The sequence below is a fragment of the Phyllobates terribilis genome, unplaced genomic scaffold, assembly GCF_046119375.1.
Source record: "Phyllobates terribilis strain yellow unplaced genomic scaffold, ASM4611937v1 Scaffold_1__5_contigs__length_1240528914, whole genome shotgun sequence".
NCBI lineage: Eukaryota > Metazoa > Chordata > Amphibia > Anura > Dendrobatidae > Phyllobates > Phyllobates terribilis.
In genome coordinates this window covers 307,922,831-307,994,919 of record NW_027362761.1, presented here as the reverse complement: position 1 = coordinate 307,994,919, position 72,089 = coordinate 307,922,831, and the positions used below count along the sequence as shown (strand labels likewise).

The window sequence follows — 72,089 nt, the reverse complement described above, 5'->3', positions numbered from 1 at the left end:
GAAGCATGGAGGAGGAGGTGTGATGGTGTGGGGGTGCTTTGCTGGTGACACTGTTGGGGATTTATTCAAAATTGAAGGCATACTGAACCAGCATGGCTACCACAGCATCTTGCAGCGGCATGCTATTCCATCCAGTTTGCGTTTAGTTGGACCATCATTTATATTTCAACAGGACAATGACCCCAAACTCACCTCCAGGCTGTGTAAGGGCTATTTGACCAAGAAGGCGAGTGATGGGGTGCTACGCCAGATGACCTGGCCTCCACAGTCACCAGACCTGAACCCAATCAAGATGGTTTGGGGTGAGCTGGACCGCAGAGTGAAGGCAAAAGGGCCAACAAGTGCTAAGCATCTCTGGGAACTCCTTCAAGATTGTTGGAAGACCATTTCCGGTGACTACCTCTTGAAGCTCATCAAGAGAATGCCAAGAGTGTGCAAAGCAGTCATCAAAGCAAAAGGTGGCTACTTTGAAGAGCCTAGAATATAAGACATATTTTCAGTTGTTTCACACTTTTTTGTTAAGTATATAATTCCACATGTGTTAATTCATAGTTTTGATGCCTTCAGTGTGAATATACAATTTTCATAGTCATGAAAATACAGAAAAATCTTTAAATGAGGTGTGTCCAAACTTTTGGTCTGTACTGTGTATGTATATATATATATATATATATATATATATATATATATATATATAATTTATTTAAGATGGGGGGGGGCAGTCCAAGATCTTGCACCGGGGCCCATCAGACTCTAGTTATGCTATTGACTGCATATTATGATTATCCTTTAATCTAGGGCTCCAGGACAATATTTGGTTGTCAGGAGTCCGGGTAAATTTGAGGCATTACTGTAATTTGCTCATGACCTCATTTTTATCCTATGAAGGAATGAGCAACAGTATGAAGAATTCAACGAGGTCTATGTTTTTTCTTAATGAAAGCAATCTTATCCTTCATATGAAAACAATCCATGAGTGAGAGCGGTAATACCATTATATCATCATTATGAAGTCCTCCCCTTATTGGTACAGATACTACTCCCATATGAAAGTGGTAGAAAGATGTAATAAGATAAATACCGGAATACTGGCTTCGCGTTCTTAACTTTCTGTATCCATCTAGTAAAGAAAAAGCCAAGGAAAACAGTGAATAATATTACATATACTCATTTACCAAAATGGTAGGAAGATAAATGATACTAATGAGCCTTAATATAACCAGTGCAGACATCTCTGTGTATTATTACAGGGAGAATATGGGAGAATCAATAATCCCAGTTATATCAAATACATACATCTCATCCGGATAGTCCTCCTCCTCCTCTTCTACCTTCATCCTACTAAAGAGTAAGGAAGACAATGAGAATTGATTGTATCTGCTCCATAGCTGATAACGGAAGATCATCAATGATCAGTAGATGGTTTTTTATAATCACATATAGACAGTAGTTATAAAATAGAGACCCCAATTTATAACATACTTATCAATATTACAGTAGCCAAAACTGGGACACTTAAGCCAGTAATGTCTCCATAAACCGGCATGGCAAGCCCTCCAAACATAATCGCAAACACTGGACTTTGGGTGGAATTTGGCCATTTTACATCACTTTCTGGTGCATATTATTACTATTCTGTTGGGCATTGCCTTTTTCTGCCCTTCGACTAGGGCATATCCACTTTTTGAAAAGTGTGAAAAAAAAAAAAGTCAAAAGGCTCTAAATTGTATTTGGAACTTCGTGTTACATAAAAATGTACAACTTATGAGGCATAGTGTAATATGAATTCCCCCTATGAATTAATTTCTAAAATTTTGGATACTATTAATCTGCCATGTCTGAACTTGGTGTTAGGGAAGAGTTACACGGCTGTATAACTGGAACAAAGATCACAACGCAATGCTCAGACTGGCCGGCGGCTCTCCCGATCCGAGCGTGACAGCATGTATTTCTATGCAGCCGTCACGCTCGGGTTGGGAGAGCTGATGGCCAGTCCATGATTTGCGTTGCGAACCTCACCCGAGTTATACGGCCGTCTGACTCTTCCCTAAGACTAATGCTCGATGGTAACGCAGAGTCACCTGCCATTCTCCTTACTCACATGGAGCTTCAATGTTTCTCTATGGGAAGAGAAGTTGCAGGAGATTATGGCTGACATGGAAGGGGACTCTCTGCCATCATGTGACCCCAGTCTATCAGAGAAATTGTAAATTTAGGATAAGTAAGCATTTACCTTTTTCTACTCACAAATAACTCGCTCTCACACAATAAAATCCTAAAATGATTGGGGAGAAAAGAAGCATTATAGTAGACATCAAATTTCATTCCTGTATTGATATTCGTGAAGAATTGAAGGGGGAACAGTCAGTTACCGACATCTCAGCTCATTAACTAAATAAAGGTTCACTTTTAAATAAGGGAATAAAAATCTATAAGGGGGGGAAGAGACATCCAGACATTACAGGGTTAATAACAGAACAGAATAAAGGACATAAAAAGAGATTAATAAAACGTTTACATATACTTCACTGCCAACAGAAATCCCCTAGTGAGTGTCCCCTCCACAGTTACTGTGATGTCACTGTGTGATGTCACTCCATTCCGTGAATTACTAATCACTAATTGCTAATCAATATTATGTAACTGTGATTAAAATGTTAATAAAATGTATGGCAGTAATTTCTATATTCCTAATTATACTTAAAGAAGTTGTCCACTACTTTTTCATTGATGCCCTATCAATATCTGATCGGCCGAAGTCCCGCACCCGGCACCCCGCCGATCAGCTGTGATCGGTGTCGGTAGTGGCGGTGGCAGCCGGTCGGAAGTGCTTACCTGTGAAGTTTGGCCGTCTAGCTGCAGTGGCCGTCGCAGTGTACTACACATCCACCTCCCATTGAATTGAATAGGAGACAGATGTGCAGTATCTCGTGGTGGCCACTACAGCTAGACGGCCAAACTCCGCAGGTAAGGACTTGCGGCCGCCGGCCGTCGCCGACACCGGTCGCTGCTGATTGGCGGTGTTGGCGGGTGCGGGACCCCGGCTGATCAGACATTGATGCCCCATCCTATGGATAGGTTATCAATAAAGAGTAGTGAACAACTTCTTTAATCCATACATAACAATGTATTGTACCCATGTATGGATGGTGGATACAAAGACAGAAGGACGGTTGGATAGATGACGTATTTTGCTCATCAGCTAAACAAAAGTTCAGATATTAGAAGAGAATGAGAGAAATGAGGAGCAAGAGTCCCAGACACAAGGGATATGATAGGACATAAATCAGGAGATAATATAAAGCTACTTACACTCCACTAACTGTAACCCTCAGAGGAGTTCCGTTCGGCAGTTGCTTATATATCAGCGTCACAACATTCCGTGACCTCATAATCAGCAGTCACCTACAACCAAAGCCATATACATGGAATGGTCTTCTAACCCTTATGGACTCAACTGGTTTTGGCCTTAAAGACAGACTATTTTATTTTACTTCTGTATTTATCATTACATTGCATTATTTTTTCTTTAATTTAGTCTTATTTTGCCATGTTCTTTTGTGATATTTTTTTATTATTTGCCATTGAGAAAGAAGTGAAGTTATACTCTAAAACGCACTTAGTGGATACTATATCAAGCCGTTGAACTACAATTTAGAACATCTTTGAGCCTATGAGTTGTCTATTATTTGATTCTATTGCTTTCAAAAATATTCTGTGTAACTTGCCATTAACTTCTTTAGAGTGGATGGTTCCTCTTCTGCAGCATTCTGCCAGCACTATATGTTCAGGACCTTCCCATACTTCCTGAAAGCCTCTCTTTGATATTTAAATAAAATGTTTGTTAATTCATTATTAGCAATATTATTAAAACACACAATATTTTATTTCTTAAGTTTTTATTATTTTTTGTATGCAAATTGCCTCTTCATAGAAAAAGAGGTCTTGTACTCTATAGCACCACCTATTGGAAGCAGCAATCCTACAAGTCACAATCAACCCTTTAACGAGTCGTGCAATATGACTTAGGATAAAAGCCAAATCAGAATCTCAATTTGCAGACAAGGTGTTTTGGGCTGTTGGCCCTCGTCAGTGCAAAGTATGAGAACTGATTTGGCTAGGTGAGAGGCTCTGTCTGTACAAGTCCTCTTTTTCTCTGAAGAGGCAATTTGCATATTAAATTTCCCAGAGGAGCATTGCATGGCGAATAAGCCTCCTTACCTTGACATGCCAGAGCTGGTGTGTCACTCTCCATAAGGAGAAACATTACCCCTTAGACCTCAGTCCAGAGCCTCTCACCTAGCCAAATCAGTTCTCATACTTTACACTGACGAGGGCCAACAGCCCGAAACACCGTGTCTGCAAATTGAGATTGACGTGCCAGAGCTGGTGTGTCACTCTCCCTATTATTTTTTGCAATCTGATACACAGATTTACATAGTAGATTACACTCTAAAACAAATGGAACACTTTTCATATTCATCATACACAGTAAGTAAGATCTCACTTTCAGACGCGATTACAGTTGAGGCTCTGACTGCAGGGTCAGAGCGATGTGCAGTCAGAGCGATGTGCAGTCAGAGCGTGATGAGGTCATGTGATCACGTTGGTAACATCACTCGCTGGCGCGCAGAACAGGGAAGCACATTGGTGGTAAGTGCTCCTGTGGCTGAAGACACTGAAGATTCTGCTTGGGGAGGATTTATTCTGTGTAGGGGGGGTTATTCTGTGTGGGGGGATTTATTCTGTGTGTGGGGAATTTATTCTCTGTGTGGGGTATTTATTCTGTGTGTGTGTGTGTGTGGGGGGGGGGGGGTTATCCTGTGTGTGGGTGGATTTATTCTGTGTGTGTGTGGGGGATTTATTCTGTGTGTGTGGGGGGATTTATTCTGTGTTTGGGGGGATTTATTCTGTGTAAAGGGGGGATTTATTCTGTGTGGGGGGATTTATTCTGTGTATTTTCGGAGGAGGGGGGAGCATGCAACTCCATTCATTTGTATTTACATCTTTAAGAAACAAATAAAAATAAACCATGGACTCAGGGAGCTGATTGACCCCAAAAGTACTAGCGCTGGCACTTTCGGAGTCAGAAAAGCGTCAATCAGCTCCCTGCTCCGAGGTGCTGTGGCGTCCAAACGCTGTTGAGGATCTGCAGCGCAAGGAAGTCATCTCACAACACTGCAAACGTCACAGCAGGGCGCCGCAGAGAGGACAAACATCAGAGAGAGGAGGAGAACAGACACCGAAGCCCTGAGGAGCACAGGAGCCAGGGGGAGGACAGGAGCCAGGAGTAAGACAGAAAAGGGAGCAGGTAAGCGCTTATAGAGCAGAAGATTCAGGGTGGGTATTACTATAGACTGGAGTTTAGTGGGGCTATTACTGTAGACTGGGTGTTATAGCGGCTATTACTGTAGACTGGTATTTAGAGGGGGCTATTATAGACTGGGGTTAGGGTAGGCTATTACTATACACTAGAGTTTATTGGGCCTATTTCTGTATACTGGGGGTTATGGGGGTATTGCTGTAGACTGGGGGTTATAGGGGCTATTACTGTAGACTGGTATTTAGAGGGGACTATTATTATAGACTGGGGTTAGGGTAGGCTATTACTATATACTAGGGTTTATTGGGGGCTATTACTGTAGACTGGGGGTTAGGGGGGACTGTTATTGTAGACTGGTGGTTAGGGGGGCTATTACTGTAGACTGGGGTTTAGTGGGCCAGTTACTGTAGACTGGGGTTTAGGGGGTAATTACTGTTGACTGGGGTGTGCAGGGGCTATAACTGTAAACTAGGTTTTAAGGGGGCTATTACTGTAGATTTAGATTAGAGGTTAAGGTGGCTTACAGAGTGAGGGGATAGTGCACAATGGATGGGGGACCGTGTAAGTACTCAGCATGGTGGGAGGACAGTGTAAGGACTCAATATGGTGGGGGGACAGTGTGGGGGGCTCAGTATGGATAGGAGCAACGTAGGGGACTCAGTATGAAAAGTGGGGCAGTGTGAAGGGTCTCAGTAGGGAGAGGAAGTAGCATGGGGGTCATTGTGGAGAGAAGGCATCGTGAAGGATCTCATTATGGAGAAGTCGCAGCATGGGGAGCTCTTTACAGAAAAAGGGCAGCATGGGAAGCTGAGTATTGATAAAAAGCAGTATAGCAGGTTCAGTATAGAGAGGGGCACTGTGTGGGCACAGTATGGAGATGAGCAGATTGGAGGGCTCAGTGTGGAGTGGGTACAGCATGAGTGAGACATTGAAGAGGGGGCAGCATGATGTGTGTGAACAGTATGGGGATCATTGTTCATAATTGAGGAAGGTGTGGTGGGTGGGTATAATTTAGAATGGAGGAGAATGTGGTGTTTTAGTTTATAATGGGGCAGTGTATATAAGGTGGGATGGTGTCATGGGAATATTTTATAGGAGAAGATAGAGTGGAGATCATAATATATTTTTTTGGCAGGGAGCACAGTGAGGAGGAATTTTTTTTTTCAGGGGCACAGCTTAGGGCTTATTTAAGGCACAGCATAGGTGGCCATTTTTCTTCAGGAACATTATAATGACAATGTTATTTTTAAGGGCACCATGTCGCGATGTGCAGCAGAAGACCAGAGAAGATAGAAGTCTACAGAGACGATCTATGGATGTGAACTCATTGTGGAGTGTGGTACATGAGAAGACAGCAATCGGTGATGTAATACACTTCAATACATTTTTCCTACCAAGCCATGAGACATAGGGGATTGTGTGGATATCAGCTTGGTAATATTTGAAAGCAGAGGAGGAAAATTGAGTTTGTATAGGTCTCCTAAATTTGGGGAAAGGTTAATTCCTAAAAATAAGATAAAGGACGAGGACCAATTGAAGGGGGAATTAGCCGCCAAATGTGTTTTGAGGTTACCGGGAAGGTTAATGTTAAGTAATTGTGATTTATTCAAGTTAACTTTGAAGTTATACAATGCCCCGAATTCCTCTAAAACTTTCAGGATCGCCAGGAAGGCCACGTGGGATTTGATATGAGTACTAAGAGATCGTCTGCATAAGCTGCAACTTTGTGTTCTCTCCCTCCGCATCTGACATGCACTATCCTCCCATCCAATCTGAGTTTCTGTAAAAGGGTTTCCATTGTTAAAACGAATAGGAGAGGTGAGAGGGGGAAACCTTGCCTGGTGCCATTAGTGATACTAAAGGAGGGAGATAGGTACTCATTCACCAGGACACTTGCAGTTGGACTACTGTACATTGAAAAAAATGCAGAGATTAACCTATTTGGGATGTGAAACGCTTACATCGTTTCCCTCAAATACAACAAATCCACGCGGTCAAAGACTTTCTCTGTATCACTTCCCAGTAACACTAGAGGCGTGGAGGCACACTGGACATGATGGACAATTTGTATGACTCTATATATGTTGTCCCTTCCTTCTTTATTTGGAATAAAACCAACTTGGTCATTATTGATGATAAAGGGTAACATTTTCCGTAATCTAGTGGCAAGAATTTTTGCAACATCTTAAAGGGAATCTGTCACCCCCTGGCACTTTTCTGACCTCTAATATGGGCATACAGGTGATAGAAATGTAAATCTATACATACCTTTATGCCTCATGTTAGAGGTCTTGTTGCTGTGAAATTGCTTTTTATTCCTTCTGGTTTATGATGTGTTCCCGTCCGGAGGCCCGCAAGAAATCCCTCTACTGTTTTAATTAAAATATTATCCCCCTCCCCTGTAGGGGGGGTCTGGCCACAGCAACTGCACATCACAGGACATTGTGACATGCAGGCGTTGTGGCCAGATCCCGCGCCTGCGCACTTCACTTTTTCCGGAAGACGCACTTCTTGCTGCCGTCTACGTATTATTGTAGAGCAGGGATCTTGTGCGCAGGCGCCGGGAAGTCAGAGTGACTCGCCGACATTTCTATCACCTGTATGCCCATATTAGAAAGTGCCAAGGGGTGACAGATTCCCTTTAAGATCTGTATTAAGGAGTGAAAATGGTCTATAGCTACCACATAAAGTACTGTCTTTTCCTTTCTTGGGGATTATAGAGATTCTAGCGGACAGTGTTTGCGTATGTAGGGGCTTTCCATTTAATGCATCATTAAAGAGTTTGATCACTTAATGGAAAAGTGCAGAACTACATACCTCGTAGTAGTAAGTGAAAAACCCATCTGGGTTTGGGCATTTGTTCTTTAGAGAGAGCAAAATCGCGTCCATGATCTCTTTCTCACAGATAGGGGAACACAGGGAAGTGATCTGGTTTTCACAGAGGGTGGGCAGAGGGATATTTTTTAAAAAGGCCTTTATTTTGTCCTTTTTATGTTTAAAAGTTTTGGTGAGTTGAGCTTTTAGATTATAAAGGTTTTCATAATATTTTTTTAAATTCTAAAGCAATCTCCTCCGTTTTAAATATTTTGGTATCATTATCATTTTTGAGGCGGGAGATAAAGGATTTTACCTTCCTTTCCTTCATTTGTGCCATCATAAATTATGTTGGTTTATCTTCATGTGCATATTGATTATACTTAGAGAAGAGAGAGCGTTTTGCTGATTGTAAGTTCAAAAGGTTACTTAGATTGGTTCTCAGTTCAGTTAGAAGAAAAAATTAGAAATCAAGTGTCTTTTTATGTATTTTTTCAATCTTATTAATTTTGTTTTGTTAATCATTTTGCTCTTTGTCCCTTTTCTTTTTGAGATGGGTAGCTAATAGTGTTGAGCGGTACCTTCCGATATCAGGAAATATCGTATCGGATTGGATCGGACCGATACCCAAAAAGTATCGGATATCGCCGATTCCGATACCGGAAACCAATGCAAGTCAATGGGACAGAAATATCGGAATGAAAATAAACCCTTTCTTTCCTTGTAGGTTAATTCTACATGAAGTAAAACAACTAAGAATAATGTAGAATGTATTACACGAAAAGCCGGCAATTCATCAGCGGCATACACCGGTACCCGACAATTTACAACAGAAAGAATAGAACATCACACATAGATTAGATAGATAGAAACATGTCAGCCACATATATATGAAGTACAGTGACAGTGTTGCTTACTGTACTTGTTATTTAGTGTAAAGGATTTATTTAAAAAAATAATAGTGTTTTCATGCACCGTCTCTTTAAAAAAGCCGGCCGGCAATTCAGCAGCGGTACCCGACAATTTATAACAGACAGAATAGAGCTTCACACATACATTAGATAGATAGAAACATGTCAGTCACATATATATGAAGTACAGTGACAGTGTTGACTACTGTACTTGTCATTTAGTGTAAAGGATTTATAAAAAAAAATATTAGTGTTTTCATGCACCGTCTCTTTAAAAAAGCCGGCCGGCAATTCAGCAACGGTACCCGACAATTTACAACAGAAGTAATAGAGCATCACACATAGATTAGATAGATAGAAACATGTCAGTCACATATATAAGAAGTACAGTGACAGTGTTGATTACTGTACTTGTCATTTAGTGTTAAAATAAAGGATTTATTTTAAAAAAAATTGGCGTGGGGTTCCCCATAATTTTAGGCTCTAGCGGAGGTTAAGCAGACAGCTGGGGCAGATGTTTGAAGCCTGGGAAGGGGGTAATACCCATGGAGGTTCCCAGGCTACTAATATCAGCCCCCAGCTGAATACCTAGCCTTTACTAGCTATTAAAATGGGGGACCCCCCCAAAAAAATGACGTGGGGTCCCCCCTAATTTAATAGCTAGCAAAGGCTAGGCAGACAGCTGGGGGCTGATATTAATAGCCCAGGAAGGGTGCCATGAATATTGGCCCCCTCCCAAGCTAGAAACACCAGCCGTCAGCCGCCCCAGAAATGGCGCATCCATAGGATGCGCCAATTCTGGCACTTAGCCTCGCTCTTCCCACTGCCCTGTAGCGGTGGCAGGGGGTAATAGGGCTGGGGTTGATGTCAGCTTATAATGCCAGCTGACATCAAGCCCAGGTTAGTAATGGAGAGGCGTCTATAAGACACCCCCATTACTAACCCCATAGTCAAAGTTAAAAAAAAACACAAACACCCAGAATAAAGTCCTTTAATTGAAATATACACACAATTCTTTATTGTTCTAAATTAAACCATACTTACCATCACGCCCATTCCAGCTGAAGCCAACGATCTCCTGCAATAAAAGAAAAATAATAAAGCAACCTCATCCTTACCTTTCCATGGTTCCCAGGACAGCTTCAGCTCTGCTACATCGAGATGTCATCCCGCAGACACTGAGAAGCGCAGGCATGCTTGCGCTCCTCAGTGTCTCGCTGTGACGGCAGTGTGTTTATTTCAATTAAAGGACTTTATTCTGGGTGTTGTGTTTTTTTTAAATACTTTACTAAAAATTCATGGTGGTCATGTCTAATATTGGCGTGACCCCATGAATTTCGGGCTTAGGGCCAGCTGATAATGCCAAGCTGGCCCTAACCCCTTTATTACCCAGTGAGCCACCGCACCAGGGCCCTGGATGAGTTGGGTACAGCGCCAGAAGATGGCGCTTCTATGAACGCGCCATTTTCCGGGGTGGCTGCGGGCTGCAATTTGCAGCGGGGGCGGTCCAGAAAGCTTGGGCCTCCCAGCGCTGCGAATTCCAGCCCCCAGCTGCCTAGCTGTACCTGGCTGGACACAAAAACAGGGCGAAGCCCCACGTCAATTTTTTTTAAATTATTTCATGAAATAATTAAAAAAAAAGGGCTTCCCTATATTGTTGTGTCCGGCCAGGTACAAATAGGCAGCTGGTGGTTGGGGGCAGCCCGTTCCTGCCTGCTGTACCTGGCTGGACACAAATATAGTGCGAAGCCCCACGTCAATTTTTTTAAATTATTTCATGAAATAATTAAAAAAAAAAGGGCTTCCCTATATTGTTGTGTCCGGCCAGGTACAAATAGGCAGCTGGGAGTTGGGGGCAGCCCTTTCCTGCCTGCTGTACCTGGCTGGCATACAAAAATATGGCAAAGCCCACGTCAAAATTTTTGGGAAAAATTAATTAAAAAATAAATAATAATTTAGGGACTGCATCTTTATTAACCCCTCAAGTGTCATTTAGTGTTAAAATAAAGGATTTATTAAAAATAAAATTGGCGTGGGATCCCCCATAATTTTAGTCTCTAGCGGAGGTTAAGCAGATGGCTGGGGCAGATGTTTGAAGCCTGGGAAGGGGGTAATACCCACGGAGCTTCCCAGGCTACTAATATCAGCCCCCAGCTGAATACCTACCCTTTACTAGCTATTAAAATGGGAGACCCCCCAAAAAATGACGTGGGGTCCCCCCTATTTTAATAGCTAGCAAAGGCTAGGCAGACAGCTGGGGGCTGATATTAATAGCCCAGGAAGGGTGCCATGAATATTGGCCCCCTCCCAGGCTAGAAACACCAGCCGTCAACCGTCCCAGAAATGGCGCATCCATAGGATGCGCCAATTCTGGCACTTAGCCTCGCTCTTCCACGCTGCCCTGGTGCGGTGGCAGGGGGTAATAGTGGTGGGGTTCATGTCAGCACCAGCTGCCATGAAGCCCAGGTTAGTAATGATGGGCGTCTATAAGACACCCCCATTACTAACCTACAAAGTGTTAAAAATAAAAAACACACACTACACCCAGAAAAAAATAATTTATTTGAAATAAAACACACCATTTTATTTAATTCTTAGTTTACTAAAAAAAAAATAGTTACCTGTCCACGTTCCTGCGCTGATCTCCCATGCACAGCTGTCACATCTGGAGATGTGATAACTGTCATTGCTGCTGTAAGCTCACGCTGCCGGGAACACGTCCGCTCTCGGCAGCGGGAGCCACTGACTGAGGTCACCGGAGTGCATTCAGGAAGCGCAGCTCCGGAGACCTCCTTTACGGCACTGCTGTACCATGGGAATTTCTCACGGTACAGCGGGGCCGTAAAGCAGCTAATCGGAGCAGCGCTGCCTGAACTCCTGCGAACCCGCTTATGCAATGACGGGGCTGCTTTATGGCCCCATCATTCTAGCGGCGGCAGCGGTTCAGAGTGGTCACATTCTATGTGGCTGCTCTAAACTGGAGATCATCGTGGGACACTCGTGGACTACAGTCATGGCCAAAAGTATTGAGAATGAGACAAATAGTAATTTTTCCAAAGTTTACTGCTTCATTTTTTGTAATGGCAATTTGCATATACTCCTGAATGTCAAAGAGTGATCAGCTTAACAGCAATTACTGTACTTGCAAAGTCAATAATTGCCCAGAAAATGAACTTTAACCCGCAAAACACATTTCAACATCATTGCAGTCCTGCCTTAAAAGGAGCAGCTAACATCGTTTTAGTGATTGATCCATTAACACAGGTGTGGGTGTTGATGAGGACAGGGCTGGCGATCAATCAGTCATGATTAAGTAAGAATGACATCACTGGACACTTTAAAAGGAGGCTGGTTCTTGGTATCATTGTTTCTCTTCAGTTAACCATGGTTATCTCTAAAGAAACACGTGCAGCCATCATTGCACTGCACAAAAATGGCCTAACAGGGAAGAGTATCGCAGCTACAAAGATTGCACCTCAGTCAACAATCTATCGCATCATCAAGAACTTCAAGGAGAGAGCTTCCATTGTTGTCAAAAAGGCTCCAGGGCGCCCAAGAAAGACCAGCAAGCGCCAGGACCGTATCTTAAAACTGTTTCAGCTGCGGGATCGGACTACCAGCAGTGCCGAGCTTGCTCAGGAATGGCAGCAGGCTGGTGTGAGTGCTTCTGCACGCACTGTGAGGCGGAGACTCTTTGAGCAAGGGCTGGTTTCAAGGAGGGCAGCAAAGAAGCCACTTCTCTCCAGAAAAAACATCAGGGACCGACTGATATTCTGCAAAATGTACAGGGAGTGGACTGCTGAGGACTGGGGCAAAGTCATTTTCTCTGATGAATCCCCTTTTCGATTGTTTGGGACATCTGGAAAACAGCTTATTCGGAGAAGAAGAGGTGAGCGCTACCACCAGTCTTGTCTCATGCCAACTGTAAAGCATCCTGAAACCATTCATGTGTGGGGTTGCTTCTCAGCCAAGGGAATCGGCTCACTCACAGTCTTGCCTAAAAACACAGCCATGAATAAAGAATGGTACCAGAATGTCCTCCAAGAGCAACTTCTCCCAACCGTCCAAGAGCAGTTTGGCGCCCAACAATGCCTTTTCCAGCATGATGGAGCACCTTGCCATAAAGCAAAGGTGATAACTAAATGGCTCATGGAACAAAACATAGAGATTTTGGGTCCATGGCCTGGAAACTCCCCAGATCTTAATCCCATTGAGAACTTGTGGTCAATCATCAAGAGACGGGTGGACAAACAAAAACCAACAAATTCTGGCAAAATGCAAGCATTGATTATGCAAGAATGGACTGTTATCAGTCAGGATTTGGTCCAAAAGTTGATTGAGAGCATGCCAGGGAGAATTACAGAGGTCTTGAAGAAGAAGGGGCAACACTGCAAATATTGACTTGCTGCATTAACTTATTCTAACTGTCAATATAACCTATTGGTACTCATAATATGATTGCAATTATATTTCTGTATGTGATATAAACATCAGACAAACACTAATAAAAACCAGAGGCCAGCAGATCATGTGAAAATATAATTTTGGTGTCATTCTCAAAACTTTTGGCCATGACTGTACTACGGAGGGGTAAGGATAAGGTTGTGGTTTATTATTTTATATTTTATTACAGTAGATCGATGGCTTCGGGGAATTAGGTGTCTAGGTGAGTATAGGTGTAGTTTTTTATTTTTTACTTTATTTTAGGTGGCGATCGGCGGGGACAGGTAATGTATAAACTAATTTATTGTAGGTAACCACTGGCCACCAATGACATGTATTTAAAATTTATTGGGGACCATGGGGCAGTTTAAATAGCAGGATCAGGCTGATGGGCACTACTGCTCCCATCGAGCTGATCCTGCTGGCACGAGTGGACGGGGGACAGACATAGGCCGATGGGAGTAGTAGTGTCACATCGGCCTATGTTTGCCTGCACGCAGACACCGGCAGACATCGCACAGACACCGCACACACCCGCAGACATCGCACAGACACCGCACACACCCGCAGACATCGCACAGACAGCGCGCACACCCGCACACATCGCACAGACACCCACACACACTAATCATGACGGGTCTGGGAGGTGAGGCTGACCTGTGCGACCGTGGGAAAGTTCATGTGAGTTCATGCAATGCAGTCAAGCATGAACTCACATGAACCTCCGAGGGCACCGCGGCTACTTCAAATGAACAGCTGATCGGCATCACCTGATACCTCAGCTGTTCATTTGAAATAACCGGCGGGAAAGCGCAGCACAGAACGGGAAAGCCGGTGGTGAAGTCTTTTCACTGCCGGCTTCCCCGCCCGGGTCCTTCGCTCCCCGCTCCTTGGTGCTGCGCTCCCCGCCCGGTCCTAACTTACGATCGGGATGGGAGGTGGCGAGGGGAGCGGAGGATCGGGGTGGGAGGCTGCGGGGAAGCAGTATGGGGCTGTGTGATTGTTTAAAAGCCGGCGGCTTTTTACCGCCCGCCGGCTTTTAAACAATCAGGAGAATTCTCTCACGCTGGGATGGCATTCTGATGACAGGCTGGATCGCAGCTGAGAGCTGCCATCCAGCTTGTCATCCTTCAGAGACACTGCAGAGCGCAGGCATTATGGGAACTTCCGATTCCGGTATTCGATATTCTAAAAGTATCGGAATTAAGTATCGGAATTCCGATACCGCGAATATCGGCCGATACCCGATATTTCAGTATCGGAATGCTCAACACTAGTAGCTAATGCTATAAATTTGACCCTTATGAAAGAATTATGCTCTTCCTATAAGGTTTGAAGAGGCACCTCTCCGTTATCGTTATATTGAAAAAATTTGTTCAGTTTACATATTATTTCTTTGCTGTTATCTGGTGCTTTGAATAAATATCGTTCAATCTCCATCTATATTCTTTTTTAGGGATAGAGGGAATAGGGGAGTGATCAGAAAAAATATGGGAGTTGATTCAAGGTTCTGAACATTAACATGCAAATTGAGTATTAAAATAGAATCAATTTTTTGATACAATTTATAATGTGCTGACTAATTAATGAAATCTCTGATGGGTTGGCTAGTCTCCAGATATCTGTTTATTGGATGCTTTGGCATTTGGATCTAAGTTTCGCTAGGACTTTTTTTGAAGAGTTATATATGATTTTACTACTCTAATAGTAAATAGTATATTAATATACTATTAGCCACTTAGTAATCAAAATATAAAGTGATAAGCAGCACTGTGTCCTCCATTAACTATAATCTCCACCAGCCAATAATATAAATTATTCAGTCTCTGTGACTCTCCCCAATTAACTGTAAGGCTATGTGCACACGGAAAACATACAAGGCTTCACAGTACAAGCAAAGTGACCCCTATTATTGTTCTCTCCCAGCACCCCCGTCATTGCTCTCTCCCAGCACCCCCATCATTGCTCTGTCTCAGCACCTCCATCATTGCTCTATTCCAGCACCCCTGTCATTGCTCTCTCCCAGCACCCCCGTCATTGCTCTCTCCCAGCACCCCCATCATTGCTCTCTGTCAGCACCCCCATCATTGCTCTCCCAGCACCCCCATCATTGCTCTCTCACAGCACTCCCATTATTGCTCTCTCCCACCACCCCCATCATTGCTCTCTCCCAGCACCCCCGTCATTGCTCTCTCCCAACACCCCCGTCATTGCTCTCTTACAGCACCTCCATCATTGCTCTCACCCAGCACCTCCATCATTGCTCTGTCCCAGCACCCCCATCATTGCTCTGTCGCAGCACCTCCATCCTCATCATTGCTATCCCATTCCCCACCACCCCATCATTGCTCTCCCCATCCACATCATCATCATTTCTCTCCCCAGCCCCAGCATTGCTGTCCCCAACCCCAGCATTGAACTCCCCAGCCCTATCATTGCTCTCCCCAGCCCCAGCATTGCTCTCCCCAGCCTCCTGTCATTGATCTCCCCAGCCTCCTCACATTGCTCTCCCCAGCCTCCTCTCATTGCTCTACCCAACCCCAGCAATGCTCTCCCAAGCCTCCCCTCATAGCTCTCCCCAGCCTCCCCTCATTGCTCTCCCCAGCCTCCCCTCATTGCTCTCCCCAGCTTCCCCTCATTGCTCTCCCCAGCCTCCCCTCATTGCTCTCCCCAGCCTCCCCTCATTGCTCTCCCCAGCCTCCCCTCATTGCTCTCCCCAGCCTCCCCTTATTGCTCACCCCAGCCTCCCCTTATTGCTCACCCCAGCCTCCCCTCATTGTTCTCCCAAGCCCCCCTCATTGCTCTCCCCAGCCTCCCCTCATTGCTCTCCCCAGCCTTCTCTCATTGCTTTCCCCAGCCTCCTCGCATTGCTCTCCCCAGCCTTCTTTCATCGCTCTCCCCAGCCCGCTTCATTCTCCTGTTCCTCTCCGCAGCTTCCCCAGGTTCAGTTAAAAAAATAAAAACACAACTTACATCAGCTCGCTCCCCTGTAGCAGCATCCTCTGGTAACTTTCTCCCTGATACACAGGCCCACGCTGCATGATGACATCATCAAGCAGTGCGAGCCTGTGTCAGGGAAGAAGCACCGGGCAGCCAGGAAGGAGAGGTGAGGATGGATCCCTGCAGCTCCACTGCCATTTTCCTCCTGATGGCAGCGGAGCTACAGGGATCGCTCCATACCCGCCGCATATGATGAGGGCAATCTGGCCATAGGGCTCCGAGAAGCAGGCTAGATTGCCCTCATTATCAGTGTCCGGCAAGGGACCCCCTGCACCGCCGGACCCCGGTGTAGTTGCACCGGCGGTAGGTCCGCCCCTGTATGTGACCTTGTTATTTTAGGGCTGAGGGTGATCATCGTGACAGGAGGAGTCGTGGCTGGAAGATGTTGACTTGAAGGTCTGACCAGATGGAGAAGAAAGAACAGAAAACTGCTCTAATCAGAGGAGAAGTCAGCAGTCACTGGATGTAACTACAGTATTTATTCTTTATAGTGTATGACTTGAAGTAACATTCGTGTGATATGTCAGTTTGCTGTCAGATTTTTTATCGGACGGCACACAGATTCAGAGTTTCATAGATTCATTTGCATATCTGAAAATCATGGATCAGAGAATGGCATGTGCGAGACTCAGAGCATGTTTATTTCAGATTCGATTGTGACGACATACTCAATGGGTCTGTGTGCTGTCTAAAAAGAAACAAAATCTGGCAGCTCTGTCCCTTAAAGGGGTTGCCCACTACTTTATATGATCCCCCTATGTATTCCCCCAGGGCCCATAAGTGTTTCTCTAAATACCTAGTGGTGCCTTTTCTGCCTGTGAGTGGCGCTATCACTGGCCGCTCACAGGCATCACGTGACCCCCGGCTGCAGCCGCCTCTGACATCCACTGATGTCACGTCAAGTACCGGCTGCAGCAGGGGTTACTCACTTCTGCGTTCCACGGTGGATGCTGGGCTGTGGGCGAGGTTACCCAGCACGTCACACCCGGCATCCACTGTGCGCTCTCCCTCTCCTCATTCACTGGGAAAGCGCGGATGCTGGGCGTGACGCACAGGGTAACCCCGCCCACAGCCCAGCAGCCACCGCGGGGAGCGCATCACTGATGTCACGCCTCACTTGACATGACATCAGTGACGGGTCACGTGATGCCTCTGAGTGGCCAGCGATAGCGCCGCTCAGAGGCAGAAAAGGCACCGCAAGGTATTTAAAAAAACACTTCTGGGCCCTGGGGGGATACATTGGGGGGTTCATATAAAGTAGTGGACAACTTCTTTAATGTATAGTGTACTCATTTATTATGTATAGTCCAGTCCTCATAGTTTCCTCTTTTATTATTTATGACACCGTCCCTTATTATATAGTGTTCTTTGTTATGTACAGTGCCGTACCATTATTACATAGTATTATCTTGTTATGTACAGCACCGTCCCTTACACAGCATATTCTTATTTTTGACTGCTGATGGAGTATCGTGTGACCAGATGATCAATCCTTCAGATCCACCATTAGAAGAGAAGCTTTCCCATGCTCCATCAGCAGTCATTTTATTTTATATATAACAAGAGAAGACAGTATGTAATAAAGGCAGAGCGCTATAATTAACAAAAATAACGAGAATCCGATATGTAAGGGACAAGAGAAGGCACTATGAAAAATATATATATCTGAAGCTTTGTCACCACAAAACGAGGGAGCCCAGGCACATTTCGTGCACAGGAGCCGCAAGCTGACAGTGTCCATCCCAGAGTAATGTCATCTATTATGCTACCTGTAGTTGTCCCAAAATCTATGTTCTAGAGATTTGAGAGCCAGAGTGAGGGAGCATGTGAGGGACATAGGTGCGGCCAGGACAGTGGAAGACATTATACAACTTAAAACCCAACCTTGCCACTATAGAACACACCATGTAATCGCAGATATCTTTATGGTATGTGAAATTGATGTTATTCATACTGGTATCAAGGGTGGTAATATAAAAAAATTGCTGGTCCAACGAGAAACAAAATGGATTGTTACTTTAGGAAGCATGAGATTCCTTTGTTTTATCTGTGCAATCAATGATGTCTTGTGATATTTTGCATTTTGTGTAAATATGCACTGGATACTGGACCTTTAACTTTTATCAGGATAATCCATTCTTTGTATTCCTTTGCTTCTGCCACACTATTAATAAAGGCGTTTCCTTCGTTTTATTTGTGCAAAGTCTATTGAATAGGACCTGCTGTGCGCATCCGTGCCCCGGCTGCCTTGTTTTCTGTGGGCCGACTGTGTGGCGTGCTGCATTATGCTGATCCCATCAACTGTGCTCTGGTCACATGATCAGATTTTAGCCTATTTAAAACCATAGGTGATATTTTAGTGCACCAGACCCCATGAGAAAGCAACATCTATGTGTTATGTGATTTGCAGAGTGACCCAGCAAGACTGGCACCAAACCAGCAAAGGCGCATGTACAGACGCACTTGGCGCAAGCTGCCCAGCTCGGCGAGCCCTTGAGGGCCGGGGATACTCTTCACCCAGCTCCCAGTAAATGGAAGGGAGACTTTGGCAGAGCCCTTCCCAGGCCCACTGTCGGACGACAGCTGGCACCTGGTGACGCAGCTGGTGCCTAGTCAAGAACCAGGTGAGTACCTCTGCAAGAACCCCAGGCATTGAAACCAGAAGAGAAAATGAGAAAACCTCTGAAAAGATAGCAATAATAATGCTAGTAACACTCACCACAATAGGCACATAGGAACAGCAATAAACAGCAAAGAACTGAGCAGGGAGCAGGATTATATAGCCCGCCTAATGATCAGGTGTTGAATACCTCCAAATCATCCCCAGACAGCCACTCCCTGCAAGTTTGAACAGCAGAATGGACAACCTCCCACCACTACATACTGTCAGACAGAGCAGCTTCCTGTGTTGCCTGGCAACCAGAGAAATCAGTGAGCGACACGGCATCCCGCGTCCTCACACATCCTAAAACACCAGAACGCGATTGTCTCAATCTTATGGAGCGTCTCAGTGCACGCGTAGTAGCTCCGCCTCCAGGGTCAGTACAATGGCAGCGCCTGTGACCAGAGTAGGCCCAGGTTGGCCCATAGAACCACGATTCCTAACAGTACCCCTCTCCCTAGGAGAGACCACCGAGTTCTCACCACCCACCTTATCTGGAAATCTCTTATGGAACTCAGCGATGAGACGACTGGCATGTATATTACCTCTCGAGACCCAGAACCTCTCCTCAGGACCGTAGCCCTTCCAATGAATCAAATACTGAATGGAGTTCCGAATTCTACGAGAGTCCACAATACTTTCTATTTCAAATTCCTTAGTATTATCTATCAGAATAGGAGGAGAATCCTGAGTCACAAGTGGGGTAACTACCTTCTTTAATAATGTCTTGTGAAAAACATTGGGAACCTGCATAGAGGAAGATAGACCTACCCGAAAAGCCACCTTATTGACAACTTCAATAGTGGGAAATGGTCCTATAAACCTGGGTGCGAGCTTAGGAGATGGTACCTTAAAGAAGTTATCCACTACTTTTTCATTGATGCCCTACCTGTAGGATAGGGCATCAACGTTTGATCGGCCATCAATGTTTGATCGTCCTGGGTCACGCACCCGGCACCCCCGCCGATCAGCTGTTATATCATATGGGCAGTCCAGAATTGTTTAAAGGCATAGTAATCTTAGTGTATGTAAACTTTAGACTGCAGTAAATAAGAAAAATGCCTTAAAACATTCTCTCTCTCATTATTCTGGCATTTGGCAAATATTAAAAATTATGGTAATCCTAATTGACCTAAAATGGGAAAGGTTTATTCTGATTTCATGTCAGATATTGGGAAAAACTTTAATATCAGATATTGAGAAAAACTTGCACATGTGTCTTTTTATATAGTGTATGTAAACTGTAAGTATGATCGCCAATCATGCTGAGTATGGGAGCAAAAACATCTTAGATAGGACTCAAGACACTTGTAGGTTTGCTCCGTTTTCCCATTAGTTTGAGGATGGTATGCAGATGAAAATGAGAGTTCCGATTAGAGGCGTTTACCTGGAGATAAACTGGGATCCACGATCGGGGACAATATTCATAGGAACCCCGTGTAATCTTACAACCTGAACAAGGAACAAGTCCGGCGCACTGGGCAACTGAGCCAAAGGAACCAAATGGCATTTTTTAGAAAATCCGTCCACAATAACTCACACCGTAGTCATACCCTTGGAATCAGGGAGCTCCCTAATGAAGTCCATGGATATGTGGGACCAATGACGTACAGGAATGGGCAAAGTGAGAGGTTTCCCAGTGACGCTGACCTCCGTGCGGCAGATGAGCCGCTAACGGCCGCCATCTTGTTCTGAAATCTCGCGTCGCTGATTGGCCGCAGCCGGACCAAATCAGCGACGCAGGATTTCCTGGATGGACAGACAGACGGGATAAGCCGATTATATAGTAGATGCGCTTTGCACAGGGACCCAGCAAGACTGGCACCAAAGCAGCAAAGGTGTAGCCACAGACACACTTGGCACAACCTGCCCAGCTAGGCGAGCCCTTGACAGCATGTAAAACGTGCCCATACGCTGTAAAAAAAATCTGTCTTTTTTAACAATGACTATACTCACAAATATGACATAAACAAATGTTTAAATTGTAGCACAAACTATGTCATTTATACTATTGAATGTACTATATGCAATCTTAAATATATAGGTTCCACGACTCGGAAATTAAGAACACGCATTAGAGAACATTTATATGATATAGAACATCCGTCCATTCGTAATACATCTAATATCTGCAAACATTTTATTAATATCCATCAGAGGCAAACCACTGGCTTTTCTGTGTATGGCATCGAACATATAGCAAAACATGCTTGTGGTGATGACAGAGAAAGACTACTTCACAACAGAGAGGTGTTTCAGATATTTACCCTAAACACCAGAGTCCCCTCAGGTCTTAACTTAAGAAAATAATTGATGTTACACTACTAAGTCCAATGTAATTTAATCCAACTGATTTGGTATAGACTTTGAGTTTATTTTAACAAGAGTTGTTTTTTAGCAAATGTTGTTTTTTATATGTACGCCTTTACTTGTGCCATGATATATGTCTTTGGAATTGTTCTGTTTAATCTGCACTTTTTTTTCTCCAGGGTTTCTCCTCGCAGTTGAACACCTGCTTCTTATTTCATTGATTAACTAGATATATAGGAAGTGTTTTTCTCCTAGAGTGAATATTCATATATCAAGGCTAAGAACATTCGTTCGAAACACATCTGGTAATACAGCACTGTAACCCCTGTGCCCCCTCCTCATCTTGATTTGTCGGATATGACATATGCATGTACAGACACTGCTCGGTTTTTAATTTTGCACTAAATAAATTTATATTTTACTTACCTCTGTTGTCCGGCGAGCTGGATCAATTCCTTCACCATTGCGTCTGATGGACGCCTCTCCATTAGTAACCACTTTGCTTGATGTGAGTGGACATAAAACAGTTGACAACCCCAAAATATTACCCCGTTTGCCAATGCGCCAGGGCAAGAGGGAAGAGCCGAGCAAAGCGCCAGAATTGGCGAGTTTAATTGATGGGCCTTTTCTGGGGAGGCTGTGGGCTGCTATTTTTAGGCTGGGAAGGGCCAAATATCCATGCGCCTTCCCAGTCTGAGAATACTATCCCCCAGCTGTTCGCTTTAGCTAGGACGGTCATGAAAAATGGAGGGTCCCCAAGCAGTTTTTTTTAACATTATTTGTTTAAATAATTTTTAAAAAACTGCATGGAGACCCCTCTATTTTTGATAACAAGCCAAGATAAAGTGGGGGGCTGCAGCCCGCAGCTGTCGGCCTTACCTGCACTTATTATCAAAAATAGAGGAGACCCCAGGTGGTTTTTTTTTTTTTTTTTTTTTTTTTTTACACAGTGCTCTGGGCAATCACAGCCATGCCAATGCTTTTGCCCACACATGAAAAGCTTGTTGATCGTTCTGGGAGAAGTCCATGTTTGGGGTCCGTACACGGACACTAGGTGCCAGTACGGACCCCAAACTTTATCGTTCAGGATCACCCATCACTACCCCAGATTTTTCCATTCATCAAATCGCTCCAGATGCTGCAGTTCCCTTAGATTAGGATTATTCCAAATGGGTGTATACGTCAAAAAGTCCTTCATCCCAAGCCATTTTTTAAATGACCACCAAATTTCATGAACCAGGGAGAGGGGTAGAGTGTTGTCTCGCATTACCTTTGAATTTGGAAGATTCCAACAACTCTAATAAACTATTGCCCCTCTCCCCCCCCCCTCAAATGTTTTAGTACTATCCACCATCCTCTAAAATGGGAAGCTAAATAGTATCCCCATATAAAGGCAATGCTAAGCCCATCTGATTTTTAGGTAACTGTAGCTGTTCCAATTTTAGGCCACGGCCCCACTATCAGTATTCGGTCAGTATTTTTTCTCAGGAGTGGAAACCAAAACCAGGTGAGGAACAATCAGAGAAAAGGTATAATAGAACCCACCCCTGGTTTTGGCACCCACTCCTGAGAAAAAAATACTGACCAAATACTGATAGTGGGGCCGTGGCCTTATTCTGAGAATCACTCTTTTCCACACAAAATCTTTAAATATATTATGCATTTTCCTGAGCAAAAAATTAGGAATCCAGATGGGGGGAGTTATGCAGAACGTACAGGATTATGGCATTAGGCACATCTTAAGATTCGTTCTACCTAGAACTGACAAGGGCATTCTTCCCCACGCACTCACTTTATTCCTTATCTTGATTACCAGAGGACTAAGGTTTGAGGCATATAATCCGGCGTCTTCCTAGTAATGCAGAGCACTTACATTTCTGAACCACCGGAATATTTGACAGACCCTCCCAGACAGAAGTATCCCTGGAATCTAAAGGCAGCAGAACGGACTAGTCTAAGACCAGTTTATAGTCAGGCCTAAAAAAGTCCCAAATCTCTCAATTGTGACCATTGCATTTGGAATGGAAATGTCTGAGTTATTGACAAATAGTAACAAGTCATCCTTATATAGGACGATCCTTTCCTCTTTGTTTCCAAACTTAAATCCCTCTATCCCCGGATATCTTCTAACCCCTTTCTGCCCGTGTCAGTAATCGTACGTAGCTGCGACATGGGCCTATAGGGCCAGCTACATACTATCACGCTTGGTGCAGGGCGATCGCCGCCAGGTGTCAGCTGATTGTCACAGCTGACACGCGGTGCTATGTGCAGGGAGCGGTGCCGCACCGCTCCTTGCACATTAACCCCCGCACTGCTGCGGGGGGTTAAAACCGCCCACACATAGCTCCATTCCACCCGGTCAAGCGCCTTAGCGGCATCTGGGGAGACAATGGATTTATTTGTTGGATCAACTTGTGCCGCTTGCAGATTTAAAAATGCCCAGCATAAATTAATGGCCGTAGATTTTGAGGGCATGAACCTATCTTGGTCAGGATGAATAACTGAAGAAATTACCATACTCAGCTGTACGAATTGATTTTCGCCAGGATCTGGACATCAGATGTTAGTAATGATATCAGTGTATATGAATCTGGAAGTGCCTTCTCCTTCCCCTCTCTAAGAATAACCACTATTATAGCCTCCTGTGGGGAACTTGGTAGTCCCCCCTGACAAAAACGCATTATTATGTCAAAGAATTGTTGCCCCAATACCTCCTCAATTTCTATTAGAAGGCCATCTGACCCAAGAGCTTTATCATTGGGCATCTTCCCCACCACCTGCTGTACTCCCTCCAATGAGTTTGGGCTTTCTAAAAGTTCCCTATCTTTATCCCCCTGCACCAGGAGACTAATCAACAAATATTCCAAGAGATCCTCCTGCAAGTAATTGATTTTAGATGAATACAAGCTAGAAAAAAAACCATGTAAAACATCCAATATTTTCCTAGTTTGGGTATTGACATTCCCTTCGCTATCCTTTAAGTGATATATATGGGCGTTTTCCCTCTGAGTTTTTGCCAAATTAGCTAATAAGTGGCTGTCTCTCCCTCCTCATAAAACTGCTACTTCAAGAACATGCATTTATTATCAGCTTATTCTAGATAAAAATACCACAACTGCTTTTGGGCCCTATTCCATTGTACCAAATTCACAAAAGAACTTACTGCATTTTGCAGATTATAAAAGACGCACCCCAAATTTTGGGGTGCAAAATAGGGGGGGCAGCGGTGGTGGAGCAGGGGTCACAGGAGCCAGGGTCACAGATACAGGAGATAGGCGGCAGCTGGGGCTGGAGTCAGGCAATGCTGCGGGATCGTCCTCTCAGAAGGGTCGCTAATAGTGTTTAGCGAGTATGTTTTATTAATCCTTTCGGCGAGTATGCTCGGGCCGAGCTCCGAGTATTTACAGCTGCTCGGTGATATGGTTGAATCGCTACCGTGTGCATGATTTGCAACTGTTTGGCAGTTTTTACATGTGAGGAATGTGTAAGAAATAGACATTCCTCCCATGTAGTAAAACTGTCAAACAGTCGCAAATCATGCACACGAGAGCGATTCAACCATATCACCGAGCAGCTGTAAATACTTGGGAGCTCGTCCCGAGCATACTCGGACAGAACATACTCGCTCAACCCTAGTCGCTAATTCAGGATGACTTGGGCGCTGGTGGGAGTGGGGAGATGCTGTGGGCCCCGTCCTCAGAAGTCGGCAGCGAGTGTAGATTCTCTCTCCCGTACATAGCACTGCGGTGGGCTTAGGAAAATTGCTGCCGGAGCATGCGCAGATCGAGATCTCGAGAGACGACATCTTTTTTGATGGATCAAGGATTTGAAAGAATTTTTAACCTCTGCCATAATAGCAGATTTCAGGTTTAGGACAAAATTCGGAGGTTCCTCAAATATTGTCTTTTGATTATAGGCCAAGAGAAAGGACCTTATTACCAGGGTGAACTTTCACGAAGATTATTCACTACTCAGTCGCTAGTAAGGGTAGCGGATTCAGAGGCAGGATCAAATCAACCAAGTGTTCTCCCATTAGGGTAGAGTATCCATGCTGATCTGCTCTGCTGGCAGGTCTTACTGTTGCTTACGATGTTTCTATCACTCGTGCAACTGCCACTGCTGCTTTTCCTCCATAGCCACACTGGAGGGAAAGACTGACCTACACAGGCTCTCTGGCCCCATTTAAATGAAGGACCACGTGGATGCCTCCTCCGGAAGTGAAATACCCACTTCTGAGTCAGCAGTCACTGACACGCTTGTCATCAGGGGGCGCTTCTCCGAGGGCAGACCCCGGACGACACGGAGGCCAGCAGACACATGGAAAGGTCATAGATGCCCGTGTTCGCACACTAGCACAAGCCCCCACTGGACTTGCGGCATCTCCAGGGCCTCGCTGAAGCTGCAGGCGCAGAGCCTGAAACGAGCTTCATCAGTAGCGCCCGTTTCAGGGGCATTGCTGTCCCTGCACTGTCTCCCCCAGCGCACATCGCTGTCCTTCCCCAGCTGTCATCCCCCCACCCGCCGTCCCTTCTGTACAACGCCTGCTCTGTTGTCATCTTATGAATAGTAATAAGCCGGCAGCACAGTGGTGTCAGTATACCCAGCGGTGCAGGAGGCTAGTGCCGCCCCTTCAGATGACATCACTGGTCTCTGCCGGCTTATTACTATTCCTGAACGGCCAGTGATAAATCCTTCACAGTTCAAAAACAACTGCACACACTTAGAAAAGCGACATCCCTGAATTCTGTGTTTCAGCCTTATTCTTCTGTGGTCTTCAGATTACATAGCAAAATAGCACATTTGAGTGATCCAACCTATAATATGGGCATACAGGTTATAGACTGCTAAAAAAAAGTCCTACCTGCCCGCCTCATATCAGATATGTTGTTGTAGAAAAATCAGATTGTATTGATTTATGTAAATGGGTTCTTTCAGGCTATGGAGTAGTTGCTACCCGCAAAGATAACGCTGCCTCCTAGCCTCATTATCCTCCCACATAGTCGCTCTGTCCCTGTGACTTCAGGTGGGCGGCCAGAATTCCCGCATCTGCACTTTCCAACTGCCATTGCTTCTCTTCAGTGTTCTGCCCTTTTATGAGCATTGGATTCACGTAGCTTCTGCCCAGGCGCTGGCGAGTCATTGTTACTTTTGCTTTATTATGTACATCATACATGATTTCACACTATTTTTTTTTTAGTTTGGATTTACATTGTGTACACCTGACAGTGGTACGTCATATGCCGGCTCCTTGACTGTGATACTGACTCGCACATCTTTCCCAGCATATGACAGCTGATGTAATCAACCATCATGTGCCTTTAACAGCCGCAGGTAGAGCGGAACGCCACCTGCGACTGTTAAATCCTGCTATCAAAATCTGATAGCGGCATTTAACACATGCTGGCAGGGGGCGCATCGATCCATGCTCCCATGATCGGGAGCCAAAATGGGTTGTCATGACAGCTGGGGGTCTGCCGATGACCCACATGCTTGTTATTACAATCCTCCTGTGAAAACCAGCCCGTGATATTCTATACACATAACAAAAGCGAGAGCGATATATAACTATGGGGTAGAAAAAGGGTTAAACCACTACAGTGGTCAACCACAATAAATGTATTCCTTTGGAACAGAATACAGTTCTACAAGACGTTTCATCATTACAAAGTTTTATTAATCAAAGTTCAAAACAAAACAGTTATTTGAGCAGATACATGAAAAAAAAAGAAAAAAAAAACAACAAAAAGAGCAGCTTGTTATCGACGTTTTTGGAAAATGTTTCCTCGACCCATACCACGTCCCCTGCCTCTTGCTGCCACTGAAAGATGAAAAAAAAATGTCAGTGAACAGGTGAGAAGCATGAAACAGGGAATACTATTTGTACCACATCAGTTGTGTCGTGCATACGCTGGAAATAAGGCCTATAAGGAGGCTTTCTCGTAGTGTGTTACAGTCTCAAGACAGAGGTCACACATTTACATGGGTTAATACAAACTAGATGCACGTGTACATTGAAAATCCTGCTGACATCAAATTTAATCAGGGCTGTGGAGTCGGTAAGCCAAACCTCAGACTCAAATTTGCCCGACTCCACAGCGCTGCCTCACTACGGAGCATGTACATAAAGTGCAGCACAGATTCATCTCAGCTAAAACCCTAAATCTTTAGATCAGGAATAGGACAGACATTTATAGGACATTTCAGAACTTTCCCAAATCCTTATGAAAACATTTACAGCACATCCTGCATTGTACTACTGTACCCAATTTATTATATTTTAGGGGTCGGTCCATTTTATACTGACTCCACTACAATGGACACTAACTCTACAGCCCTGAATTTAATCCCTTGATATTTTTAAAGTTACATTCAACATTATATTTTAGGTCTATTTCTCACCAAAATTTGTTTCCTACCTTGGGCTTTGAGAATAGCAGCTTTCCCTCTTCCAGCCCCCGAGCCCTGGTTTTTATTCTTCATACTCTTTAACATTGGAGCATTTTTCAACATGTCAGGAAGGATGAGAAAACGTATTTTGCTTCCTCTTATGTAGACTTGTTCAAGTTGTGCTACTCTGCCGTCCCTGTAGGTCACGGTGATGTTTGACATCTGTAACAAAAAAAATAAATAAATAAAAAAGGGATATTATAAAAAGGAGCAGTTCAGGAGTATTTGAAGGAAACAAACACCTTCATATTATACCGAATAGAAAATATTTTCGGTTTACCTCATAATAATGATAAGACAGAGCGATCTGATCTAACTAAAGCAAAATTAGATGCTCCATTATATACCATGATTGCTTTGCTAATGTGCAGAACAAATTTTGAATGTAGGATTTTGTGTTTTACGAGCATCCATACACTCTTTACAAACTACAGACCGAGTTGTGTCCAATATTTAGGATGAAATCACACACTGTCTTACTTTTTGCCAAGATATTGGAAGGAAGGCTAAAAATATATTTTAGCCACAATATTGCACATAAAAAAATAAAATAAATAAAAAATAAAATAATCAATCAACTTTAGGATTCACTGATTAGTAAGCAAAAACACAAAGTAGCTCTACACTGACTTACAGACCAGTAGGATTCCCATTTACCTACAGAAGAGAACAACACAGGATGTCCGGCTCCTCTTACCCAGTAGATATAATAGAGGTGCGTCACTCCATCTAGTGGTTCAGATAAATATTGCATCTACATAATCTAACCCTCACGCAGGAGTCATTTTTTAGTATTCTTCTATGAGTGGTGTGTTTTAGTTCACACATGTGTCAATGCAGAGTAATCTTATCATTTTTCATTCTGTTCCTGTTATTCCTTATAAATAAAAGTATTCAGAACTCAAATGGGCAGCCAAAAACTGACACAATCCGATCACTGCTGAAAGCAGACAAAGTAACAGCCAGTTGTCACATCATTCACACGTTTCCAGGCAGGATAACAGGAACACCACAAGAAATAATGTGCCAAAATTGTTATATTAAAATGGACTGTCCACTACTAGGACAACTAATTCTTAATCTGAAGGTTAGCCCCTGTTAAAAAAACAAACAAAACCAAAACACACTTTACTCCCCTCTGGTGCCAGCACTATTCCAGCAGTGTCAGCACTCGCGTTCACGGGGCTCACAAGTGGTTGTTACGTCACTGCACCCAATAAGCACCAGCTTCTGACCCCGCCTCAACATGAAGTCAAGGCTGCGGCTGCTCTCTGACCAGATTGAGAAGGGGTTGTCCTAGTAGTGGGCAACCCCTTTAAAAGAAGTCCTTCGTAAAAACAGATGCATCAAGAGAAGTGGATGGGACACCTTGAAGTGAGTGGATCTTCCACCAGATTTATAAAATGATCATTATTATTTTAGAATCATACAACAATGATGACATTTTCTCCGCAAGTACACCAACATCATCAGATATAATAGACCTATTTAACAAAGTATACAGTGTGTGGTGTTAAGTCTGGTGACCTGTTTTAAGGCTAAGTTTATAAAAGGCAATATATGTAAAAAATGACCAGGACTGAAATAACACATGCATGGGGGATTCCAGCCTACTTTTTGTAACCATTCAACTGTGGTGAATGCACAATTAAAATAGCATTATAGAGCTAGAGGAAAAATATGGCTTCAGCGAAGCAGTGTTGTTAATAAATCAGCTGACATCTGTCCAGTAAAATAGAATTAGACAGGGGTCTGCAATAGTGGGCACTGTCCAAACCATACTGCCTGCTCACGTGAACATGACTGGAAGAAAATTAATTCAATCTGCTCTTTAAAGGGACTGTCATGCCACCTAAGCAGAGCAGCATGATGTAAAGACAGAAACCCTGACTGTCATGCCACCTAAGCAGAGCAGCATGATGTAAAGACAGAAACCCTGATTCCAGCAAGTAATCACTTACTGGGCTGCTCGCTGCAGTTTTGATAAAATTACTGTTTTATTTGCTGCAGATGTACCAGTTCTTCTCCATATACGAGTCACTCATTTTTCTTCCACTGCCTCCTAAAATAATCATCAACTCTGAAAAAAGTAGCTCAACTCAAGACAGACTGCCAGACTTCACTTACACCACCTGATTTACTCTAAAGCAAGGGTGGGGAATCTTTCTTTCTGCCAAGGGCCATTTGGGTATTTATACCATCCTTCATGCTAACTCTGCCCACAAAGTACGTCCTAACGCTGGCACTGGTGTCCGGACATAATCTTTCTTTGCACGTGCCTCAGCATTCAGTAGTGAACACTGCGTACGCGTGCTCCAAAAGCAAGAACAAATTTAAAGGGCTGGCGGATGTCAAAATACAGCTGAAGGTCCAAGCACTGCGGTCTCTGGCAATCTGCCCAGGGGCCGGATAACAGGTCATCGAGGGTCGTAAACGGCACGCGGGCCTGGAGTTCCCCACCCCTGCTCTAAGGAGAGGCGGGGCAGAGAGATTGTGAATGCTTTCTAACAAGTCTTTTACGGATAGGGCATCAATGTGAAAGTAGGGGACAAACCCTTTAAGGAATTTTGAGCACGAATACCTCCCTGTATGCTGAGCGGTGTATAGAATACACCATAGCGGCTAGTCTCTTCCCACTCAGAATTGCAAATGAATGAAGCCTGCAGAGAGGAAACCAAGAGAAAATTCAGGATATAAGTCTCATAATGGCCAGAAATAGTGTTATTCTCATTAACACAGGAAAGCTTATTCCGAAGAGTTACTCTTTCAGCAAACCTAGTTACCGAGATCGTCACTAGAGGTATGCTGTTATGAGGTTATACGCCAACATGGCCTTTTGCTAGCATGAGGAAGTGGACAGAACCATCTACTTAATTAAGCAAGCTAATAGTGATGCATTATCAAACTACTGCAGTGAAAACTGGGAGTATCTCATAGTAATTCTCTTGAACCACCTAAAAACTCAAATGTCTGCATGGGTAATCAATTTCAGTTGGTGCCTAGAAAGTCTTTACTTCTGGAGAGGTGACCACACTATATTGTGCTACAGAAGTACTTCAGCGGGTAGTTGAAACCACAACGTGCATGTTCCATTGTATGCGGTCACAAACCGCAGACTATAGTTGGGAACTGGCTTTAAAAAGAGATATCATAGGGTTTTTGAGTATAAGTTTGAGAAAGCTACATGCCACAAGTTTTGCTAGACTGAGTCTAGGTGTTAACGTCACCACCAATAGCTAGAACAAAAAAGTAATAGAGCTCAGATGAGAAATTGTCCATGAGAAGTAGAGCTGTCCACAGGCTCAGGGAGAGTCTATGTCCCATACAGCACTAACTTCACCTCACCAAATTTAGCAAATCATACCATAAAAAAAAAACAAAAAAAAAACACTCCGACGAGCACTTTCATAACTTTGTTCCAACCAGCGGTGGATGCAAACGCTCAGAACCCCATTAAACAAATCTCAACTATAGCTGCAGCTATCCCCGATATAGAGCTGGACAACCACAGCACAAGCAAAAACTTTACTCCTACATGGAATTTTGGTGCAAGTGAGACCAGTTTTTAAACTGATTATTAAAGGGAACCTGTCAGGTCCTCATGCCCTCCTACCCAGCAGCATTCCCATACATGATTAAATTTCCTGCCTAACCAGTCCTGTATAATGCTATTCAGTTTAATTAAGTTTTTTTTTTTAAAAAAAAAGCGCATTTATAACCTCCGATTTTTCTATGCTAATTATGGCTTTGACTTGTCGATGGGGCATCAGTTTCCCCAGACTAGTCGGCCATCTTTCCATGTTATCACACCCCTCCTGTGGGCGTGATAATATCATTTGCACAAGAGAGCTTCATTGCCAACTCATGAAAATCTGGAGAATCCTTCTGAACTTCTGGTCACGCACAGTGATGCAGACGAAATGAAAGGCGCGCATGCTCAAGATTTGCATGAGCTGGCAAATAAGCCACTCCCCCTTCCCTTCGATCAGCTGTTATTGGTGTTGGCGACCACCAGCCTTAAAGGGGTTTTCCCACGAACGAAAGTTCATTTTAATCAATAGATCTTGGAATAATAATAATAATTTCCACAATTGGATGTGTTTACATATAATGTTCCTGTGCTGATATAATCTTATAAATGTCCCCTGCTGTGTACCGTGTAATGGCTGTGTCTGACCGTGCAAGGACATATAGAAAAGTAACATGGCACTCGATAGACTCATAAGTTCTTTTATGATTTTTTAATAAAAGAGTGACAGAACACTCTGGACTAACGGTGGACACCGCGTCCTGTTTTCACTAACCTACAGCTGACAGCACCTACCGGACTTCTGCCTTATACATACTTACTCCCATATATTGTACACCGATGAAGGTCTAATGTGACCGAAATGTCTGTTTGTTGCACTACTTTATTAAAAAAATCATAAAAGAACTTATGAGTCTATCGAGTGCCAGGTTACTTTTCTATATTATAACGGGCTTGTAACCCTACCTGGGCACCACCATCGTCCCAGGAGTGCGGTAGCTTCTATCCTACGTGCAGAGACATAGTCTGATCATACCACAGCTCCTGGGCAGGGGAGGAAGCAAAAGAGTATACAGACATTACAACTTTTTTTTGTGGGAAAACCCCTTTAAGTACTCACTTACTGAGCTGCTCTGTCTTCTGATAGAGGCTACTGCACATCAGCCTCCTAGTCAAATCCATAAGAGGCGGATGTGTAGTACCCTGTGGCAGCCACCATCAGAAGACTGCAATCTCCACAAGTGAGCACTTCTGATGGGCAGCCGCAGCCAATAACATCTGATCAGCGGCAGTGACAGGTGTTGGACCCTTGACGATCAGACATTGATGACCTATCCTAAAATAAGTCCATGTAAAAGTAGTGGACAACCTCTTTAATTAAACTGAATAACATTATACAGGGATGGTTAGGCAGGGAATTTAGTCATATCTATGAGAATGTTGATGGGTTGGAGGGCATGGGGACCTGACAGGTTCCCTTTAATGACCACAGATGTTTTGCAGGCAACAGGGAATTTGAGCATCTATTGACTATCAGTTAGAAAACTACAATGTAGCATCTGTATGCTTCTCTGACAATTTTTTTTCTGGAGTAACTTGGTATACTATGTCCAGAGTAAAATATAGAATATTATAAACGATGAGTGGAAGTCCTAACAAACCCTATGTCAAGCCCAAAAACAAAGGGGTGCATTGCCATGTTCTAAGCCGGGAGGCAATCAAAACTAAGTCTGCCAGCATAAAATGACTGTTCAAACTAAGCATTTGCATTCAGGGCACCCTTAGTATTACAGTTGAGTGCACCTTCACACCTATTTGTTTCCCTCCCTTGGGAAGAATGAGGATGAAGAAAGCCCTGCAGAGATAGATGGGAAAAAAAGTGGTTAGAAGGTGGACTGAACAGCCAGCCACAACAAAGATACATCGAGCACCTATGCTTGGCTTCAAGTCATTTTGTGCCGAGAGACTCCATTTATAGTATATTTATCACCTGTAGTGGCAGTCTTGCACCCACATCATGTCACCGAAACATGAGTGACCTGTCAGACAGACAAAAGGACATACAACGGGCTGGGGATAGGGAGAGGCGCTGGAGAGCTAGAAGTACAATGCCCATCCCACGGCACAAAACTCATCAGCAAACCATTTATACTCTAAATTTTTCAAGAACAGCAAAACCAATTTCTACAAGAAAGTTAAAAGATTTACTTAATATTAGGCCACGTTCACGCATTCAGTATTTATCACCCACTCCTGGTTTTGTAAACCAAAACCAGGAGTGGGTAATAAATACAGACGTGTTTCTATTATACTTTTCCTCTGATTGTTCCACTTCTGATTTTGGCTTACAAATACTGATGTAAAATACTGAAAGTGTGAACGTGGCCTTAAAATTACCTTTACATAAATGCCAATAGTTTGGGGTATAAAATCCTGATGACATGTTCTTTTTAGCTTCAAAAAGAATTAGGAAAAAAAAGTCTGTGTGTCACATCAGACACAAATCAAATTCTAAATGACTTTGTGGCAAACAATATAAAGAATTTGTCAGCCATGCTCAGACACTCCCACCTCTCACAAAGTGCAACACTTTTTTTCTAAAGGGAATCTGTCAATAAGATCTACCCTCCTAAGCCATTTATATGGGCAGGAAGGTCATAGAAAGCTGAATAAAGTGATACCTTGACATCTACGATATGATGTGAATTTCTCTGGAATAAGACGGTTTTCTTAATATATAAATGAGCTGTTAAGATCTTGGGCCGGACACTGATCTCATTGAGTATCTGCCTCCAGAGCTTATTGTAAATGAAAGGGGTTTTACCAGAGTGAGACATGTAATGACTGACAATTATGATACAAAGCAGAACTATTCTTTGTCCCATTACAAACATCTGCAGCTGTCCTCATAGCACTGTCAGCTCTGCTGCACTGTACTGTCTTTCACCCCACACAGGCTATGTGAGATGAAAACTAAAGAAGTTTTAGTTATAGACCGACAGCTCTGCAGCTGAGCTGACCGCAAAGAGAGAAGCATCATCAAAAAGTAGTAGAAACAAATAAAACAGAGGAAAAAGGGAATTTGTAATTAAAATAAATTAGTAAAAAAGATTAACATGACATTTGATCATACATGTTAAACTCTGGTCCGTGGGTCAAACCTGGACCGCGACACCAGAACCACCACCCTTATGTAGGGCTCATTACTCTGTATGGAGGACCGTGTAGGGCCCATTACTCTGTATACTGGTTGGTCAGCGACTTTATCCAAGTTTTTTATTTTGGCCCTCTGTGTGGGTGTTTGACATTCCTGCATTAAATAGATTCAGATTTAAAAGTAACATTTATTTTCAGACCAATCCTTTAACTAAAGTTTTGCAGGAGGAGCTGCAGGAAATGCTGTGGGTGCATTCTTACATCCTAACAAAGGCAAAATCAGCCTAATTAATCCTCCATGATGTGATCAGTATGGATGTCAGTGGGCGGGTAAAGCACAGGCCACTGATTACCATTAGACACCCCACCAGCCATTATTGGGGCTCCGTGAGCGGACATCACCTGGCAGTTCATGTTGTCCTCCGCCTCTATCAGCTTTCCTCTGTACACCTCGCCGGTATTCGTCTCGCAGGTCACGATATGTCCCTCTGCTTCGTGCAGGACTTTGATGGGCACGCCGATAGACATGGTCACTGAGGAAAGGGTGCAGCCTGAAATAGAGCAGAGTCATACTGATGCGGCAAAATACCAGGCCCGGATACTACACCAGCCCCCACACTACAGAGCACGAGCCTAACTGACCACCCCAATACCTGCCCTGACTACTCACAACCCACGGACCTCACACTCACCGACTCGTGCAGATTCTCAATCGCGAACTAATGGCGTCCCGCCTGCCCCACAATGCACAGCGAACAGGAAGAAGGGGAACACCGGCGTAATGACTTCCGTGGAAGCAGAGCAAAACGACGTCAGAAACAAGAGCAAGAATGGAAGGTTCCGGTCAATCATGCCGCATAAAAGCTAGTTCCACCCGCCCTTATGCGCATGCTCGAAGACGAGCCCTGTGTCTACAGCAGTTTATGACGGATTTAGAAATAGTTTCACTTTTTAGTTTTATATGTAAATTGAAATAGACTTAGAGAGCGGTGTGTCTATGCTGTTACGGTCGCTCTCCATGGGCTCCCTGCTCTGTGTGACTCCTCCATGGTGTTATAGCTGCTTTCCATGGATGCCCTGCTCTGAGTCACCCCTCCATGGTGTTATGGACGCCCTGCTCTGTGTCACCCCTCCATGGTGTTATGGCCGCTCTCCATGGACCCCCTGCTCTGTGTGACTCCTCCATGGTGTTATGGCCGCTCTCCATGGACGCCCTGCTCTGTGTCACCCCTCCATGGTGTTATGGCCACTCTCCATGGGCGCCCTGCTCTGTGTCACCCCTCCATGGTGTTATGGCCGCTCTCCATGGACGCCCTGCTCTGTGTCACCCCTCCATGGTGTTATGGCCGCTCTCCATGGACCCCCTGCTCTGTGTGACTCCTCCATGGTGTTATGGCCGCTCTCCATGGACGCCCTGCTCTGTGTCACCCCTCCATGGTGTTATGGCCGCTCTCCATGGACGCCCTGCTCTGTGTCACCCCTCCATGGTGTTATGGCCGCTCTCCATGGACCCCCTGCTCTGTGTGACTCCTCCATGGTGTTATGGCCGCTCTCCATGGGCTCCCTGCTCTGTGTGACTCCTCCATGGTGTTATGGCCGCTCTCCATGGGCTCCCTGCTCTGTGTCACCCCTCCATGCTGTTATAGCTGCTTTCCATGGACGCCCTGCTCTGTGTCACCCCTCCATGGTGTTATGGCCGCTCTCCATGGGCTCCCTGCTCTGTGTCACCCCTCCATGCTGTTATAGCTGCTTTCCATGGGCGCCCAGCTCTGTGTCACCCCTCCATGCTGTTATAGCTGCTTTCCATGGGCGCCCTGCTCTGTGTCACCCCTCCATGGTGTTATGGCCGCTCTCCATAGACGCCCTGCTCTGTCTCACTCCTCCATCGTGTTACGGCCGCTCTCCATGGACTCCCTGCTCTGTGTCACCCCTCCATGGTGTTATGGCCGCTCTCCATGGACGCCCTGCTCTGTGTCACCCCTCCATGGTGTTACTGCCGCTCTCCATGGGCGCCCTGCTCTGTGTCACCCCTCCATGCTGTTATAGCTGCTTTCCATGGGCACCCTGCTCTGTGTCACCCCTCCATGCTGTTATAGCTGCTTTCCATGGGCGCCCTGCTCTGTGTCACCCCTCCATGGTGTTATGGCCGCTCTCCATAGACGCCCTGCTCTGTCTCACTCCTCCATCGTGTTACGGCCGCTCTCCATGGACGCCCTTCTCTGTGTCACCTCTCCATGCTGTTATCGCTGCTCTCCATGGGCGCCCTGCTCTGTGTCACTAGGGACTATGAGACGACTATGAAAGGACTTTTTGATCCGTTGACGATTTTGGGACCATATTTAAATATATGTTATTTGCTGATAATTCTATATCTGCCTGAGGGACCATTATTAAGGACTTCTGGTGTGCTTTTGAAGTAAACCTGATTCTACACCTGCCTGAGGGACCATTACTAAAGACTTCTGGTGTGCCTCTGAAGCAACCTGCTTATATTTTGTTGCTGGGATTATCTTCTGGACCGGGTTCCTACAGCTATAAATCTTTTGTGTCTGAAGGGATCTTTTCTACAGGAGGATCAGCCGGAACCTCAGAAGGATCTGAACAAGATAAGTCCATTGTTATATATATTTTCTTGAAACTACTGAGACTATTTGGGACATTTTTTCTTTTTTTCATATTTTTCATTTTTTCTTTTTTTGATCCTTTTTAGGTTGGGATTATATTTGAGGGATATGTTTACCTGCTGGTGATCTTATACCTGCCTAAAGGAACTGCTATTAAGGGCACCTGATGTATTGAATATGTTTTGCTGCGAACATTTTTTGGACCTGGTCCACACAGCTATATATATATATATATTGTTCTGGGGTCTGAAGGGCACATTTGTCTAACAGCAAAAACCTCAGAAAGCTCTGTATAAGTCCTTTGCTATACATTTTTGAAGTGATACCTCAGAAAGCTTTGTATAAGAATAAGTCCATTGCTATACATTTTTGAAGCTATATAATGGTTGACCAGTATATGTTGTAATTGGCTATTGTCTTTCAAGGATTGCCTTTATTTTTCTAGGCGATCCTATCTATTTTCTGTGTATGTATTTAGTATCCCTATTGACATAATTATTGTGTGTCCGATATATATCTAGTTCGCCAACTTTAAAAATTACTGGTCATTTGTGTGTATGTGTCTGAGTAGGGATATTGAGGGTTGGGTGAGGGACAGCTTTTGTGTAGGGGGGGCACCATCTTAACCCTTAGGGTGATATCACTCCGTTGCTAGGTAGGGAGAGCTCCTCTACCAGGGTTATTCAGGGTCAATTTTTGATTGGTATATGACTATCCCCACCATCCCCTTATTATCTAGTATCTCATCTCAATATATGTAGTTTGTCCTAACTGTACTATTTGGTACACATTTTTAAATGTTATATTAAAAGTTATTTTTTAATGGGTATTTTTTCTGCTCCTTGGTTTGTTAGTCTGTGTCACTCCACCATGGTGTTACGGCCGCTCTCCATGGACGCCCTGCTCTGTGTCACTCCTCCATGGTGTTACGGCCTCTCTCCATGGACGCCCTGCTCTGTGTCACTCCTCCATGGTGTTACGGCCGCTCTCCATGGACGCCCTGCTCTGTGTCACTCCTCCATGGTGTTACGGCCGCTCTCCATGGACGCCCTGCTCTGTGTCACTCCTCCATGGTGTTATGGCCGCTCTCCATGGACGCCCTGCTCTGTGTCACTCCTCCATGCTGTTATGGCCGCTCTCAATGGGCGTCCTGCTTTGTGTCACTCAGAGTTGTGTCGATCTTGGTCCATTTTTACCATCAGTATGACATCCTTTTGTCTCATATGCAAAAATAAAAAAATTGCAAGCTTCTCTTATCCACAGTAAAAAACAGACATATATATATATATATATATATACATATATACACACACACTGCTCAAAAAAATAAAGGGAACACTTAAATAACAGAATATAACTCCAAGTAAATCAAACTTCTGTGAAATCAAACTGTCCACTTAGGAAGCAACACTGCTTGACAATCAATTTCACATGCTGTTGTGCAAATTGAATAGACAATAGATGGAAATTATTGGCAATTATCAAGACCCACTCAATAAAGGAGTGGTTCTGCAGGTGGGGACCACAGACCACATCTCAGTACCAATGCTTTCTGGCTGATGTTTTGGTCACTTTTGAATGTTGGTTGTGCTTTCACACTCGTGGTAGCATGAGACCGACTCTACAACCCACAGAAGTTTCTCAGGTAGTGCAGCTCATCCAGGATGGCACATCAATGCGAGCGAGCTGTTGCAAGAAGGTTTGCTGTGTCTGTAAGAGTAGTGTCCAGAGGCTGGAGGCGCTACCAGGAGACAGGCCAGTACATCAGGAGACGTGGAGGGGGCCGTAGGAGGGCAACAACCCAGCAGCAGGACCGCTACCTCCGCCTTTGTGCAAGGAGGAACAGGAGGAGCACTGCCAGAGTCCTGCAAAATGACCTCCAGCAGGCCACAAATGTGCACGTGTCTGCACAAACGGTTAGAAACTGACTCCATGAGGGTGGTATGAGGGCCTGACCTCCACAGATGGGGGTTGTGCTCACAGCCCAACACCGTGCAGGACCCTTGGCATTTGCCGCAGCACACCAGGATTGGCAAAGTCGCCACTGGCGCCCTGTGCTCTTCACAGATGAAAGCAGGTTCACACTGAGCACATGTGACAGAGTCTGGAGACGCCGAGGAGAGCGATCTGCTGCCTGCAACATCCTTCAGCATGACCGGTTTGGCGGTGGGTCAGTAATGGTGTGGGGTGGCATTTCTTTGGAGGGCTGCACAGCTCTCCATGTGCTCGCCAGAGGTAGCCTGACTGCCATTAGGTACCGAGATGAGATCCTCAGACCCCTTGTGAGACCATATGCTGGTGCAGTTGGCCCTGGGTTCCTCCTAATGCAGGACAATGCCAGACCTCATGTGGCTGGAGTGTGTCAGCAGTTCCTGCAAGATGAAGGCATTGAAGCTATGCACTGGCCCTCCCGTTCCCCAGACCTGAATCCGATTGAGCACATCTGGGACATCATGTCTTGCTCCATCCACCAACGTCTTGTTGCACCACAGACTGTCCAGGAGTTGGTGGATACTTTAGTCCAGGTCTGGGAGGAAATCCCACAGGAGACCATCCGCAACCTCATCAGGAGCATGCCCAGGCGTTGTAGGGAGGTCATACAGGCATGTGGAGGCCACACACAATACTGAGCCTCATTTTGACTTGTTTTAAGGACATTATATCAAAGTTGGATCAGCCTGTATTGTGTTTTTTCACTTTAATTTTGGGGGTGACTCCAAATTCAGGCCTCCATTGGTTAATACATTTGATTTCAATTGATGATTTTTGTGTGATTTTGTTGTGAGCACATTCCACTTTGTACAGAGCAAAGTATTCAATGAGAATATTTCATTCATTCAGATCTAGGATGTGTTATTTGAGTGCTCCCTTTATGTTTTTGAGCAGTGTAATATATATATATATATATATATATATATATATATTGTGATGTAGCAGACATCCCTTTAATGGTTCAGTGTGTTTTGAATGACCATGTACCTTCCCCTTTAACTGACTGGTCACATGGCCGTGACATCACACAGGTCCTTATGCGCACAGAAGGTCCTAACTGTGTGTGTGTGTGTGCTGCATTATATATAAACCCTGTGTGTTCCTGTGTGGGTGTGTTCCGGTGTGTAGGAGTTCCTGGTTGTTGGGAGCTCCTGTGTGGGCACCGTGTGTCTGGCACGAGGCTGTTCCCTGTGTGTGGTGGGGGGAACACCGCTCGTGTGAGGCCTGGTGAGGCCTGGTGGACTCCGGTGGAGGTGAAGCCTGGATTCCTGTGTGAGAGTGTGAGGGATGCCAGTAAGCCTCGGAGTGCCACACAAGCGTCCTGCAAGGTGAAGCCTGGGTATGGTATGTGTAATACGCCAGTAAGCCTTCAGGGAGTGACGGCTGGAGACCACGTGTGGGAAGCTGTAGAGCCACAGTGGTGTCGTATGAAAAGGACTATAACAGCTGAAGTCGGCAAAGGTAATACTCTTGTGTTATGGACATTTATATGGACATTGTTTTAGTATTACCTTGCGGAAGGCTGTAATTAGAGCCGAGTGGGCCGGTCTGCCACTTGGGCTCATGGACTTTATCAGTGTGTCGGCGGGTCACGGAGTTGGACCCGGAAAGAAGCTGTTTATGAAGTGTAATAAACTGCTGAGCATTTTTTAAAAACAGAAACCTTATCATATGTGAGTTGATTTACGCAGCGAGCGAGTATCCCCCAGGATAATGGCAAGTGCTGCCTTACATGTGGTTTGAGAGTGCGGGCAACTGCAGTCTGGTTGCTAGGGGCACTCTGCAGTCTGGTTGCTGGGAGCAGCTGCAGTCTTGTTGCTAGGAGCAACTGCACAAGTCGACGAGTGTGGTAAAGCATCTGGCTCCAACTCGGCGGGGTTGTGAAGGTCGTAGTCGCACTCAAACCTGGTTTGCTGTGGCTCGGCGGGGCTCACGAAAGTCAAAGCATCTTGCTGCAACTCGGCGGGGTTGCGAAGATTGACGTCGCACTCAAAATCCTGTTTTGCGGTGGCTCGGCGGGGCCACGAAAAATTTTTCGGGGAGAGCGGTGAAGTTCAAGTGTGAACAGTGTACCGTGATGGCTGTGAGCAAAGCAGCAGAGGTGTCTGGAGCTATTGAGCGTTTGAAGGGCCGGTTGGAACCGGAGCAGGTATTTGAGAAACTCTTACAGGACATGGTGCGGGAACCGCAGGAGCTGTGGGCACTGTATAGAATGGCGGCAGTGGACCATTCTATGGACTCTCCGGGGGCGCCCGCGTTGTCCCAGAGTGCCCGGGGAGGTGGTAAGAGATCTTGTGAACTGAATCCTAAGACTGTCGCTGATGTTTTTTGTAAAAGTTCCCTTACAGGTATGGTTGTTAAAAAGGGGGCGGATTTTCACAAGAGTGTGGAGTGTAGAAAACTGGAAATTGTTGATGATTGTGGGGGGGTACCTCCTAAAAATGACAAGGTGACCGTTGATAACGGGGTAGCTCCAGTGGAAGGGGGTGAAGTCAAAGGGGGAGGTGACCTGGTAGTCCACAACACCATGGGGAGTGACACAGACCCCATAGCTGACGGTGACACTACGGAAGTAGAAGGAGAGGTCAGTCAGGAGGGGCTAGACGAGGGGAGAGAGTCCACCTCTCGTCGTAGACGGCGCAGGGGCCACAAAAAGGTTGCTCCTGTACTCTTTGCTGAAAGTGAAAGTAAAGAAAATGTAATGGTGTGTGCCATGGTTTCAAGTGTGGATCCTCCTTCAGAGGCAGAAGAGGAGGTGACGGACCTGGCGAACGTGTCTTCCGACCAGCGGAGCCTGGAGTCTGAACGGCAGAAGGTCTACCAGGTTGTGAAGAACTTACAGCGAGATCTAAAGGGAAGTGTTATGCACACGCCCGGGCTGAGCGGCGTGTGCGTGTGATTGTAGTGATTCCACTGGACCATGAACCGGAGAGTGCCTGGAGGGGCGTGACTAAGTATCTGGCCGATCCGACCAAGATGGCACGACGGCATACGACGCCAGTGCACCAGGGAGAAACCGGGCAGAGGGACCAGGTGCTACTCCAGGTCAAACTCCGGACACGGGGGTTGACCCACACAGGGATTACTGGATCAGGCTGGTTAGGCTGGCGCACAGACTGGAGGGTATAGGCAGGCACGACTGGTATGCAGGCAGGCGGGTAAAGGCAAGCGCAGCTAAAGTGCAGACAGGGAGGCACTAGCAGGTAGGAACACAGGCGGGATAGGACCCAGTACACACTGGGACTCAGGAACAATACAGGTAGAGGGGTACAGGCAAGCACAGCTAGAGTGCAGACAGGGAGGCACTAGCAGGTAGGAACACAGGCGGGATAGGACCCAGTACACACTGGGACTCAGGAACAGGCAGGTTAGGCTGGCACAGACTGGTGGATATAAGCAAACACGGCAGGTATGCAGATGGGTGGATACAGGCGAGTATGCAGGCAGGGAGGTACTGGCCGAAAGGACGGGCTGGAGCACAGAAAGGTTAAGACCCAGTACAGACTGGGTCACAGAACCGCAGATGCGGTAGACAACCACAGCAGAGAGGGAACGCCCGAAGCGGTGGGCAAGAACAGAGCAGGACAGGGCTGCAGGAGCAGCGAGCACAAGCAGGGCAGGACAGGACTGCCGGAGCAGCGGGCAGAAGCAGGGCAGGACAGGACTGCCGGAGCAGCGGGCAGAAGCAGGGCAGGACAGGACTGCCGGAGCAGCGGGCAGAAGCAGGGCAGGACAGGACTGCCGGAGCAGCGGGCAGAAGCAGGGCAGGACAGGACTGCCGGAGCAGCGGGCAGAAGCAGGGCAGGACAGGACTGCCGGAGCAGCGGGCAGAAGCAGGGCAGGACAGGACTGCCGGAGCAGCGGGCAGAAGCAGGGCAGGACAGGACTGCCGGAGCAGTGAGCAAGGAGTCAGAGCAGGCTAGAACCGCCGGAGCAGTGAGCAAGGAGTCAGAGCAGGCTAGAACCGCCGGAGCGGTAAGCAAAGGAGTCAGAGCAGACTAGAACCGCCGGAGCGGTGAGCAAAGGAGTCAGAGCAGACTAGAACCGCCGGAGCGGTGAGCAAAGGAGTCAGAGCAGGCTAGAACCGCCGGAGCGGTGAGCAAAGGAGTCAGAGCAGGCTAGAACCGCCGGAGCGGTGAGCAAAGGAGTCAGAGCAGGCTAGAACCGCCGGAGCGGTGAGCAAAGGAGTCAGAGCAGGCTAGGCTGAGTAGGGGGGACAGGGCTCTGTTCACACGGAACAGACAGGAAGGGAAAGGCAGAGCCAGATACCCACAGGGTACTTGCAGTGAAGTAGCGAGTGGACCACAAACTCACAAACGGGAGTACAGAGACAACAAGCAGGAGTTAGGTACGAGTTCAGACTCTGCAGAAAAAGGAAGGGAACGGACATAGAGGCAAAACAGGTAAAGGATAGGAGAGAGTTCAGACTGGAACTGAGTGTACGGAGGAGACCGACACTGCAGCAGGATACAGGAGCGGGTCTGGGAATACGGCCCCCAGAGAGGCAGGACGAACAGGCAAGGAGCGTGTTCAGACAGGACAGACAAGATACAGGAGCGGGTCTAGGTAATCAGCCCCTAGAAGGCGAGAGGAACAGGCTAGGAGCGAGTTCAGACAGGTCAGACAAGATACAGGAACAGGTCTAGGTAATCGGCCCCTAGAAGGCAGGAGGAACAGGCTAGGAGCGTGTTCAGACAGGCCTGGAAATACAGCCTCCAGGAAAGGCAGACAAGAGAACACAGAACGGGACCTGGCACCTTCAGAGTGCAAGCACACACTGAAAGAAACACTATGCTCAGGCAGGGATAGATGGGCGCAGCTGAGCTATATACCAGGTGACAGACAGCAATAGGCTGAGGACGCACAAGAGGTGTGACCCACAGCAGGTACAAAAAGCAGGAAGTGATCGGGCGCCGCCCTTAAGCAGCAGAAACAGACACAAACAGACAGCATGGAGGGAAGCCAGAGAGACATTCTGGACTGGAGATCAAGTGCGCGCTCTTGCACAGTGGGAGATGGACCACTATGCAAGGACGCCGCCAGGTATGTTACAGTACCCCCCCCCTTACGCCCCCTCTTCTTCAGGCCTGCCAGAATCTTCCGCAGGGAATTCGAGGGCCAATTCTTCACTTCGAAGAGATCACTTCCACTGTCCACCGGAAAAACTGGTCTCCTCTGGGTAGCTAGGATGCTACCTCCCATCCAGCCACCCTTAGCAACAGACGAAACGGGTGGAGTACCAGGAACAGCACACAAGGAAGTCTCTCTCCACATATTTTCAGGTGGCACCCCAGAGGGTACAGGAGACAACTGGAAGTCCTCCACCGGGTTGGAGGGGGACAGAGACTTGGGGGTAATCTCTGCTTCGAGGTACATCTTGTCAAGCTCACAGGAAGAAATAGACGGGTTATCAGGTACATAATGAGGAAAAGTCACTGTCTCTTTGTTTTCTGGTGGTACCCCGGAGGATTCAGGAAACAACTGGAGGTCCTCCGCCGGGTCAGAAGAGTGCAGAGGCTCAGAGAAAACATCTGCTTCAGAGTACACTAGGTCGGACTCACTGGACGAAGCAGGCGAGGTATCGGGTACCGAGTATAGGAAAGTCTCTGTCCATTCTCCACCAGGTGGCACCCCGAAGGGTTCTGGAGACAACTGGCGGTCCTCCGCCTGGTCAGAGGGGTGTAGAGACTCACGGGTAACCTCTGCTTCAGAGTACACTAGGTTGGACTCACTGGACGAAGCGAGCGAGGTATCAGGTACAGAGTATAGGAGAGTCTCTGTCCTTTCGCTACCAGGTAGCACCCCGAAGGGTTCAGGAGACAACTGGAGGTCCTCCGCCTGGTCGGAGGGGTGTAGAGACTCGGGAGTAACCTCTGCTTCGGAGTACACTAGGTTGGACTCACTGGACGAAGCGAGCGAGGTATCAGGTACAGAGTATAGGAGAGACTCTGTCCTTTCGCTACCAGGTAGCACCCCGAAGGGTTCAGGAGACAACTGGAGGTCCTCCGCCTGGTCGGAGGGGTGTAGAGACTCGGGGGTAACTACCACTTTGGGGTACCCATTGTCAGGCTCACAGGACGAAGCGGACAAAGTATCGAGTACCGGGTGTAGAGAATTCTCTCTCCATTTGTCATCGAGTGGTATCCCGGAGGATTCAGGAGGCAACAGGGGGTCCTCCGCCAGGTAGTAGAGGTGCACAGACTCTGAGGTAACCACAGCTTTGGAGCATCCTTGGACATGCACACCGGTTAAAGTGGGTGAAGCATCTGATGCCGGGTGCAGGAAGTTCTCCTGTGTGGAGTCTGGATGGGCAGAAGTCTCTTCGGGCAGGAGAACTGGTGCACTACCCACGCACATTACCCGTTGGGGCTTCTCCGGGATACAGGGAGATGAAGCTTCAGTAGGGACTTCAAGGTTGGGGTCAGGAGGTCTCAAGGAGGACAGACCCTGGCGTGACTGCTTGCCTCTACGTCTAGCACGTCTGGACTGCCTCTTGAGGTTGGGAGAAGTATTCCGGAAAGCGTAGTCACCCTGTGAGGATTCTGGGTGGGCAGTAGTCTCATTGGGCTGGAGGACTATTGCGCTACCCACACACATTACCCATTGGGGCTGCTCCGGGATATTGGGAAGTGAAGCTTCAGCAGGAGCCTCCGGGTTAGGATCATCGAAGACCATTAGAAAGGCCACCAGGAAGGCCATTAGGTCCAGGAGGATCGGATCCTGTGTTTCATATAGGGGGTTGATCCATTCCAAGGCATCACCCGCCAGGTAAGACATAATGAATGCCACCTTAACCCGATCGGTGGGAAAACATAGAGGGTAGAACTTGAAGTGTAGCATGCATTGCTCCACAAATGCACGACTTTGTCTAGGATCCCCATAATAACGTAGCGGATCCGCGGGAACGAGAGCAGATAGATCCATCTGGACGGGTGCGTAATTCGCCTGGAACTCAGCTAAAGGAAAAAAAAAATATTTATTTATTTATTTTAATGCATGTATTCGCTGGAAAACTTCTCAGAGAGCGAAGGCCGTGGGGCTCAACGGGAACCATGGCCTGAGCATGCTGTTATGCACACGCCCGGGCTGAGCGGCGTGTGCGTGTGATTGTAGTGATTCCACTGGACCATGAACCGGAGAGTGCCTGGAGGGGCGTGACTAAGTATCTGGCCGATCCGACCAAGATGGCACGACGGCATACGACGCCAGTGCACCAGGGAGAAACCGGGCAGAGGGACCAGGTGCTACTCCAGGTCAAACTCCGGACACGGGGGTTGACCCACACAGGGATTACTGGATCAGGCTGGTTAGGCTGGCGCACAGACTGGAGGGTATAGGCAGGCACGACTGGTATGCAGGCAGGCGGGTAAAGGCAAGCGCAGCTAAAGTGCAGACAGGGAGGCACTAGCAGGTAGGAACACAGGCGGGATAGGACCCAGTACACACTGGGACTCAGGAACAATACAGGTAGAGGGGTACAGGCAAGCACAGCTAGAGTGCAGACAGGGAGGCACTAGCAGGTAGGAACACAGGCGGGATAGGACCCAGTACACACTGGGACTCAGGAACAGGCAGGTTAGGCTGGCACAGACTGGTGGATATAAGCAAACACGGCAGGTATGCAGATGGGTGGATACAGGCGAGTATGCAGGCAGGGAGGTACTGGCCGAAAGGACGGGCTGGAGCACAGAAAGGTTAAGACCCAGTACAGACTGGGTCACAGAACCGCAGATGCGGTAGACAACCACAGCAGAGAGGGAACGCCCGAAGCGGTGGGCAAGAACAGAGCAGGACAGGGCTGCAGGAGCAGCGAGCACAAGCAGGGCAGGACAGGACTGCCGGAGCAGCGGGCAGAAGCAGGGCAGGACAGGACTGCCGGAGCAGCGGGCAGAAGCAGGGCAGGACAGGACTGCCGGAGCAGCGGGCAGAAGCAGGGCAGGACAGGACTGCCGGAGCAGCGGGCAGAAGCAGGGCAGGACAGGACTGCCGGAGCAGCGGGCAGAAGCAGGGCAGGACAGGACTGCCGGAGCAGTGAGCAAGGAGTCAGAGCAGGCTAGAACCGCCGGAGCAGTGAGCAAGGAGTCAGAGCAGGCTAGAACCGCCGGAGCGGTAAGCAAAGGAGTCAGAGCAGACTAGAACCGCCGGAGCGGTGAGCAAAGGAGTCAGAGCAGGCTAGAACCGCCGGAGCGGTGAGCAAAGGAGTCAGAGCAGGCTAGAACCGCCGGAGCGGTGAGCAAAGGAGTCAGAGCAGGCTAGAACCGCCGGAGCGGTGAGCAAAGGAGTCAGAGCAGGCTAGAACCGCCGGAGCGGTGAGCAAAGGAGTCAGAGCAGGCTAGAACCGCCGGAGCGGTGAGCAAAGGAGTCAGAGCAGGCTAGGCTGAGTAGGGGGGACAGGGCTCTGTTCACACGGAACAGACAGGAAGGGAAAGGCAGAGCCAGATACCCACAGGGTACTTGCAGTGAAGTAGCGAGTGGACCACAAACTCACAAACGGGAGTACAGAGACAACAAGCAGGAGTTAGGTACGAGTTCAGACTCTGCAGAAAAAGGAAGGGAACGGACATAGAGGCAAAACAGGTAAAGGATAGGAGAGAGTTCAGACTGGAACTGAGTGTACGGAGGAGACCGACACTGCAGCAGGATACAGGAGCGGGTCTGGGAATACGGCCCCCAGAGAGGCAGGACGAACAGGCAAGGAGCGTGTTCAGACAGGACAGACAAGATACAGGAGCGGGTCTAGGTAATCAGCCCCTAGAAGGCGAGAGGAACAGGCTAGGAGCGAGTTCAGACAGGTCAGACAAGATACAGGAACAGGTCTAGGTAATCGGCCCCTAGAAGGCAGGAGGAACAGGCTAGGAGCGTGTTCAGACAGGCCTGGAAATACAGCCTCCAGGAAAGGCAGACAAGAGAACACAGAACGGGACCTGGCACCTTCAGAGTGCAAGCACACACTGAAAGAAACACTATGCTCAGGCAGGGATAGATGGGCGCAGCTGAGCTATATACCAGGTGACAGACAGCAATAGGCTGAGGACGCACAAGAGGTGTGACCCACAGCAGGTACAAAAAGCAGGAAGTGATCGGGCGCCGCCCTTAAGCAGCAGAAACAGACACAAACAGACAGCATGGAGGGAAGCCAGAGAGACATTCTGGACTGGAGATCAAGTGCGCGCTCTTGCACAGTGGGAGATGGACCACTATGCAAGGACGCCGCCAGGTATGTTACAGGAAGCAACGAGGAAGTTGTCCAGTGGAAGGAGATGTTCCACGCAATTAAGGAGGACCGCCGCAAAATCAAGGAAGAGGTTTTGCAGTTGAAGCTTGAGAAGGAGGCGCGGCAGGATGGTGTTTCTGGACGTGAGCAAATCCTAGAACGACTGCGCAAACAGCTCAACCAGGAGCTGTGTGACTCCAAGAAGGAGTGTGGTGAGCGCAGTAGGGAACTGCAACAGAGTAAGAGAGATTATGAGGATCTCCTCAAGGTGAAGGAAAAGCTAGAGGAGGATAAGGCGGGTGCAGAGCAAGTGCGCCAAGTGGTTGAGACCACTCTGCAAGATATCCGTGAGGAGAATGATGATCTCCGAGGAAAGACCCTAGATCTGGAAGCTCAGGTGAAGGAGCTACAGATGTCCTGTGATACTCTCCAGAAGGCGGAGACGTACCTTAAGGAAACAGTCAGCAAGATGGAAGCTGAGCGAGAGAAGATGGAGGAGTCCATCGGAAAAGCCACAGACCAGGGCCAGAAGTTGACCGCTGGTGATGGGAGGTATGAAGCAGATACCTCCTCGAGTGATGTGGGCTCGGAGGGTTCGGTGGATGTCGGAGCCGAGATCAAGCAGCTCAAGGAGTTGCTACAAGCCCAGTGGACGCAAGAGAAGCGTGAGAGACTGGCTATTGAGAGCCGAGTGGACGCATTGGAGACGGAGAGGTCTGAGAGAGCTCTGCTGCTGGAAGAGCAGTTGAAGCAGGAAGAGCTTCAGAGATGGAAGGAGAAGTTTTAGAGCTCAAAGGTCGCCTAGCAAAGTGTCACGTGGTGAACGAGGTCTCCTTGGAGGAGGGAAAAGGCAAACAAGTTGCACTTTCTCCCTTAGACCATGAGAAGGTGGACCTGAGGAGAGCTAAGAGTATGGTGTTGGAAGATAAAGGTGAAGTGGAGGTGGTCAAGACGAAAAGTTGTGAAGTTGTAGCTGTGAGTCAGCTCAGGGGAAGCATCCAGGGTGAAGAAGCTGGAAGTCAGTTGTCCCTGAAACCTGAGCTGGTGGATCGTCTGGGAACCACTGGTGAGACCGAAACGTCTCGGTACAAGTGCCTCGTATATGTACCCGAGGACTTGAGGGAAGAATGCACCCGTGAGTTCGTGCATGAGGAGTTTAAGAAGGCTGTGGGAGCCTGTAAGGTGTACTTGACCTCAGAGGCTAGACAGCTGGTGGTCCTGTCCACGACTGAAGTCACAGTGAAGAGGGTGGCGATCCTGAGTGACATACATTGGCGATGTATTCGCACGAAGCAGTTTCTCCGGTTGAAGACGGAGCAAGCCGCTAGACAACTGGAGCTGATGAGAAAGGCTCACAGTCTGCGAGAAGAGGTCATCCGGGTGCCTCGTGTTCTGGTGAGAGAGCTCATTGGGAGAAATGGCCGAGCCATGCAGATGAAGGTGAAAAAGTCTGGTGTGGTAAAAGTAAGCAGTCCACGTGATCGTCGGGACTGGATGCCGGATGAAGACGGCATGGTGTCGTTCTACGCTGTAGGAATGGAAGAAAGTCTTGCAGATATGAGCATGCTGGTGGAGTACCGAGTGACCTACCTGCGAGAGGTGGAAAAGTTGAATCTCGCTAGACTGCGAGTGGATAGACAGCATCATCTGAGCAGCAGAAGATGGCAGCCGTCTAGAAAGTGTGAGACCAGACAGAGAAAGGGCTCCCTAAATATCAGAACAGCTGAGGTTAGGGACCTTTCAAGATGTCCTGGGAGTGGGTTTGGAGGTAGTGAGACCTCCAGTGACTCAGTGTTGAGTGGCCCATACAATCGACCCAATAGAGGACGGAACTATGTAGAGTCACACTGTTGTATTGACCGCTGGGAGCGGGGGAGACCTGGTAGGGTTTCGACTGACCGCTGGGAGCGGGGGAGACCTGACAAGGTTACGACTGACCGCTGGGAGCGGGGGAGCCGCTGTGAGCGGGGAAAGTCTGACAAGTTTACGACCCGGAAATGTGACTTGACGGAGTCGATGACATTGACAGATGGTAGGTCCCTAAGGAGTGGGCTAATATCAATGACTAATGTTCCAGGTGCTGGACAACGCAAGGATCAAGGGCATGGTCTCAGTGTGAACTGTGGGAGATAGACTGTTTGTGTATATTATGTGTTCAACCCCACAAGTTTGAACAGAGGGGGGGAATATGTGAAGTAGCAGACATCCCTTTAATGGTTCAGTGTGTTTTGAATGACCATGTACCTTCCCCTTTAACTGACTGGTCACATGACCGTGACATCACACAGGTCCTTATGCACACAGAAGGTCCTATCTGTGGGTGTGTGTGTGTGCTGCAGTATATATAAACCCTGTGTGTTCCTGTGTGGGTGTGTTCCGGTGTGTAGGAGTTCCTATGTGTTGGGAGCTCCTGTGTGGGCACCGTGTGTCAGGCACGAGGCTGTTCCCTGTGTGTGTGGGGGGGAACACCGCTCGTGTGAGGCCTGGTGGACTCCGGTGGAGGTGAAGCCTGGATTCCTGTGTGAGGGATGCCAGTAAGCCTCGGAGTGCCACACAAGCGTCCTGGAAGGTGAAGCCTGGGTATGGTATGTGTAATACGCCAGTAAGCCTTCAGGGAGTGACGGCTGGAGACCACGTGTGGGAAGCCGTAGAGCCACAGTGGTGTCGTATGAAAAGGACTATAACAGCTGAAGTCGGCAAAGGTAATACTCTTGTGTTATGGACATTTATATGGACATTGTTTTAGTATTACCTTGCGGAAGGCTGTAATTAGAGCCGAGTGGGCCGGTCTGCCACTTGGGCTCATGGACTTTATCAGTGTGTCGGCGGGTCACGGAGTTGGACCCGGAAAGAAGCTGTTTATGAAGTGTAATAAACTGCTGAGCATTGTTTAAAAATAGAAACCTTATCATATGTGAGTTGATTTACGCAGCGAGCGAGTACCCGCCAGGATAATGACAAGTGCTGCCTTAGAGTGTATATATATATATATATATATATATATATATATATATATATATATATATAGTAGCCAGTGATTTACATGTACCCCTAAAAAATAATCTAAAACTATGTCGATGAAAGAATAAAAAAAAATTAGAACTGTTCCAATATGGGAAAAACAAAGCATGGATGAGCTAAAAAAAACAGTGGCATACTCACTTTCTGGTGCCTCCACGGATCCAGCGGCCAATCACAGACTTCCTAAACACAAATAGCGAGAAACTTGTCAATTGAGGCGGGCAGGAGGAAGCTGGTTGCCCTCTTAACTGTACTTAAAGGAGTTTTCTCATAAACGGGTAAAATTGCAAAGTGCTTATAAAACAAGTTACTTTGCAATTTACCTCTTATTAAGCATCCTTTCTCTAGATGACATAGTGGTGCTTGAAGCCATGAAGTCAGATACTATGAACACCCAAGGTGCGCCAAGGGTTTCTGAACTCACAAGAGGTGAGTGATGGCTCATTTGCATGCACCTCACATTTGTCCAGTCCTTTAGTCTAGAACACACATCAAACTCTGGCCTGCAGGCCAAATCTGGTCCCCATGTAGGATGTGTGTATATGTGCCCAGGGCCGTATTTGGAGTTTCTGCTGCCCTAGGCACTGTCAGTGGTCACGCCCACCCTCATCCCCCCCCATCATGTCCCCCCCCCCCCACGTGCAGACACTGCAGCATTGCATATGGGGATGGGAGTGGCCCACACAGACCGCTGGGCTGCAACAGGCACTGCAGCATTGCATATGGGCCATATGCAATGCTGCAGCCCAGGTCTGTGTGTGGGGGCCACTGTCATCCCACCCCCATATCATATGGGGGTGGGGTGATGGGAGCAGCCCACACAGACCACTGGGCTGCAGCAGGCACTGCAGCATTGCATATAGGGGTGGGGGGATGGGAGCGGCCCACACTGACCACAGGGCTGCAGCATTGCATATGGGGGTGGGGGGGATGGGAGCGGCCCACCTTAGACCACAGGGCTGCAGCATTGTATATGGGGGGGGGGGGGGGAGCAGCCCACACAGAACTGGGCTGCAGCAGGCACTGCAGCATTGCATATGGCCCATATGCAATGCTGCAGTGCCTGATGCAGCCCATGTCTGGGATTCAGACCCCACTGTGTCCCTCCCTGCTGCTGCCTGCCATCATGTCTGACCAGTGACAACAGTCACAGACTAGTCAGAGTCCTCAGAGTCTGAGACTAGTCAGAGACTCAGGCAGTCTGGGCTCTGTCAGGCTGGCACTGCTGCCCGCTGGCTGTACTGTCTGTGCACAGCACAGAACACAGTACCGGCGGCAGCTGCTGACTGCGCGTCTGCGCCTAAACTATGATCCCGCCGCCCACCTCGCCGCCTGCTGCTCGCCATCATCAATTATGCTGCAGAGCAGACTGCAGAAGCGGCAGCTCCTCAGCCAGCATCATGCACCGGCACCACGGCCCGGGTGGCAGTGTCGGCGCAATGGCACATCACAACAGGACACAATTACCGGCGCTGCCTGCTGAGATGAGCCGCCGCCAGCAATGTGCTGCCCGGGCCTCCACGGGAACTTCAAGTGCCCGGGCTCCTCCTCTTCTTTCCAGATCGCAGCAGCAGAGCAGACTAGAGAGGTGAGGTGGGTGGGCGTGACCGGAGGGCAGGGGTGGATTAAGAGTAGCAAGGGCCCCAGGCAGTTTAGAAGGCGCGGCCCCTCCCCCCCTGCACACACACCTGATGTATCACATGTCACATGATCCCCTGTGATAGATCATGTGATAGTTCACGTGAAATTAATTTGGCACAATATTAATTATAATAATTTTTTTTTAGGCTGTGTGCCCACTATGCGTTTTTTAAGCAATTCCGCTGCAGAAACGCTTAAACGCTTGGCAGAAGGTCTGCCAAGTTCCCCAATGATAATCCGCATGTGCTGTGCACATGCTGCGGAAATTTCCGCTGCGGATTATCATTGCAGAAAAATCTGCAGCACTACCAATTATTTTGCGGAAGCGCTGCGTTTTCTCCGCCATTGACTTGCATTGGAACGCATGTAATCTGCATCACTGCATCTGTACATGCGGATTCCATGTGTTTCAATGTGCGGATGGTACCCGGGTTTGGAGAAGAGGAGACTCTCCTCCAGATCCAGGTACCATAGTACCTGTAAAAAAAAAAAAAGAATAAAATAAAAAATAAATATTATACTTACCTTCTGATGCCCCCGGTGTCTTTATCCGGTGCGTCCTGGCTTGCCGGCAGCTCACGATGGTCTGAAAAGGACCTGCCGTGATGTAATTTAGTCATGTGACGGGTCACGCGACCGCTGACGTTGGCAGGCCATCAGAAGGTAATTATATTTTTATTTTTTAATTTTTACCATTCTTTTACGGTCACACTATATAAATCCATGTCGGTTGCATGGATTTATACTGTATAGTGTGACCAAGTTGTCAAGCACTTTCCAAGTGATTCTAAAATCGCTTGGAAAAGCGCTTGATAACCCGCATGCAGAAATGCATGTGAAGAACGCTTCACATCTGCATGTCCCTGGAAGGAAAAACACATGTACAATCCGCATGCGTTTTTTCTGCCAGGGAGATGCAGAAACAATCCGGAGCATTTCTGCATCGTGGGCACATAGCCTTACATTAATTGTATGACTCAATATTGAGCACACGTAGCCATCTATACACAGCGGGAGGCCGCACGGCGCCATCTATACACAGCGGGAGGCCGCACGCAGTCACGCACACACAAACATATACAGATATATACATGCACGCATAAACACATTTGAAACACAAAAATACATATAAACAAACATCACACAATGATATCTGCCCACACACACACCCACCCACCCCATCCCCCGGCTCCAGTCCTCCTGCTGCTCCTCTCCGGTGCAGTGACACGGCCGGGCCAGCACAGGGAAGTTAACTGCTGCAGTGCTGGCCCGGCCGGAGAAGAAGCAGCGTCCGTGCGCTGCTGCTGGGGGAGCGGTCCGGGGGACCCCCCGCCACTGTCTGCCAGTATGTGCCGCAGCGCCGCACATATAATGAGGGTAATCTGGCCATGGGGTGGGGGGGGGGGCGGAGCCACCCGGCCGGCTCGGGGCACGAGCACAAAAAAAAAAAACACGCTCAGGCGCCGCCCTCCCCGAATTCCGGCGCCCCTAGGCACGTGCCTACAAGTGCCTAAGGGCAAATACGGCCCTGTATGTGCCTCTAATGAAGTGTGAGTCTATTAATATATTCACCTACCGCAGCTCCCTCCGGGATCCAGTGCCGTTCTTCTCTTCTTCTCAGTGGCATCACAAGTCTACAGACTCAGCGTCACCCGGCACTGACTTTTACAATGTTAGCCTATGGAGCTTCAGAATAAGGCTTGATAAGCTTTCATTGTAAAAGAGACTCCCGGCTCACACACAGAGCAGAGAGTGAGCCGGCTAGTTGCAACTGCTGTGACATCATGAAGAAGCGAAACGGCGCTGGATCCCAGAGAGAGCTGTGGTAGGTGAGTGTATTAATAAGCTCATATTACATTACATGCACTTACACATAACTAATAAAAAAATATACCCAGGAGTTCCTCTTTAATAATTTCCAATGATAAACTCTTAGGCTCTGTTCACACTGTGTTTCTGAATTACTTTCAGGAACCTGTCTGAATCCCCATTAAAATGGAATTTAGATGGAACCCCAATGGCTCTACTATGAGACAGAGTTCAAATGAATCCATTTAGGCATTTTTCTTAAAGTGTCCGTCACATCTTACATCCGACACTTTCAGAAAAATACCATGTAAGAGTATGCGCACATGGTGTCTTTTTCAGGAGGATTCGGGGCCAAAAAAACACATTAAAAAAGTGCTAAATACTCAGCAGAATGCACTTATGCGTGTAAAAATGGCCTTCTGCTCCCATCTTCAGTCTTTTGAGCCTCGTTCAATCTGCTTCAGGCTTCCAAAGATGCCAAGTAGTTAAAAGAAATGACCCGACCATTCTACCGGCATCCTCCGCTCTGAAGATGTGCTGTACTTCCAAGACAAGTCAATAGGAAGGCTCTATAGACACCTGGGCGTCTTTAGTGTTCATGCTTGAAAAACAGCAAGCAGTTTTATCATTGTTCAATGGAGATAAAAAAAATGTATGGAAAATATCAGTAAAAGGCGACCCCAAAAATAAGGGAAAAACACTCAAAATATCGTTGGAAAAGAAAAAAACTGCTAAAAAAAGATGCAGGAAAAAAAGTTTCCTGAAGTGAAAAATAAGGTAGATTCCCCCGCCTGAAAAAGGCGTCTGTGCACACAGCCAAAATTACAGGCGTGATCCGTCTATAAGACCCTGTTCAGATTACATGTGGTCCACATGTGCCCCCGATGGCATCGCCAACATCTGAATCACAGTTTTCAGGGGGGTTCATGGAATCCCTGGACGGCAATCAGGCCGCAGCTAACCAGATCCTGTACTAAACTGACAGAATTAAAGTGATGAGTAAGATCATCTGCAGACAAAGGGTGAGGGCCCCATCCATTATTATAGGGGCCCTCTGGGGTACTTTGGTAAGTTTTTTTTTTTTTTTTTTACAAAGGAAGAAAACGCTCATAATACAGAACTTTTTTTCTGTTCTAATAAACAGCCATCAAACTGCATAGTAATCAATAGACCCCTTCTGTTTCCACAACTGATCACTTCTGCACACAACTTCTGCTCATCACTGCAATACACAAATACAAGGTCCGCATAGTACAAGCAGCGCCGGAACGAAAGGCAGCGATCTCTTATAGAATGTCAAGCCACGCCCCGGCGATTACGTTGTACCAGTGGGCGTGGTCTCACAGGACACGGCTCTCACTCTGTGCTGGTAGGTTCCGCCCCGGATACGCGGGTTGCACGGCGGCTGTGAGGTCGGTATGAGGGAGCTGTATCCTCCAGGATATCCTAATATCGTCATGAAGAGCCCCGGAACCAATGGTGCAGAAGCCGACAAAGCCGCGCTGCAGTCCCCGGACACAAGGCACACAGACAACCGTCAGTAATGACTCCTGCCCGAGTGTTATGTCTCCATGTAGCTATAGTGAATGTACTTGTTTAGTAGGAAACCAACCAGCACTGACTGCCCCAGTGTATATGCCCCTCCACTGACTGCCCCAGTGTATATGCCCCTCCACTGACTGCCCCAGTGTATATGCCCCCCCCCACCCTCCACTGACTGCCCCAGTGTATATGCCCCCCCCACCCTCCACTGACTGCCCCAGTGTATATGCTCCCCCCCACCCTCCACTGACTGCCCCAGTGTATATGCCCCCCCCCCACCCTCCACTGACTGCCCCAGTGTATATGCCCCCCCCCCACCCTCCACTGACTGCCCCAGTGTATATGCTCCCCCCCACCCTCCACTGACTGCCCCAGTGTATATGCCCCCCCCCCACCCTCCACTGACTGCCCCAGTGTATATGCCCCCCCCACCCTCCACTGACTGCCCCAGTGTATATGCTCCCCCACCCTCCACTGACTGCCCCAGTGTATATGCTCCCCCACCCTCCACTGACTGCCCCAGTGTATATGCTCCCCTCCACTGACTGCCCCAGTGTATATGCTCCCCTCCACTGACTGCCCCAGTGTATATGCTCCCCTCCACTGACTGCCCCAGTGTATATGCTCCCCTCCACTGACTGCCCCAGTGTATATGCTCCCCTCCACTGACTGCCCCAGTGTATATGCCCCCCCCACCCTCCACTGACTGCCCCAGTGTATATGCCCCCCCCCACCCTCCACTGACTGCCCCAGTGTATATGCCCCCCCCCACCCTCCACTGACTGCCCCCCCCCACCCTCCACTGACTGCCCCAGTGTATATGCCCCCCCCCCACCCTCCACTGACTGCCCCAGTGTATATGCCCCCCCCCCCACTGACTGCCCCAGTGTATATGCCCCCCCCCCACCCTCCACTGACTGCCCCAGTGTATATGCCCCCCTCCACCCTCCACTGACTGCCCCAGTGTATATGCCCCCCTCCACCCTCCACTGACTGCCCCAGTGTATATGCCCCCCTCCACCCTCCACTGACTGCCCCAGTGTATACGCCCCCCTCCACCCTCCACTGACTGCCCCAGTGTATACGCCCCCCTCCACCCTCCACTGACTGCCCCAGTGTATACGCCCCCCCCACCCTCCACTGACTGCCCCAGTGTATACGCCCCCCCCCCACCCTCCACTGACTGCCCCAGTGTATACGCCCCCCCCCCACCCTCCACTGACTGCCCCAGTGTATACGCCCCCCCCCCACCCTCCACTGACTGCCCCAGTGTATACGCCCCCCCCCCACCCTCCACTGACTGCCCCAGTGTATATGCCCCCCCCCACCCTCCACTGACTGCCCCAGTGTATATGCCCCCCCACCCTCCACTGACTGCCCCAGTGTATATGCCCCCCCACCCTCCACTGACTGCCCCAGTGTATATGCTCCCCCCCACCCTCCACTGACTGCCCCAGTGTATATGCCCCCCTCCACTGACTGCCCCAGTGTATATGCCCCCCTCCACTGACTGCCCCAGTGTATATGCCCCCCTCCACTGACTGCCCCAGTGTATATGCCCCCCTCCACTGACTGCCCCAGTGTATATGCCCCCCTCCACTGACTGCCCCAGTGTATATGCCCCCCTCCACTGACTGCCCCAGTGTATATGCCCCCCTCCACTGACTGCCCCAGTGTATATGCCCCACCTCCACCCTCCACTGACTGCCCCAGTGTATATGCCCCCCTCCCCCCTCCACTGACTGCCCCAGTGTATATGCCCCCCTCCACTGACTGCCCCAGTGTATATGCCCCCCTCCACTGACTGCCCCAGTGTATATGCCCCCCTCCACTGACTGCCCCAGTGTATATGCCCCCCTCCACCGACTGCCCCAGTGTATATGCCCCCCTCCACTGACTGCCCCAGTGTATATGCCCCCTCCACTGACTGCCCCAGTGTATATGCCCCCTCCACTGACTGCCCCAGTGTATATGCCCCCTCCACTGACTGCCCCAGTGCATATGCCCCCCCCCTCCACTGACTGCCCCAATGTACAGGACAGACCAAAAGTTTGGACACACCTCATTTAAAGATTTTTCTGTATTTTCATGACTTTGAAAATTGTACATTCACACTGAAGGCATCAAAACTATGAATTAACACATGTGGAATTATATACTTAACAAAAAAGTGTGAAACAACTGAAAATATGTCTTATATTATAGGTTCTTCAAAGTAACCACCTTTTGCTTTGATTACTGCTTTGCACACTCTTGGCATTCTCTTGATGAGCTTCAAGAGGTAGTCACCGGAAATGGTTTTCACTTCACAGGTGTGCCCTGTCAGGTTTAATAAGTGGGATTTCTTGCCTTATAAATGGGGTTGGGACCATCAGTTGTGTTGTGCAGAAGTCTGGTGGATACACAGCTGATAGTCCTACTGAATAGACTGTTAGAATTTGTATTATGGCAAGAAAAAAGCAGCTAAGTAAAGAAAAACGAGTGGCCATCATTACTTTAAAAAATGAAGGTCGGTCAGTCCGAAAAATTGGGCAGACTTTGAAAGTGTCCCCAAGTGTAGTTGCAAAAACCATCAAGCGCTACAAAGAAACTGGCTCACATGAGGACCGCCCCAGGAAAGGAAGTCACCTCTGCTTCTGAGGATAAGTTTATCCGAGTCACCAACCTCAGAAATCGCAGGTTAACAGCAGCGCAGATTAGAGACCAGGTCAATGCCACACAGAGTTCTAGCAGCAGACACATCTCTACAACAACTGTTAAGAGACTTTGTGCAGCAGGCCTTCATGGTAAAATAGCTGCTAGGAAACCACTGCTAAGGACAGGCAACAAGCAGAAGAGACTTGTTTGGGCTAAAGAACACAAGGAATGGACATTAGACCAGTGGAAATCTGTGTTTTGGTCTGATGAGTCCAAATTTGAGATCTTTGGTTCCAACCAACCGTGTCTTTGTGCGACGCAGAAAAGGTGAACGGATGGACTTTACATGCCTGGTTCCCACCGTGAAGCATGGAGGAGGAGGTGTGATGGTGTGGGGGTGCTTTGCTGGTGACACTGTTGGGGATTTATTCAAAATTGAAGGCATACTGAACCAGCATGGCTACCACAGCATCTTGCAGCGGCATGCTATTCCATCCGGTTTGCGTTTAGTTGGACCATCATTTACTTTTCAGCAGTACAATGACCCCAAACACACCTCCAGGCTTTGTAAGGGCTATTTGACCAAGAGGGAGAGTGATGGGGTGCTACACCAGATGACCTGGCCTCCACAGTCACCAGACCTGAACCCAATCGAGATGGTTTGGGGTGAGCTGGACCGCAGAGTGAAGGCAAAAGGGCCAACAAGTGCTAAGCATCTCTGGGAACTCCTTCAAGATTGTTGGAAGACCATTTCCAGTGGCTACCTCTTGAAGCTCATCAAGAGAATGCCAAGAGTGTGCAAAGCAGTCATCAAAGCAAAAGGTGGCTACTTTGAAGAGCCTAGAATATAAGACATATTTTCAGTTGTTTCACACTTTTTTGTTAGTATATAATTCCACATGTGTTAATTCATAGTTTTGATGCCTTCAGTGTGAATGTACAATTTTCATAGCCATGAAAATACAGAAAAATCTTTAAATGAGGTGTGTCCAAACTTTTGGTCTGTACTGTATATGCCCTCCACTGACTGCCCCAGTGTATATGCTCCCCACCCTCCACTGACTGCCCCAGTGTATATGCGCCCCATCCTCCACTGACTTCCCCCGACGTGTGTTTGGCCGGCCTCATCCTCCACTGACTTCCCCCGACGTGTGTATGGCCGGCCCCATCCTCCACTGACTTCCCCCGACGTGTGTATGGCCGGCCCCATCCTCCACTGACTTCCCCCGACGTGTGTATGGCCGGCCCCATCCTCCACTGACTTCCCCCGACGTGTAGGACTGTCTGTCTGACTGTCTCATGGCATCTCTACTCTCTTCTGGTCCTTGATGCTGGTTTTCCCAGAGCTGTGACCAGCATCACTTTTGGGATTTTGGCAGACTTTCAGAAGTTGTGTAGAACACTACTGAATGACACAGGTTGTGCCTGCTATTGTTTATGGTATTGATTTACCCATCTATTTCCCAAGCTGAGATGTGATGTAGCTATGTAAGTAATCACCTAGTTGTAACCTATTCAGTGCAGAAGTGAGGACTTGTCTCAGCTGAATTATCTCCTTAGGAGCCACTTTCTGTTTAAAAAGTCCCTGGAAACTCTTGTATATCAGTTGTACTTGGTACTTCTCAAAACACCACCACATTTACATACATGAATTGTTGCTTGTGTCAGTAAAACCATCAGCGTCATCCAGACAGTTGGCGCTCGGTTTAATGGGCTCCCTTTTCAGACTAGTGAAATTGCATCAGTAAATCTCCTGTAATGAGTGAGGATGGTTTATTGCTCAATATCTGACTGTTTTGTCTACCTGCAGACTCTCTCCCTCTGTCATCATGGAGACTAGTAAATAAGATATTTTAATGTGACTCCTGGTGACATTTATAATAGAAGTATCATGAGGGAGCAGCAATACGAGCCATGCCACCACGTGTTATTTTTTTATAATTTCCTTGGCTAGTTTGATATCCTAGACAAATAGAAGTTTTGTTAGGTTCTTTGTTTTTTTTATTGTTTTTTTTTCATCTGTCATATTTTAGGTGATCATGTCCAGTTGAAAGTACCTCTCATCCAGCAGTCTTACCACTGGGACTGTGGTTTGGCATGTGCCCGAATGGTTTTGCAGTAAGTAGTTCTCTTTGGGTTCTTCGGACTGATATTACATTGGCATATATGGAGGATGCTGGAGAATGTATGTTCAAGAGCTATTACTTAATTCATTTTTGTTTTCTGTAGCTGTATGAAGGATTGTTTTATTTTTGAAGAATTAGGTGTAGGTTTGAATGACACTATTCATTTTACCATATAATGCAGGGGTGCAAAGCTTTTTGGTCCAAGGGCCACATTGCCATACTGAACCAATCCCAAGGGCCAGAAATTTTTTTGTAAGGGCTACTTGCATGAATACATAACCAAGTTTTAAGTATTTGAGGAGGATTTGGGGAGTTTCTGCTCAGTCTCAGCTCAAAAAAAAAAAAAAAAAAAAAATATCAATGTGAACCCACACTAACTTAAATTGAGTTTTTGGGGCAGAAACCCACCAAATCCTCCTCATAAAAATTCTCCAAGCTTTAGAGATGTGAAATTAATTTTTAAAATAGTCACGAAGCACCTTATTGATTTCTACATGTGTATAAGGTCAGGACCCCATCAGCCCTTGACTGCAGCGCCAGAGGCACGTCAGCCTGTGACTGCAGCGCCAAACATAGTTCAGTGATTAAATGTAATGTCAGGCCAGCCCCATGTATAATTGTATTGCATGAACTTACAGTTCACAGTGTGTCCTTAACAATGGTAAGGAGATGCTGGGAGTTGTTACCAGCCATCATCAGACCTCGGGCCATACAGGCATACACACTGCCCCTTTCTACAATATCCCCTCCACACTGCCCCTTTCTACAATATCCCCTCCACACTACCCCTTTCTACAATATCCCCTCCACTCTGCCCCTTTCTAAAATATCCCCCTCCACGCTGCCCCTTTGTGCAATTTCCTCCTCCACGCTGCCCCTTTGTGCAATTTCCCACTCTCCATAATGTAGCATTTTTCTAGGCACATTAGCGGCTCTAGATATAGCTGCAAAATGAACAACAGGATGCATACGTGTACATCACAATGCAAGTGTTGGTGTATTGTGCCTGGATTGTTGGGAGAAGTTGCTCTTGGAGGTTTAGATAAGATTATTTTCTCTAATAACCCCCCACGACAGCACACAGAAGGATGTAACCCCACCCTAATAGGGACAGGAAATACGAAGAGGTTTAAATAGCCCCTCCCCCATCCTCCCTCCAGTGTTATTTCCTGTCCCTATCAGGGATGAGGAGGTCATCCCCGGTGTGCTGGGCCGGCGACAGGCACTGGGGGAAAGCTACTAGCCGGGCAGCGGAGGATCAAGCGGTTTTTACCTCTCCTCCTCAGGGCGCTGCTCCCTTCTCCTCCTCAGGGCGCTGCTCCCTTCTCCTCCGGATTCGGGACCCCATCCTGCAGTCCGGGCTCTCGGGCAAGGTCTGCAGGATCTACTGACCGGAGGCCTCTGAGCTCTCCGGTCCATCTCCTCCTCCTCTCACCCTCTGGATGCGCGGGCGATGCCGGCTCCCGGATGTGGAGCGCACGCCGCGGCGCCGGAAGTGACTTCGGACGCCAGGCGGTGGATGATGACATCACTTCCGGCAGTTGCGTTCCACTGTGAACCGCATCAAAAAACTATGGGGGAAGAAGAGCGGAATGCCGCCGGTGATCAGAATTCTTCACCTGGACACAGGGGAAGGAACCCTCTAAACAGAGGGAGGCGCTGGTCCGGTCGCCCATAAAAGGAGCCCTGGACAGGAAGACATCTACAGGTAGGACAAAACCATGTCTGTTGAAGCTTCTCGCTCTGCATCTGTAGAGCCCAGCGCCTCTCCGGTCCCAGTAAGTATGGCACTGGTAGTCCATCTCCCAGATGCAGGAAATAGTGATTATAGCTCCCCTCCCCTTCACCCCTCTCTTGTAGGGGGACAAGGAACCTGCATCCGGAGAAAAAGTTAAACCGTCACGCATATGTCCCATCTGTACTAAAAAAACTATCGTTCTCCCATAGAAAGCCCCTATGCAAGGACTGTACGGAGAAGATTATCAGGTAGGAACAACCTTCCTTAATGGAGGAGATAAAGGGGATTGTACGCCAGGAGTTCAAATCCTCCTTAGCCTTGGTGACTCTCCCTATGCCCTCACCTAGTTAGGGTTCTACATCTACTCCCTCAGCAGCCAAAAAGAGGAAGATTAGCCCGCCAGAGGGAGGGGAGGAAGACTCTCAAGAGGAGATATATATCTTGGAAGATATTCCAGAGGAAGGTGAACTAAGTCCAACCCCTGATAACTCCCACCGAGAGAGATATTATTTTCCAGCAGATAGTTTGGAACTCCTCAAGGCAGTAAGGAGAACTATGGAGGTCGAGGAAGAAAAAGTGACCCAAACATTACAGGATCAGATGTTTGGGAGGCTACTTTCCAGAAAAAAATTGGTGTTCCCTGTACACCAGAGTATTAGGGACTTAGTCTTAGAGGAGTGGGAATTTCCAGAAAAGAGATTGAATACCCCTACAGAGTTAAGGGATAGATTTCCTGTGGACAATGAGACGGCAGAATGGTGGTCTGAATTCCCAAGAGTGAATATCCAAATTGCACCGCAAAGAAAACCACACTGCCCTTTGAAGATTCTTCTCAATTAAAAGACCCCTTGGAATGCAAAATGGAGGGACTACTCAGGAAATCCTGGGAGACCTCGGCAACACTATTAAGCACCAACGCAGTCTCTACGGGCGTAGCTCAATCAATGGCTCGTTGGCTAGATCTACTGGAGGAACACCTAGTTTCAGGCACCCCCAGAGAAGACATCTTGGCATCCCTACCAATTCTACAGAAGGCTACGGGGTTTTTAGCAGATGCCTCTGCAGAATCCGTGAGAGTGACGGCAAGAGCATCTGGGCTATCAAACTCTGTAAAAAGGGCCCTATGGTTGAAATCCTGGAACGGCGACGTGGCATCAAAAATGAAATTGTGTTCCATCCCCTTTAAGGGGAAATACATGCTCGGGCCAGCCCTAGATGATCTTCTAGAGAAGGCCTCAGACAAGAAGAAGGCCCTCCCGGAACCTAGAAATGTGAGGAAGAGGCCTTTTCGTCCCTCCCAAGAGCAGACCCCTCAATATAGGGGTAAAGGCAAAACAGGACGATGGAGCTACCCAAAAGGTAGAGGAGGCAAAAATCTTTTTCTCTCCCAAAAACCAACGTCAGAACAGACCATGACATCAGGACAGTCGGGGGTCGCATCTCGAATTTTCTCCGTCAGTGGAAAGAAATCTGCTCAGACCCATGGGTCCTGAGGGTTGTCGAGTTCGCAGTAAAAATAAATTTCTCCTCCTATCCTCCAGAGAAGATAAGGTTAACACTGCTCTCCTGTCAGTCGTCAGGCCACCCTGATATCCGGTCTTACAGACCTATTGTCCTATGGGGTGATATCCCTGGTTCCTACAAGGGAGATAGGCACAGGACATTATTCCAGGCTCTTCCTAATAAAAAATCCAAATGGCTCACACAGAGTTATAATCAATCTAAGGCCACTGAATCCGTATATCCACTACCAACGATTCAAGATGGAATCCATCAGGTCGACTGTCCCTCTGATGGGACAGGACCATGTCATGGCCACAATCGACCTCCAGGATGCATATTACCACATCCCCATACATCCACTTCACAGGAGGTTCCTAAGATTCGTAATGGCTCAAGGGGTCAAATAGTCCACCATCAATTCAGTGTTCTCCCATTTGGAATTTCATCAGCCCTGCGAATATTTACAAAAGTCATGGCTTACATCAGGGGTCAGAACATTTTAATAGTACCATACCTCGACGACCTGTTATTAATCGGGCCCTCAGTACCAGTACTCCGAGAACATCTACAGTTGACCACTCAGATCCTATAGTCTCTGGGCTGGTTAGTGAACCAGGAAAAATCAGAGATGGTTCCCTCCATGACAAAAACATTTCTAGGAGTACTATTGGATTCCCACAGCCAGATGTCATTCCTGCCCAAACAAAAACAGGTCATGATAAAAGCAAAAATCAATGTCCTAAGGAGCAGAAGATCAGTATCATTAAGAGACGCCATGTCGGTCCTCGGGTCCATGACTTCCTGTATTCAGATGGTGGCCTGGGCTCAGACGCACACCCGAACATTACAGACCCACATCCTTACGAATTGGGACGGATCTCCACGGTCTCTGAACAGGAGAATCCCTATACCACCACGAGTAAGGACTTTTCTATTCTGGTGGCTGAACGGAAAAAATCTGAACAGAGGAGTACCATGGATCCAGAATCCGCTGGTAACCATAAAGGTGGATGCCAGCGAATAGGGATGGGGAGCCATGGTCTCCCAAGAGCTATTCCAGGGTATATGGACCAAAGAGGTGAGCTCATCGAATTTCAGAGAACTAAAGGCCATAGAGGAAGTCATCAGAGCAGCAGAGCCTATGGTCCAGAAATCTCACATTCAGATATTTTCAGACAATATCACCACAGTAGCCAACCTTCGTCATCAAGGGGGCACAAGATACGAAAGCTTAAAAGCAATCTCAGCAACAATATTCTCCTGGGCCAAAGAACATCTTCTATCCTTGTCGGCTCTTCATATCAAAGGTTCAGTCAATATCCAGGCCGACTACTTAAGCAGAACAAAGATTCATCCAGGAGAGTGGAGCCTAAATCCAGACGTCTTCCAGATGTTAGTCGAGAGATGGGGCTATCCAGAGGTAGATCTCTTCGCCGGACACCAGAACGCGAAAGTACCTCATTATTTCTCCCTGGATCCAAGCGCCCCTTGCCTGGGCGTGGACGCATTCGCTTACAAATGGGAGTTCAAACTAGCTTATGCCTTCCCCCACTACCTATCCTTTCAAAAACGTGACCGAAGGGACCAGAGTAATCCTAGTGGCCCCTCGCTGGCCAAAAAGGAGTTGGTTCGGAACGTTAACCAGTCTGAGTGTGGAGAGCCCTCTAATCCTTCCTCCCATCAAGGAGCTCCTTCTCCAGGGACTTATTCACCATCCGGATCCCGAGAGACTACACCTAACTGCCTGGCTTCTGAATTCCTGATATTAAAGACAAGAGGCCTCTCAGAGAAAGCCATCAAAACTCTCCAGAACAGCAGGAAACCTGTAACGAACACCATTTACCATAAGATCTGGAAAACCTTCTTAAGGTGGTGTGCACCCACTCGCCCAGACCCTCATAGGGCTGATGTGGCTCAGATTCTAGACTTTTTACAAGAAGGACTGGACAAAGGTCTCAGACCTAGTACTCTTAAGGTCCAGGTAGCGGCGTTAAGTTCTTACTTCGATCAAAGACTAGCTGAACATCAGTGGGTGAGAAGATTTATGACAGCAGCCACCCGTATCCACCCTAGAGTAACAGACCTGGTTCCCCCCTGGGACCTTAACAATGTTCTGAAAGGGTTAACCCTTCCACCCTTTGAGCCCTTTTCAACCATAAGACTGGACAGGCTGACCTGGAAAACTGCTTTCCTGGTGACAGTAACTACAGCCAGAAGAGTGTGTGAACTACAGGCCCTTTCGATCAACGAACCCTACCTGAGAATCCTGGAAGATCGTCTAATTTTCCAACTTGACCCTTCATTTCTACCTAAGGTGGTCTCAAATTTCCACAGATCTCGGGAGATAATCCTTCCATCTTTTTGTGACAACCCAAAAGACAAAGAAATGGAATTCCACACTCTGGATGTTCGGAGAATAGTACTGCACTATCTTCAGGAAACCGAAGGAAGGAAAGACAAGAACCTATATGTCCATACACAAGGTCCAGACAAAGAAAAGAAGGCAGCAAAATCCACAATAGTCAACTGGATTAAGAGGGCAATTACGGAGGCTTACCAGATCCAGGATCTACCTCCTCCAGCAAAGCTCAAGGCCCATTCTACAAGGGCGATATCTGTCTCCTGGGCTGAAAAAGCCAGCGCATCCATCAAACAGATTTGCAGAGCTGCCACATGGTCCTCAATTCATACTTTCTCCAAACACTACAGACTAGACCTAATGTCTGTTGGAGATTTAGCCTTCGGAAGGAAGGTCCTTCAGGCTATTGTCCCTTCCTAGTATACCGCCTGTGTGCTGTCGTGGGAGTTATTAGAGAAAATAGAATTAGACTTACCGGTAATTCGGTTTCTAATAACCCACCACAACAGCACGGGTAATTCCCTCCCCCTCGCTTATTGTTTCTACGACAGCTTGATCAGTAGAAATAAAAATTAATTTGAAGCATCTATACTCTTGTGGTCCTTTGTAATAACACTGGAGGGAAGATGTGGGAGGGGCTATCTAAACCTCTTCGTCTTTCCTGTCCCTATTAGGGTGGGGTTACTTCCTCCTGTGTGCTGTCGTGGTGGGTTATTAGAAACCGAATTACCGGTAAGTCTAATTCTATTTTTTCATGGCAGTGATCCTCCAAGAGCAACTTCTCCCAACAATCCAGGCGCAATACACCAACACTTGCATTGTGATGTACACGTATGTATCCTGTTATTCATTTTGCAGCTATATCTAGAGCAGCTAATGTGCCTAGAAAAATGCTTCTGGCACCTACATTTATAGTTGTTTTCTGCTGATAACCGTTCCTATTTATTCTGTTTAGTGGTCAGGCTATAAATGAAACAAAGCGGAAAATCTAAATTGTTAACCACAAATTAAAGGGAACTCGTCCCATGAAAATGTAGTCCAATCTGCAGGCCTCATGTTATAGAGCAGGAGGAGTGGAGCAGATTTATATCTAGTTTTGTGGGAAAAGATTCAGTATAACCTGTGTTTTATTCATTTAATCCTCTTCTCTTTCTGGGATTTTCAGTCCCGTGGGTGGTCCTATCAGTGACTGACAGCCTTCCAGGTATAAGTGTGCATACAGAGGTAACTGTCAGTCACTGATAGGACTACCCACTGAATTTAAAATTCCAGAAAGACCAGAGATTTCAATGATTAAAACAAGGGTTATACCGAATCTTTTCCCGCAAAAAAAAAAAAATAAATATATATAATTTCACATGTGGTGAAAATTGTTGGTACCCCTCGTTTGATGAAAGAAAAACCCACAATGGTCACAGAAATAACTTGAATCTGACAAAAGTAATAATAAATAAGAGCAATGTCTGACTTTCATTTGTTCATTTCCATAGATTTTTAATTTCTTACTTTTATCAGATTCAAGTTATTTCTGTGACCATTGTGGGTTTTTCTTTCATTAAACGAGGAGTACCAACAATTTTGACCATGTGTGTATATCTGCTCTGCTCCCTCTGCTCTATAACATGCTGCCTGCAGATTGGACTGTATTTTCATGGTGACACTTTAGCTACGTCTACAGAATTAGTAGATACAGCTGAGTGGTATTGTATATTTGGCATGAATCTTTATCTGACGGCAGGACTTCACTATTCCTTACCTCTGGTTATATCCATTCCTTTAGGTACCTTAATCTCCTGAATGAAGAGGAGTTCCAGAATGCAATGCAGGAGCTCCAACTAACAAAAAGTATTTGGACTATTGACCTGGCTTACCTAATGCACCACTTTGGGGTACAGCACCAGTTCTGCACACAGACCTTGGGTGTAGACAAAGGATACAAGACCCAAGTATGACATTTATGCTTTGTTTATTATGACATTATTTACATGTTTGGGGGTTGACTATAGTGAAAGATTAAGATTAATGATGTATGCGAGTGAGACCATCTTAACAAAGCAAAGGTTTGATGCAATGTAATAAAAAATTGGTTTCTTGTAGTCTTTTTACAGGAAACATTTTGATGCCGAGGAAAATCGGGTGAATCGATTATTTGCCCAAGCCAAAGCTCACGGTGTTAATGTGGAAAAAAGGTACATGATTTGTTTTTTTTCTGAGATCTCCTGAGCATCCAGATGACAGCAGATGACAGCCATCTCTCCTGTGCACAGAACATGCTTGATCTTTCTGTAAAGTGTGAAGAGATCTTTATCCATCAGGGTTATGTCAGGCAGACCAAGTATACATTAGTGAGGAGAGAGCAGGATAGTTGGCAGCATGGGGTCTCTGGCGATCATTGTATACCCCAGGCAGTTTGCATTGACCTCTTTGTCATACTGAAGAATTTGTTCTTATATGTGTCCTATGTTTTCAGAAGTGTCACAATACAAGAGCTACAAGATCACCTTTCCCAGGGACATGTGGCCATCGTACTGGTAAATGCTGTCCTGCTCCTGTGTGACCTCTGTCCTAGCCGCGTTAAATACTGCTGTTTTCTTCCTATTGGTCAGAAGTGCTTCTGCAAAAGCAGTGAATATCAGGGCCATTTTATTGTGCTTTGTGGCTACAACAAGTCCTCTGGAAGCCTTTTCTACAATAATCCTGGATATGCAGACAGTGAGTACCTTAAGGGGAGCCTGATGGCAGTTTCATGCTGACCAAACCATGGGCAACATCTAGTGACAAGCTACCCCGTAGTGTTTTACTGTGAAACACAATGTAGTTTCAAAAAGAGTCAGGCACGGGGAGAAGTGTCTGCTGGGCGGCTCCCCTTTGGCTTTTTTTTACCCAACTGCCGGGTTGTAAGGTCTTTCTCTATTCGCACATAGAGACCTGTCAATCAAGCCTAGCCGGGCAGGGAGAATGTAAAGGGGGGGGCCTTTTAGCGGACACTTATCTTTCCTGGACACGTTATCCTGTGCCTGGCTCTTTCTCAAACTGTTTTCTCTTAAATGCCATAGTGTTTCTGAGTATACCATTGCCCACTGTAATGAGGCAGCCTGGTGCTATTCTATGCAGCCTGTTAGGAAGTAGAAAACTGTAGACATGTTTCCTTAAACTAAGTGGGTGCCTGTTAACCTGGAACTATATCTGAAATTATACTTTATCTTAGGGCTGTGTCGGACAAGCATCACCAACTTTGAAGAAGCCCGTAGCAGTTATGGTACAGATGAGGATATCCTCTTTATCTATGTGGACAGCTGACCCCAGAATGGATGGTGACAAGAAGCTGATACTTCCTTCTGTGCAGAGCAACTTCTGCAGTTTATGCACTAGAGACATTTGTTTGTATAGCGTTTGCAGTAAAAAAAAAAATGGATGATGGGTGAACTATTCCGCTATCTAGAAAGGATGCTGTCGAGCTATCCGTTATCAAAGGGAGTTATTTCTAGTGTATTAGGCTATGCAGTGAATATGGTATTTGTGATATTGGCCTCATTACAATCCGGGAGTATAGATAGAACTTCTCATCTCTAAATCATGGGCTTCACCATGGAGCTGGTCTTCTTGTTGTCGCTATAATTGCATTCTGGGAATGCTTTCCTTGAGGCTTTCATACATGGCTGTGAAGATTTGCCTTCTGTCAGCCATAGTCATCAGGGCTCTGTGCTGGCCAGGCAAGTTCTTCCACACGTAGCCAATTTGTAAGGATTTTGTTTTTATATTGAAACCACTCATCCACTAAACCCAGATTCCTTCATCAGATTGGCAGCTGCTGAGTTATCATTAATTCTCACTACTTTGCCCAATTCTTGACATTGCACATGGTGGTCTCAGGTTTTTATGATACATTTCTAGTCTTATCAGAGCAGATCTGTATGCACTTTCCATGCAATGTGCAATCTACACAATGTGTATCCCCTGGATAAGCTTCCAACGGCTGACACAATGGGCTCAACTGATCTTATCCGAGCTACAGGTGTCCAGTGAATGGTGGTGGGTTATTTCTTGCAATTGAGGACATTGTCAACCAGATTGTATGAAATGGGCAAGATGTGTACATTTCCAGAACTGACTCTTAATGTACAGTTTGAAATAAAGTACATTTACTTGCTGCTTCCTTAAATACAGCCAATACTAGTGCAATAAGAAGCTTTTATACACATTTCACCAAACAGGTCACTGGTCTAATGGATTTACCTTGTACTTATAAAAGCATTAAATGTGATGTGCTGCCAACGTCGGGCATGTACACCATTCACATCGCTTTCCATTATACTGTGACTGCGGAAGTTTGACACCTTTACATACCCCATGAACTTGGAGGCTGACTATAATGCCGCTCTGTGTTTCTAGCCTAACTTGCGATGTCTTCTGTCTCATTTATTTATTTGAGTTATTCATACATTTAGCAGCAAATAAATTTAATTTTAAAGATTTCTCCCCAGTTGTTATTTTCTCCATTGTGATGGGCTGTAACATAGAGTTCACATCACGTTTATCTACCTGTTCTTCACTTTGTAAGGTGCATTAATTAATCCTCATGAAACCTAATTCGGACATGCCCCTAACTTTATTGAGACAAACGGAGTTGAAAATATGACATTTTGGACTTGGTTTGGCCTCCTTTCCAGCATTGTATGATTTAGCTTTTGTTTTTTTGAGGAGTCGCACAGAAGCTCCCAGCAGAGTCCTAAACGTGCAAAGAAAATGAGATGTGAACCTGGCCTAAATGCTGATTCACATTTTTCTGCGTAATCAGATTGTGTTCTTTGTATAGTATCTAGAATATTGATATTCCCCCTAAACAGCTGATCTGCTGACATGTTTAACCCCGAAGGTGGTTTGCACGTTAATGACCAGGCCAATTTTTACAATTCTGACCACTGTCACTTTATGAGGTAATTACTCTGGAACGCTTCAACGGATCCCCTTGACTCAGATCATTTTTTCATGATAGTGGTATAATTTTTTCGATATGACTTGCATTTATTTGTGAAAAAATGGAAAATTGTGAAAATTTAGCAATTGTCAAACTTAGAATTTCATGCCCTTAAATCAGAGAGATATGTCACACAAAATAGTTAATAAATAACATTTCCCACATGTCTACTTTACATCAGCACAATTTTAGAACCCAAATTTTTTTGTGTTAGGAAGTTTAGGGTTAAAAGTTAACCAGCGATTGTTGATACAGGGGGAAAATATATATATATATATATATATATATATATATATATATAATATTGCAG

The 72,089-nt window shown here is 46.8% G+C and overlaps 2 protein-coding genes across 4 annotated transcripts; one reads left to right on the top strand and one right to left on the bottom strand.

Moving 5' to 3' along the window:
• Positions 1-27,115: 27,115 nt before the first annotated feature.
• On the bottom strand, positions 27,116-35,435 carry SNRPD3 (small nuclear ribonucleoprotein D3 polypeptide). Of its 2 annotated transcripts, none has more exons than XM_073654257.1 (4): positions 35,288-35,435; positions 34,998-35,146; positions 27,880-28,072; positions 27,116-27,281 (listed from the first exon to the last, which is right to left on the bottom strand). In XM_073654257.1, the coding sequence occupies exons 2-4, from the start codon at positions 35,121-35,123 to the stop codon at positions 27,220-27,222; spliced, it is 381 nt and encodes a 126-aa protein (XP_073510358.1). In that variant the 5' UTR covers positions 35,124-35,146; positions 35,288-35,435; the 3' UTR covers positions 27,116-27,219. The 2 variants fall into 2 exon arrangements, with proteins under 2 accessions (XP_073510358.1, XP_073510366.1); XM_073654265.1 differs by having other exon boundaries at positions 35,277-35,405.
• A 15,337-nt stretch (positions 35,436-50,772) lies between these two features.
• GUCD1 (guanylyl cyclase domain containing 1) lies at positions 50,773-71,275 on the top strand. Of its 2 annotated transcripts, none has more exons than XM_073674205.1 (6): positions 50,773-51,127; positions 61,109-61,193; positions 68,582-68,747; positions 68,899-68,990; positions 69,272-69,513; positions 70,010-71,275. In XM_073674205.1, exons 1-6 carry the CDS (start codon positions 51,013-51,015, stop codon positions 70,099-70,101), a joined length of 792 nt encoding a protein of 263 aa, XP_073530306.1. In that variant the 5' UTR covers positions 50,773-51,012; the 3' UTR covers positions 70,102-71,275. The 2 variants fall into 2 exon arrangements, with proteins under 2 accessions (XP_073530306.1, XP_073530297.1); XM_073674196.1 differs by lacking the exon at positions 50,773-51,127 and adding an exon at positions 56,228-56,432.
• Positions 71,276-72,089: the final 814 nt, after the last annotated feature.

Coding starts and splice junctions, on each gene's coding strand:
- SNRPD3 (XM_073654257.1), bottom strand. CDS start 35,123: ATGTCTATCGGCGTGCCCATCAAAGTCCTGCACGAAGCAGAGGGACAT. Junction 28,073..34,997: donor AGGACAACATGAACTGCCAG/GTGATGTCCGCT, acceptor TTTTTGTTACAG/ATGTCAAACATCACCGTGAC. Junction 27,282..27,879: donor TGCTATTCTCAAAGCCCAAG/GTAGGAAACAAA, acceptor TTCATCTTTCAG/TGGCAGCAAGAGGCAGGGGA.
- GUCD1 (XM_073674196.1), top strand. CDS start 56,315: ATGAGGGAGCTGTATCCTCCAGGATATCCTAATATCGTCATGAAGAGC. Junction 61,194..68,581: donor TGTGCCCGAATGGTTTTGCA/GTAAGTAGTTCT, acceptor CCATTCCTTTAG/GTACCTTAATCTCCTGAATG. Junction 69,514..70,009: donor TAATCCTGGATATGCAGACA/GTGAGTACCTTA, acceptor ACTTTATCTTAG/GGCTGTGTCGGACAAGCATC.